Source organism: Phoenix dactylifera, chromosome 12, assembly GCF_051530095.1.
Source record: "Phoenix dactylifera cultivar Ajwa chromosome 12, Ajwa_hap1_PhDact_Kaust_v1.1, whole genome shotgun sequence".
Classification (NCBI taxonomy): Eukaryota; Viridiplantae; Streptophyta; class Magnoliopsida; order Arecales; family Arecaceae; genus Phoenix; species Phoenix dactylifera.
Window position 1 is genome coordinate 15,193,105 of NC_143201.1, and position 71,183 is coordinate 15,264,287.

Below are 71,183 nucleotides of genomic sequence, written 5' to 3' on the forward strand. Positions count from 1 at the left end.
CAAAGTTCAAGCCTAATGAACACTCGCTCCTACGACAACAAGAGATCCTTTGGAGATAGAAATTGAGGATACAATAACTTATGGTAGGGAACCAGAACACCGGATTCACTAGTCCACAATCATTCGGAGATAGAGAAATAGAATTAGCAGCATCAGGGTTAACAGTAGGCAAATGATAGATGACTCTGACACCATCAAGAAGGTGCTGGAGTAGTTCTTCAGATCTAGAAGGACAGATCAACCAGGCAGCAGGAGGGCTCCTAATGAGCTTGCAGGAGAATGCAACATTGGTCAGCCCGATCTCGACCATAGAAGTCCAAGAGACTCTCTAGTCTTTGGTTGATGACAAGGCCTCAAGGTCAGATGTTCCTCTAGTCTTCTTCAGAAGATACTGGCACATTATCAAGCAGTATTTGACCGCGGCTATCCAACATTTTTTCACTTCTGCAAGGATGCCTCGTGACTGGAAGCAGACCTTCATTACTCTGATTCTAAAGAGGCAGGGTATCACAAAGTCGAGCCATTGCCGACCAATCAACCTATGCACTACTCTGTATAAAGCCTTTGCGGAGATCCTGGTGAAGAGGTTGAGGGACATCCTGCCCAGGCTCATCAGTCCCGAGTAGAGGCCTTTGTTGGTGGATGCAGCATTACCAACAATATTCTTATAGCCCATGAGTTCATATTCGACCTCCAGAGAGCTCCAGGTCGGAGGAGTCTAATATCAAGCTTGATATGAAAAGAACCTACCATAGAATGAGCTGGAGCTTCTTGACTCACTCCTTAGACAGCTTCGAATTTCATCAGTTTATATATTAGTCATTTTTTTCTAGATATCTCATACCTATCAAAATATATCATCATAATGCAGAACTTGCTCTAACTATTTTTGAAAGAAATGTTGAATCCTCATGAAAAATCTATTAATGAACTATACAATCTAGCTTTCCACTGCAGTTAGGAGGGGAGAGAGGGAGGAGAGAGAGGGAGTGGCTTGGGATGCACGCGTAGGCGCTCCAAACTTCGTGCGGCGGGTGGGGATTTTCCCCAAATGCCTGGTGGGAGCGAGGGGGGGTGGGTCCACGTTTTTTTCTTTGGGTTGGAAGGTGCATTATTTTCGTGCTATCGGTGAAACATTTCACCAAACACCGTGCTGCAGTGGAAGATGACGACGCGCAGCCCAGCTGAAATGGAGAAGGTGGAGGTCAGTCCGGGCGGCAAGGGGGCGCGGCCTCATCTGAAGGCGGCCGAGAAGGGCCGGACGTGCGTGGATGTGGCAAAGGGTCCGTCGAAACTGCCGACCTGGACCAACCATCAAATCTCGGCAGTGGAGCTTGATGCCCTGAAACGGCGATTCACGGACATGATGGAGATCTCGCCGGAGAAGATGGAGATGGCCAGGGCGGCGTGGCGAGACACCGAGGTGATAATGCGCAGCTTGGGCCGTCGAGTGCTGGTGGAATGGATCAGCCAGGAGCTGCGGGCAGCCGGAAAACTAAACTATGACGTTGAGGAGTTCATGATGGCGGACGAAACCTTCGCCTTTCGCTTTCGGAGTGAGCAGGAACGGGAGGCGGCTACGGAGGCCGGACCCTGGATGGTGGCAGGGCAGCTCCTGGCTATGGAGCGCTGGCGGCCAAACTTCGTTCCGAGAGCCAACCAGTTGAGCCGAGCAGTGGTCTGGCTTAGGCTACCAAGTCTGTCGATGGAGTACTGGACGAAGGAGATGATCTAGGACATTGCGGCCAAGCTGGCCGTCCCTTGGCGCTAGATAAAGTCACCGACCAAGGTCGGAAGCTGGGTTTCGCTCGTGTCAAGGTGGAGCTGGATGTGAGCGTTTCGATCCGGCCTCGGACATTCATCCAGGTCGGCTCCGACATACATTGTCAGGCTTTCCGTTACGAAAACCTACCTACTTTTTGCTACAAGTGTGCCCGGCTGGGGCATGGAGAGGGGGCCTGCACTTTCCCTTCCACAACTCCGGTGCTATCAAGAGACCTAGGAGATCACCGTGCTCAGCCGACAGGGACGGAGGAGCCCCCCAGGTACCGATAGCTGAGCTAAAGGAGGGGAACGATTTGGGAAGCCGGCTCCCATTTGGTCCGTGGCTGACAACCACCAAGATATGGCAGCCGAAGGCAAACAAACTAGTGAGGAAGCCTACCACGCCGAAGGCCGACCGAACGCCGGTGCAGGAGCCCTCTAGGTCGGGGCCGAGGTCCCCTACTATTGTACCGAATCTCCCGGAGTCGCCTACGGACACGGATAGATGGCAAAAGCCAACTAAGTTGGCTAGGAGGAGGTCGCCGGAGAAGGAAGCGACGGGAGGATCGGCGATGGTCACCGAGCCGACCCAACTCGGTGCGGGGTCCAGGTTGGACTCGGAATCCGTCAGAAGGACGGGCCAACCGGTGCAATTGGGCCAATTTGGTCGAACCGAGCCAGGGCGGGCCGAGTCGGATGGGCCGGACCCGGGCCCAAACTCGGGTCTGCCATTTCATGATGGGCCGATCCAGGTGGGAACGGGCTACTATGACCGAGCTGGCCCGTGGACAAGGCCCAAGCCCGATGAAACGGGCTAGGAGCCCAGCCGAGTCGACCAGGGACTCGGGGGCGGGTAGGACTGAGTCGACCCAGCTCTCCCGATCGGTGTCTTCATCTTCCTTCGAAGATCTGCGACTGCGCCGGCGGGAGGAAGGATGGAGGCACTTCCAGAGCGCCTCTCTGCCGCCGGCGAGAGCCCCCAATCGACCGATGACGGGCGGGGGCCCACCGATCGACAGAGCTGCTGGGGTATCGCGAGCCGAGGCGGCACACCCACATCGAGAGGGCCAGCGGCGGCAGGTGAGGCTCCACCGTCGCGTGCGGCTATGGCTCGAGGTGGCGGTAACTCTCCGGCCAAGGGGAAGGGCCTAAAGGATGACCCATACCAACGGAGGGAGGTGTCCTCGGCAGGGGCATCACAGAGAGGGGTGGCTTCTTCACCGTGTCCAAGAAGGATGGGGAGGCTTGAGACCGGGGACTTGGAGGAAGCTCCCAGATCACTGGAAGCACCGGTAAAGCACTCGCCTGTGGTGATGAGGGGCATTCCAGGGGGTTCGAGACAGAGCTCCAGCTCATCCATTCAAGACCATGGTAAGGTAGTGGACCTCCTGCGAGCTGTGATTCAGGGAGGTGGGGAGCCTCGGGAAGATGACAGGCCTAATGCACAGGGAGTGACAAGCCCACAGGATCAGGGCCAATCTTTACTCCACAGTATTAAATGAAGATCCTAGCATGGAATTGTAGGGGGGCGGCTAAGCCCTCATTCTTGTCCTCCTTCAAGAGGTTAGTTCAGCTTAATTGCCCCGAGATTTGTTTTCTTTGTGAAACACGGGTGTCCGGCAATGGGTTACGCCGGGTGCAACGGCGTTTGGCAGGTGATTGGGAATCCTTTGTAGTATAGTCTTAGGGCTTGTCTGGAGGTATCTTGATGTTGTGGAAGCGGGGGTGGCTTCTGTAGATGTCTTTCGCAATTGTTCTCAACAGGTTGTGATGGTCATCTCGGAACCAAATGAACCTCCGTGGGTCCTGTGTGGGGTCTATGCTAGTACTGACTACCGGACAAGAAGAACTCTTTGGGGCGAGCTGACATGTTTGTTGACTCAGGGAGTGCCGACTATGGTGATGGGTGATCTTAACTGTATCCTGAGCCCCAACGAGAAACGAGGTGGTAGGGTCTACTCTGATTCAGTAGACAGGAGGGAGTTTCGGAAGTTTCTGGATGTGACCGGTCTAGTGGATCTTGGCTTCTCTGGACCGCGATTTACTTGGTGTAACAATCAGTCTGGACGAGCGAGAGTGTGGGAGTGGCTTGACAGGGCTATTGCATCTCCGGATTGGATTCAGTGATTCCTATCCTGTCAGGTTAGTCATCTTGCCCCGATTGCCTCAGATCACTGTCCTCTTTTGATTTCTACAGCTTCGTGCTCCAGTCATTACAGCCCTTTCCGATTTGAGAAGCTGTGGTTGTCATACCCACAATCTTGGGAAGTAGTCAGGGAGGCTTGGGGCATGCCGGTGCAGAGGGATGCTATGCAGAGGGTGTCGCGTAGATTGGATCTCACTAAACGCCGTCTCTGCAGATGGAACCGGGAGATTGTAGGCAACATCTTCCGGAGACAAGAGGAGGTGGAGGTGTTGATTGCAGATCTCCAAGGGAGGAAGGACTGAGATGGGGAGCTTGAGGAGGTTGAGATGGCGGACCTATGACGTTACTTGTCTTCTCACCACTCGCTGCTGCATCAGCAGGAGATTTTCTAGAGGCAGAAGTCGAGGGCACAGTGGGTCAAGGAGGGGGACTAGAACACTAGCTTCTTCCACCGATCGACGGTCATCAGGAGGCAAAGGAACATGATACGATCACTGATAGTTGGGGCAGGCCAGCGGGTGGAGGAGGATTCTGCGGTGAGACAGGTACTATTCGATTTTTTTAGATCCAGATGGACGGAGGGAGGGGGGGTCCTATGTGTTTGGTCAGCTCCCTAGGCCGACAGTCAGAGTTGAGGAGCCAGATAATGTAGCATTGATTCAGCCAGTGTCAGATACAGAAGTGCAGGAGGCGGTATCGGCGTTGGCAGAGGACAAGGTCCCAGGACCGGACGGATTTCCGCCCTTCTTCTTTCGGAGATATTGGAGCATCATTCAGAGATCAGTGGTGGAGGCAGTGCAGCTATATTTCAGTCGGGCAGTGATGGCAGATGACTGGCAGGTTACTTATATCACTTTGATCCCGAAGCGTCAGAATGCATCGTAGCCAGGCCACTATAGACCCATTAGCTTGTGTACTACTTTGTATAAAGTAGTGGCGAGGCTTATGGTTGGGAGAATGAAGACTTTGCTGCCTAGCATTATTAGTAAGGAGCAGGGAGCGTTTGTGGGAGGAAGGAGTATATCAGACAACATTTTGCTAGCTGAGGAGATGATGGGAGATTTACAGCTGGCCTCGAGGAGGCGATGTTTGATGGCAATGAAACTGAACATGGAGCGTGCTTATGACCGGATCCGCTGGGATTTTCTCAGACGGGCGTTGGAGAGTTTTGGCTTCCATCCGACCTGGATTGATTGGGTACTTGGCTGCGTGCAGGGACCTAGTTTCTTCATACTGGTCAGTGGTACGCCTTCGCCTTTTTTTCGAGCTACTATGGGGCTTCGCCAGGGATGCCCTTTGTCCCCATATCTGTTCATCATTTGCTCTGATGTATTTTCTCGTGCTTTACATATAGCTTGCGAGAGCTGGGAGTTGGATGCTTACAGTCCGACCCCTGGGGCTCGCCCCATCTCTCACCTACTTTTTGCATATGACTGTCTGCTGCTTGCCAGAGCGAGGGCGACGAACGCTCGAGCCCTCCAAAGAGTGTTGACTGAGCACTGTGCGGCGTCCGGACAGAGAATTAATCCCCAGAAGTCCTCTATACACTTTAGCCCGAGCACGGAGTGGAGGACGCGACGGGCGATTAGGGCGATATTGGAGATGCAAGAGCAGGAGGAGGCACTAGACTACCTTGGAGTCCCAATTACAAGGAGGAGGTTGCGGAGGGTGAAGTGCTCCATTTTGGTGCAGAGAGTGCAGAGTAGACTTGAGGGCTGGAGGGCCTCATCACTCTCTATGATGGGCAGGTTGACGTTGGTCAGGTCAGTTCTTTGTTCTATGCCTGTTTATCTTATGGCCCATACTGTTGTGCCGAAGACGGTGCTGGTGGGAATAGAGCGGCTCATGCACCGTTTCCTGTGGGGCTCCTACGGGAGGGGCCACGGGGTACATCTGGTGGCCTGGGAGAGAGTTTGTCTGCCTCTGAGTGAGGGTGGTTTGGGGGTGCAGTCACTTCTAGTGAGGCGAGAGGCACTCCTGGCGCAGCGGGCAGTGCAAATTGTTCTGGAGCCATGCAGATTATGGAGTCAGGTCATGATCATTAGATATTGTCGGGCAGGCTTAGCTGGACCGGTGGTGGGCAGTTGGAGGGGTTACTTTATGTGGCGGGAGATTGGAAGGTATATGTCTATGGCCCTGGCACATTCTAGATGGTTGATTGGCGACGGACGGAGCATTGATGTGATGGAGGACCCATGGGTGGATGCACTTCCGTTGAGGTTGTGGCCGACAATGATTAGCGGTCAAGGGACGGCGGGGCTCCGGGTGTGCGACCTCAGGCCGGGGGAGGCAGAGTGGGACACCGACAAACTGGGCTAGTTGTTCGGGGAGCACTTAGCAGAGCAGGTTCGAGCTCTCCCCATTTCGGGATCAGCAGGTCCAGATGTCAGGGTATGGAACACCACTTGCAGGGCCAGGGTCAAGGTTGGTAATGTTTCTCGGGTTATCAGCAGGAGTCAGAGTTGGGTAGGGATTGTGGCTGGGTATGGAGGTTTGGACTACACCAGAGGGTTGCACTATTTCTCTGGAAGGTAGCCTGGGACCGCCTGCCGACGAGCTCGGCGTTGAGCCGACATGGTGTTAGCATCTCTTCTGTGTGCCTGTACTGTGAGGTAGACGAGACAGTGGATCACGCACTATTCCAGTGTGTCTGGGCGAGGCGGACCTGGAGGTTGTCTGGGATCCCGAAGGATGTGTGGAGTCGGAGGGATTGCTTTCTAGAGGAGGTTCGGCGTTGGTCTAGCTCCCCTCAAATGTGTCGGGCGGCTATTAGGGTGTCCTGCATCGCTTATCAGCTATGGATGGCCGGAACGCCCGAGTGTTTGGCGAGCACAATCCGTCCCCACGGTTCGTGATGGAGCGGGCTCGGGCACAGGCAGCAGAGTTCCTTCATGTAGGTTCAGAGCATAGACCTTTGACAGCTCGGGACACCTGGGGCCCCCATACTACTTCGGCAGCTTCTCATACAGTGTTTTTCACCTGGGAGCCCCCATCCCCGAGTTTCCTCAAGGTCAATTTTGATGGCTCAGTCCTCGATGAGGGCAGGAGAGGAGGGGCGGGGTTTGTTATCAAGGGCCCGAGCTCCAGCACAGTGGCGGCAGGGAGTTGTCAGATCTTTGATACCTCGGTCCCAGGGGCAAAGCTGCGTGCGGCTTGGATGGGATTACGGTATGCACGACATGTACTTCATGCGAGTTTCATTCTCTTAGAGGGCGATTCGGCCACAGTGATCAGCTGAATCCAGCAGGGCACTCGCAGCGATGGAGGAGTTCATCCTTTGCTCCGTGACATATAGTTGATAGTGAGGGAGGGGGTTACCTTTCGGGCTATGCATGTATATCGTGAGGCCAACGAGGCGGCAGACTGGGCGGCGTATGTTGCTAGCCACTCAGAAGGCACCCTATGGGTTGGTGAGGATGATTTGCCCAGTATATTCCGAGACTTTTTGGTTACATATTCTACTTGGTGTATTTGTACCCGTGTTGTATGAAATGCCCGTTTTAGCAAAAAAAAAAAAAAACTATACGATCTATATTTAGAGAGTACAACCATAATATGTTTTAATTAAACAGTATTTCCTAATGATTGATATCAATATAGTGCTCCGTGTTTATATCATACGAGGACAGATCAATAAAGCTAGAAAAATTTATTTAAAAAAAAATACTTTGGAACACTGCATCTTTATTTTAATATTCTTAACAAACACCACTTTAGTCTAAGTGAATTGTAAGTTGCATATGTCAATGGATCTTGTGAAAGAAAGTCATTCCCTACTCCGACTTATTGCTCAGTATCATCAACCGGCAAAGGGTTATAACTTTTTTTTTTCTACTAATTTTTTCAAACAATCACAAGATGCCCAATTGATAGGATGTTGAGCTCCCCACAAGCCAAAGGTCCAAGCCTGACAAGGATAAGCATGTAGGCCCAAACTCCTCTAGGCTAGTTGTGCGCTTCTACTATTCAATTGGGGCATTGAAAGGAATGAGGATGTTACGCATTTCTTTAAATTTCTTTCACCCATCGTATTCACCATTAGAGAAGGACCCATGTCCCCATAGTCCAGATCTTATTTCAAAACAGTCCTCTCTGAAAAAAAAAGGAGCGAGAAATTTCTAAAACCAAGGAGAGAAACTAGAGTTACCAGGAAACAAAAGCTTTGGAAATGTACAGTAGGAAAAACAGAACTTCTCATGATATATTGTTTATATGTCTGAACCCTGCAGGTGATTCTTCTAAGATTTAACTACTACATCTCAGCAAAAAACTATTCAGTCTTCAAACCCACTGCTCCCACCAGGTAGAGAATGCTTCTAGTTTAAATACTGCCTGAGTACTTACTGCAGAGTACTTCCCTGTTGATAAAAGATCACAAACATTAAGTATGGAGATGATTTATTTGGAACCAAATTATGGATGCAAACTACCTTGAATTTGGAACAGCAGAAGTTGAAATCATGTTCTGGTGACAGAAGGCAAGTCAAGTCACACGGATGAGTAGAACCACCATGATGAAAATACAAGTCATGACAAAGATTACAAGCCATGTAAAGCATGTAGTCTTGGAACTCTCTGAGTACACCTCCATGGCCCGTACATTGGCACGGGCGGTGCTGGCCAAGCTATGTTCCACTGCCCTCTCAGTAGAATCAAGTATCTGTTTAAGCCATGATAGTAAAGCTCAGTTACAAAATCAAGAGAAGCCAGTGACAACAATTAATCAGCTCCATAGAAAATAATTCTGATATCTGCACATAAGCACTATTGGTAGCAATAGAAAATTGGTTATACATGTTTGCGATAATTAAACTTGCAACAATGAAGATATCAACTTATTTAGTATGGAAAAGTTCAATTTTTTCACCAAGACATGCATGCATTTAAAGTGTGTGATCTAGAAGGACAGAGAATTAAAAAGAAGAGATTAGCAATATGCAGATGACACAATAATATTTTGAGAACTTTAATATTATGTAGCTTTGAATCGGTTTCAGACCATAATTTGAAAAGCCAAAAACTCGGCTTCAAAGTTAGCTAAGTCGAGCCGGCTCGAAGACTCGATCAAGTACCCAGTGAGTCTTGAGCATCAAGACTTGATTATGTCATTTATACTTGATAATGTTTATACATAAAAATATATATTATTATTATTATTATTATTATTATTATTATTATTATTATTATTATTATTATTATATATACATTTAATATTAAATATTGATGTTTAAGAACATAAATAGAGAAATTTATATACATGCAGACATAAATCCCTCAATCTATAATTTACTGTTAACATACAAATAATATATTAATAAAATAATTAAAATAAAAAAATAAGAATCAGCAATGACTATTTCCCATGCCATTAACTATTACTTACATCTTGATATTGAGGCTAGGAGGCAGAGGCTAGCAGAACCCCCTAAAATCATAATCAAAATTGGGAATGATGCAGTTGTGGGATGGGTGAGGAATAGAAGCCCCAACGCTTTACATTCCATTCATATTGTTACAATTTCACATTAAATATATTATAAAAAAAAACCTCCAATGACTTGTTTCGATGAAAATCTTAAAAACAGATAGTATTGAAATGGACTATAATTAATATTTAATACTCGATTAAGTCAAATGGCTCGGACCAAGTTTTGAGTAACTCGGTGAATCAGCCGAGTCAAGACTCATCCAAAATCTGAGTTTCACACAAGCCAAGTCTCCTATCAAGTCGGCTCGAAAACTTGTGAGTTGAGCTGATGTGGCAAAGTTTTGAGTCAACTTGACAAGTTTTTAAACAATGTTTCAGACTAGGTCAAAATTTAAGCAGATAGCTGGATCACCATATCAGCATTTAAGCAGCATCTGCTAGACTTTCTGAAGTACAAGGCTGCACCTTTCCCTATCAAATATGTGAACCTTACAAGATTCAGAGGATAATATATTATTTTTTTATGTAATAGAGACAGATGGATAATACAAATATACAAGAGCTGCACCACTCTTTCAAAAAACTTGAGCACTTCATGAACAACTTGCATCAATTTAGTAAGAAAATTCAAAATCCAATAAGATTCCTTTGCTTTCTCTGTCTCAAGTTGGCCAGCCAGTCGGTGGCACCATTTTCCTCTCCATATACATGTGTAATCGGTAACATCGTCAGATCTAGACATTAGTCTTATGATGTCAAAATAGGAATACTTTTCTGGTCAATGGAACGGCCGTTTTGTGTAACCAAACACAGCTTTTGAATCTGATCGGTCCAAATTCTCTTATGCCACCGCTAATAGACATCTGCCCCATGCATATCCCAACATACAAAACCTATTCCGGTTATGTCTCTACTCACAGATAAACTATTTTCTTAATTAGGTCCACGATACACTTTGGCATTCCTACCTCTAACAACTCTCCAAGCTATGTTGTTCCTCTATCCTACAAACTCCTTTTAAGACAGCACTATTTCGATCTTTCCATAAATTCCAACAAGTAAAAGCTGCTATAATGGCCATATTGCCTATCAATTACAACAGCATGCCAATATTTTACTGCATCCACTTCTCTATCCATGAACCATCTCATGAACTCCTGAACATACTTCTCTCGATTTTTGACAGCTCTAAAACATATGGTAAAGAACTTAATTCTCTACTCCATACTGGCTGCATATGCTATCTGGCATCAAACAATTTTTTCATGAGCATAATGCTGCGGGAAACTTATTTTGAATCATTTTCCATAACAGAAACCTGATCTTCTTGGCCATATATTAATCTCCAAATAACATTCCAATACACCCCACCCCATCTCTCCTTAAAATTTCAATCCTATTCAATTAATGTTTGGAATGGATTTAACTGTAACTGAACTTCCAGGATCATATATCCAGAGCAACGAATCTTTAACCTCTCACTTTCAAATTAGCCATTGCTAACATCTATTTCATCATTCTTTATGAAAAATCTAAAATAATTTTTGCACAGACACGCACATAAACGGTTATTCAACAGTTATAATCCTGGCAATCCGGGGTCTCTCAGAAGAGCGGAGTGGGAACAGACCTAACTTTTTTTTACTTGGCCACAAAGTAGCCGTGGTAGGACTTGAATCATTGCATTTGTCAGCCCAAGCCTTTTACCACTGCACCGAGTAATAACCCCTAATGTATGTGTATATGTATGTATATACATATATATGTGTACATGCAAACACAGTTTACCGTCATCCATAAATAAAATCACTTCCAACTAAATCCACCCAACACTGTCATCAGAGGCAATTTTCAGACCAGCCACAAATTTCTGATTCTAGACTAGTTAGTAATTGATGGATTACCGACCTATACTATAATTAATTAGATTCATCTAAGTTCTTAATTAAAAGTACTTTTGATGTATTGAAAATGGCAATACTTTTGATGTACTGAAAATGGCAATCGCATTTGTATAACTACCTTTTATGGATGGGCTTGCCAGACATGAAACAAGCTCACAAAAGAAGAAGCTAGAAGTTAATTAAATAGCTTCTCCTAAAAGGGTCTTTATGGCTTCTACTTATCATAAAAGCACTTCTCAAATGATATTACCAAAAATTAAATCTTTTAGAAAGTATTCTTTTTTTTCACTTTAAAAGTTGCAGGACTCTTGTCAACACCAAAAGTGCCCTTGGTTTTCCACCAAAGGCAGTCAAAGAAAAATTCTATTTCTGAAGATAAGCAACTAGATCAAAATCGGAGCTATTATTTTTTTAATTTTGGGTAGGATGTATAGAACTAGGGTCAATGGGGCTAGCAGTTCCAAACTTAAATGAAGTAATAAGTGCATTACTCAATATAGACAAGATGGATGCTTAAGTAACCATAACCATATAAATCTATTTATTCCTACTAGTTGGTGCTGTCTCTGTGAATCCATCTTTGCTGACCATTTCTATTAAGGGCTATATTCATTGTTACTAGAGGCTTATTCACATCCTTTTTCACACCTTCTCATTATCTGGCCTTCCCCTCCTCTTAACTCATATAGCAGAAAGCTAAGTCCCTCTTCAACTAGGGTTTTTTAGATATTTATCGTGTATGCTCAAATCACCAGAGATGATTCTCCAGCATTTAATCCTAAACTTCTGCAAATTCTAATTCCTATCTATGTACTTAAACCACCTTAATTTCCTAGTGTAACACAACTCTTGCATTCTCATCTGTTTAGAGAACTACGGCATACAGCAGCAAATTGTTCATTAAAAAGGAGATAGTATATAAATTTATCATAGATGGGAAAAATGGAAGAATACTTGCAGCAATCCAACAGGATATCATATTTACAAGTAAAGTGGTCACCACGAGCTAGTAAATGAATGATCTGGAAATCCTTGTCTGGCAGAATATCATCCAACATGATAATATACAGCTGTTAAGTGGCAAGATATTTTAGGTCCAAAAGAAAAGTTTTTTAATATATATATATATATATATATATATATATATATATATATATATATATATATATATATATATATATATATCGAAGCCCCAAATTGATTAAGGTCTCTCTTTTCATGGAAGTGCAGCTTGAGATTTTAACAGCAAGAAAGTTGACCCAATGCAAGAAAAGATTCTAAGCGACCTTCTTTTATTTCTTCCTTTCTTTTTGTAGTAGATGTTTGACGTTTCAGCCTTCAACTATAATCCAATGGTCAATCTATGATGACTGAATGGCCCTGTTTTGGGGGTCCATAAGGGTCTGCATATTAAGCATAAAGAGGTGAGGTTTTTAAGTTCTCTCTTCTTCAATTTCAATTATTTATGCATCTAAAGAAACGTTGCTGATAACATCCACCTCCAGCCCCCTCACATATGCATGCAAGGATGTGTGCACAAAAGTGTAGACATAAAAACAGAGAGAAAGAGAAGAAGAAGAAAGACATGCAATTTTTACCTTCTCAGTGTTCTGCAAAGATTGATTCATCAGAAGACTGCTTTCCTTAAGTTGCTGTGCTAACACTACCATTTCGTCCGTCAAATCTTCTTGAAGCTTTCTGGTAAAAAGGAAATAAAGAAAATAACAAGCCAGATAACAAGTACTGTATTAGGTGTCCAGATATGTACGGCTGAAAATGGATGCATCTAGTAGAGAACAAACACTGAAGCATATGACAGTAAATATCTTTGTGAGAAAGATATTGAACTATTAATTGATAGATGGGAAAGGAGAAATATGTAGAACAGCACACAAAAAGAAACAGGACATCTTAAACAAAGATGACTGATATGCCAAATTGATGATACAAAACAATCCTGTCCCACATATTAAGGGTTCGCTTGATGGATCCCTATTAAGTTTCAAAATAAGGTCAAAACCACAATGGAATTTGATACAATCTTCTACTCCAATTTTAGTGATGTTCTTAAACCGAGATATTATAGGCCAGCAATTTTACAAAAGATAGAGGCATCCAATTACATAAACAAACGTTAAGTCTAGCAGCAATGCACAACATCAGCACCCATTTTTTATTCCATAAACAAAAAATCAATGATGAGCTGTCAGTAATGCAAGAAGGAAGTGCATGGAAAGGCTATCAGTCAACACATTATGATTAAAAATTTTTTGCCATTGCTTTCTATAAACAGGACAAACCCTGCAGGTCCATCATAATAAACCACAAAAGCAGAATGGATGAAAATCAATGATAAGTGGCAGTCTAAACAAGAGTAAATCAGAGTGAAAGATGACAATTCTGAGGTATGATTAAGTCTAACTCGAGTTAGTGAGAGAGACCAAGTCTATTTTCTCAATGTAGCAAATCAAACTGATGAAAATTATGATATGTTGGTAGTAACACACCTATGTTTCTCAATGTGAATTTGCGCTGCTGCATCCAACTTAATTGGTGTTGCTGAGTCCCTCTCCTTAGACTCCTGGATGCTATCTTCAATTTCTACATGAGCTCTGTTTAGTTTTGAACAAAAGTGAAGTCATATAATCCAACAAAGCAGAGAGGAACACAGAAACAAACCAGCAACGACAATGTCAACACAAGGAGCTGCAGTTTTGCTTACACAGTTCTCCTTCTCAGTCCACGAGGGGCGTTCACATAGTTTCCATCCTGTTCTGACTTAGAGGGGCTTTCCTCATCTTTAGTTTCATCAACAACCTTCACAGGTTCTGGCTGATGAGGTTGTCAGTATTAACTAATAAGTTTACTTGAAGATAGCTTTCAGTCATAAGAATAATTCACAATCATTTGCACTAAAAGAACTCCCAACCATCTGCACTAAAAGAGCTCACAATCATTTGCACTAAAAGAACTCCCAACCATCTGCACTAAAAGAGCTCACAATAATTTGCACTAAAAGATCACAATCAATTTGCCTTAAATGGAAAAAGGTGGCATTTCATACAACCTCCAGGATCTGACCACAGCACAGTACGAATAAAAACTGATGCTTATATTGCATTTTGAGATCTAAAATGGACCAGAAACAGAGATGGCGGAAAAGCTTGATTTATAAAAGAATGAATTTTGGCAATCTACACATTATATAAAACTGATGTAAAATTTACCGAACTTGGAGACTGGAAACAACTTAATCGATTTGCATGTAATCTGATAGTTTCAAGCAGAATATGTTATGTATTAATTAGAATCAACTATGAAACATTATTAATGAGAAGTATATGAAAAAATCATTCTTTAAAATTATGACAAACATCAATAATTATGAATATTTGTATTGGAAATGAAACAAAAATTCTTTTTAAAGTATGCTCCATCAATTATATATTCAACAAAACCCTAGAAAACAGCCTAGTGAGTCTAAAGAGAAGAGATAAACATACCGATGGAGTAGATAATTTGGCTGCAAGGGCTTCGATCTTCTCTGAATATTCATTCAATTTTGCTTTTGAAACACTGAGGAAAAGTCAGAAAAGATTGTGACTACTATATGAACAAGTTCTTTTTCTGTATTTTTTTCCATGCTAAAAATGCCTTATGAACAAGTTAAAAAGTATGTACCCAAAAAAAAAGGTTACAAAGTGGTTTTGCAATACTTGCAATGGTACATGCACCGAGGGTTGAAAAGCTGACCTTACTGCAATATGAAACATCCTGCACTGCAGTATGTACCATGTCATGCCATCCCATATTGGCAGACCAGGAGTTGATACGACAGCATACCGTGGTACATACTATAGCGACACATGACTCCTATACCCTCAAACAGTATTTCAAAACTTTCTATGCACCAGCAGTACCGAAAAGTAAAACTTCGAGATGCATGTACTGTATCTAACTCAAAATTATTGGTGATCACAACATACAAGAATGTATGTGCGCATCCATAAAACTTTCATTCTATTTGATAGGTTATGGAATGTTTGTCCAAAATCTCTTTTGTTTTATTAAAGACAGGTACTGCATCTTGCTTAGACAGCTAGTCAAATTTTGCAGAGCTCAAGAAAGAGGGTCCAGTGAACATTATATATGAACATGTGTATCATGCGTGCACATTAAGTTCGTTAAAAATAAGAAAAAATAATGTATAGACAAATAATTTCACACTCCAAAAGCTGTTGAATGAGGATTATGCTAGGAGGATGCAATTGTTGGGGGATGACAGAGATTAACCAAAATGGCAGTAGGCTTTAGAAAGAAACAGAAATAGTTTAAACTTTTTAGAGGATCAAGCAATTAAAGTATGGAACAACTATCAATTGTGTTAGTTTTGTTTAGTTTATGAATCTCTGTAATGAAACCTTATAGATCAAATAATGTATATTATATAGTACTAGAGGAAGAGCACCAGTTAAATTAACAACATTACTGAAACCATTTACATTATGTAAAAAGTCGAAATTGCCCCCTTCCGTCACCCATACGCATCTAGAACCCCCACCACTCCCTCCCCTCTCTTCTTCTCCTCCTCTCGTCCTTCATCAGCCTCATCAATGACAACCTCTTTGATAATGGCGTCATCGTCGGTGACAGGCCTCCCCATACACACGCAGCACCCCCATCACTCCCTCCCTTCCTCTATCCCCTCCTCCTCTCTCTTCTTCTCCTCCTCGTCCTTCATCAGCCTCATCAATGACAACCACTTCGAGAACGGCATCTTCATCGGCAGCAGGCCTCCCCATACACACCCAGCACCCCCACCACTCCCTCCCTCTATCCCCTCCTCCTCTCTCTTCTTCTCCTACTCCCGTCCTTCATCAGCCTCATCAACAACGAGCTCTCCAAGAACCGTGTCATCGTTGGCAGCGTTCTACCCATACACACCTAGTATATCCTCTAGATCTTTCAAATTAGGTGACATTGGAGAAGATGAGAATTTTCAGCCTTGAGAGCATAATAGAGGAGTTTGAGATGCTGACAGAGAATGCCAGCCATGTCCAGAGAGAGGCCCTTCAAAAGATTCTCAAACAAAATGGTGATGCAAAGTACTTGCAGAATTTGGGCCTTTGAGGAAGAACCGAACCCAAGAGTTTTTGAGGCTTGTGCTCCCTTGGTCACTTATAACAATTTGGAGCCCTACATTCAGTGGATCATCAATGGGGATACTTCGCCCATTCTCACTAGGAAGCCTATAACATCGATTTTATTGAGGTATAACTTGGGATGCTTGTTTACTTTGTGCTAACTGCTACTAAGTAGCAATTGTCTGATAATTGGCAAGCTTGTGTTTTGCTATAGTTCTGGCACCACACAAGGAAAGCCCAAGTTTTTGCCATTCAACAAGGAGCTAGTTCAATCCACCATGCAGATCTATAAGACTTCATTTGCTTTTAGAAAGTGGTATAGATTTCTTCCACATCGAAGGCTTGTTTTCTCTATGTACTATTTTAGAGATTAGCCTATTGATCCAGCTTTGGTTACAGCCTGTGAGACTTTCGATTGTGTGCTTCATGACTCATTATTTTCGGAATTGTTTTTCCCTTAATTTCTCTTCTGTCTAAGTTGTCTATGTATTGGAAGTTCATTAGATGTAGTGTTGTTAATAGGACCTTTTTTGTTAATATTTATATTCTTCTATCATATTTTCTAAGCCCAGTAGTCCCATTCTTTTGAAATATGCATGATAAGTGAGCATGAACTTGTATAGAAAAGATAAATTTAACCTACAATGCTATCCTTAGTGGTCGCTTTCTCGAAATTTCCATCTATGCACTCATTTATGCCGCAAGATCTTCTGTACTAACATGAACAGACTTTTCACTCTCTTTGGGAGAGAGGAGCTAGGAGACGTCATGGTGGGCAGCAAGGTTGAGGGTCTAGAAGTGGACATGGAGGGCTTGGGTTTTCTTAAAGTTATTTTGGTTATTTTTTTTTTTTTTTGATGTGGCATTTGGGTCCTATTTAAGGTTTAACGGTCTGACTAACATTATTAAGTTATGGATTAAAATATTGGATAAAAATAAACCTCAGCAGGGTAAGCATGGGTTTTTCAAATTATTGGGTGTAAGTGTAGTATACACCTAATCTCAGGGACGTTTTTGTAATTTACTCTATATAAAACTTAAAGATATTACAATATAATATATTACAACATAATATAATGCATAACATATATTGTAATATATAATACAACAAAAGATGAAGATTTTTAAAATTGCCAGAATAGGATGATACAAGTGGTAACATACCATTTCGATAGAGAATTGGCACTGGTATATAGTGTGTTGGTACGGGATGCAGTCTTATACCATGTGTCAATATCCAATACCATACTAGTATTTTCAAAAAAATAAGCATACCCTTCGATATCGATTTTTAAAACCTTGCATAACATAATACAATACAATATAATATAGTATAGTATAAATATAATAGTTAAAACTATTATATGGTTTATTATATTATATAATATAGTGCATCTATCGTACAATTATTATAATGTTACATGTAATGTAATTATAGTATTATTAAAATTTAAAGTAAATTACAAAAGCCTCCTTGAGATTAGGGATAAATTATATTTACACCTAATAGTTTAAAAAACCTAAGCATACCATCTTAAGGTTTATTTTTATCCAACATTTTAACCCATAAATTAACAGAATATTAGTCAAACCGTTGACCTTAAATGGGACCCAGATGCCACGTCAGAAAAGAAATTAACAAATGACTAAAGAAACCTTAAGTGACCAAAGTAACCTTAAGAAAATCCAAGCCCTCCTCATCTACTTCTAGGCCCTCGACCTCGCAACCCACCACAACATCTCCCAACTCCTCTCCCTCAAAGAGTGTGAAGAAGTCTGTTCAAGTTAGTATGAAAGATCTTGAAGTATAAATGAACATATAGAAGGAAATTTCAAGAAAGCGACTAAGGATAGCATTGTAGGTTAAATTTATATTTTCTATACAAGTTCATATTCACTTATCATGCATATTTCACAAGAATGGGACTACTGGGCGAAGAAAATATGACAGAAGAACACGAAAAAGCCCCATTAACAACGCTACATCTATTGAACTTCCAATGCATAGACAACTTAGATAGAAGAGAAATTAAGGAAAAAATGATTCTAAACATAATGAGTCATGAAGCATAGTCAAAAGTCTCACAAGTTGTTACTAAAGTTGGATCAACAGGCCAATCTCTAGTACACAGAGAAAATAGGCCTTCGATGTGGAAGAAATCCGTACCGGTTTCTAAAAGCAAATGAAGTCCTATAGATCTACATCGTGGACTGAACTAGTTCTTCGATGAATGGAAAAAACTTGGGTTTTCTTGTGTGGTGCCAGAACTGTAGCAAAATGCAAGCTTGCCCATTGTCAGGCAATTGCTACTTAGTAGCAGTTAGCACAAAGTAAACAAGCACCCCAAGTTATACCTCAACGAAATCGATGTTATAGGCTTCCCTGGAAGAATGGGTGAGGTATCCCCATCGATGATCCTCTAAATGTAGGGCTCCAAATCGTTATGAGTGACCAAGGGAACACAAGCCTTAAAAACTCTTGGGTTCGGTTCTTCCTCGAAGGTCTAAATTTTGCAAGTACTCTGCATCACCATTTTGTTCGAGAATCCTTTTGAAGGGTCTCTCTGGATGCAGCCAGCATCCTCCATCAGCATCTCAAACTCCTCTATTATGCTCTCAAGGCTGAAAAATCTCATATTCTCCAATGTCACCTAAGTTGAAAGATCTAGAAGATATGCTAGGTGTGTATGGGGAGAACCGCCGCCAATGATGATGCCATTCTTGGAGAGGTCGTTGTTGATGAGGTTGATGAAGGACAAGAAGAGGAGGAGAAGAGAGAGGAGGAGGAGGTGGTGGAGGGGATAGAAGAAGGGGGGAAGTGGTGAGGGTGCTGGGTGTGTATGGGGAGGCCCGTCGCTGACAATGCGGCCTCGGAGAGGTCGTCGTTGATGAGGCTGATGAAGGATGGGAGGAGGAGAAAAAGAGAGGAAAAAGAAGAGGGAATAGGGGAAGGGAGGGAGTGGTGGGGGCGTTGGGTGTGTATGGGGAGGCCCGCTATTGATGATTATGCCATTCTCGAAGAAGTCATTGATGAGGCTGATGACGGATGAGAAGAGGAGAAGAAGAGAGAGGAGAGAGGGAGTAGCGGGGGTACTGGGTGTGTATAGGAGGCGGAAGGGGGCAATTTCAACTTTTTACATAAGGTAAGCAATTTAATTAATGTTGTTAATTTAACTAGGTGTAAGTGTAGGTTTTACAAAATATTGGGTGTAACCGTGTAAGTGTAATAAATGTAAACCTCAGGGAGATTTTTGTAATTTACTCTTTTTTCTTTGTAACATAATGGTCAAAAAATATTGAGTAAGACCTGAAGAAATTACAAAATACTTCCCAGATAATTTATTTTGTGTGAAAGGAAGAAGAAACCATATTTATTTAACTTGTCTATTTTAATATTTCATATACTTCTTTTAACCATGTAGTTATGTAATAGTTGTTTAAAAGACAAACATTTTCTGCACTTACAGACCTGATAGACTTTCATGATAAAATTAATCAATTTGACAAACTCGGTACTGTAAGTTATCTGGGCAGCTGATGGGCCAATGAAGCTTGATAAGTTTTCACTCCTAACTCGATCTTATCAAAGGTCCATGTGAGATGCAGAAATAGCCTATCTGAATTGTACAGGCAAGAAAGTTTTAGTATGGATTCAATCCAAGATTCACAAGCTTATGGGGTCTTTCTACTTGTATCTAGCCAGCCAAGGCCAACTTCTATATACGTTGACAAACTAAGAATGTGATGTCTAATGAATCCCTGATGGCCAGATTGTCAGACAAAACCACCTCTTTTCCCTCATCACCTATATCATGCTCCCCTCTATGCTACCACTCAACTTAGCTACTCAACTATGTTACCTGCAATCTTTTTGTTCCCTACCTCATCTCTAGCCATGATCAACAAAAATTACTTCCTCCTTTCCTCTCCTTTGGTAACCTTCTTTATCTTCTGTTATCCCCTAGCTTTTATTAAAAAAGAAATCTATCTAGACCCAGTAACTCCATCTCTCCTCTATAGTCTCTTCAATTGCTTCTCATATGTTATTGAATCAACTACTTTCAACTGCCACCCAACTCAGGCTTCTTCTCTAAAGGCTTCTCTCGAGCTCAGGCATGAAATTTCTCTCTCTCTCTCTCTCTCTCTCTCTCTCTAAAGGACTTAAGCAAACGAAGGATCCACCAGATTTAGCTAGTTAACAGTCTAAGATTATGGAGAGAATATTTTCTTAAATGGATAACATTTATTTAAAAAAGAATAAAAGAGGATGAGCATATAAAATGATTAGACAAACCTTGATATTCCCTCTGGTGTTCTCTCTGCCCCTAGTTGCTCTAATTGTTCCCTTAATGTGGTGACATACTGGAAAAGCAAACAGCATCACTTTCAATCAACTTAATCCAGTATAAAATAATAACATAATAATAATAAGATGCTAGAATTGTTAAATTTCACAACATGTGAACAACATGAATCTAGCATGCCACTATGACCTACATTTCAAATATTAAAAGTAATGCAATCAATTTTATTAGTTTTTCAACTTCTTTTTATGAAAAAATGAAGAATAAACAATAAACAAGTTCTTACAAGGGTTCTATGAAGACGAAAAATTAACATAAATATTTGTTCAAAATTTCATCCACATGTCTTCCATGCCATTCAACAACTGAGAATTGATCAATATTGATTATCTTTGACAACAAATAAGCATAACTTAACCTTATCATGCTGAAAATTATGGAACTGTCTACTTTCTAGGAAGACAAAATTGTTTATGATGGAAGACATTAAATTTTGTGTTTTCATTAATGTTTATAACAAAGTTTGTCGTACCGGTACCGGACCCCATACCAGTGCCACATTAGCATAGTGTCGGTACGGTATGGTACGAAATTTTTTTTTGCGTACCGAGGATCGGTACGCCACCGGTACCGAACCGGTACGGAACGTTACGTCCGGTACCATCCAGTTCAATACGGTACGGCATATCATGCACAAATAAGTTCAGAAAACAATATGCAAATTAAGGTAGCTAGTTATATAGTGATAGTTAAACTTGTTTCTCCAAATAGTTTTAAAATATGTTGGTTCTCCTAGACAAGGTTTTAAGTCCCGGTGGGATAGGGGGCATCCCAACCATCCCATCCCCTTTCTGTAAAAAAATGGGACCGAAATGGGGTCCAGACTCCGAAACCCATCAATGCAGAGAGAGAAGAAGAAAAAGGAAAGAAAGAAAGGATGGAAGGAAAAAAAGGAAAAAGTGAAAAGGAAGAAGAAGAAGAAGAAGAAAAAGTAAAGAAAGAAAGAAAGAAAGAAGAAAAGGAAGGAAAGGAAGAAAAAAGGAAGAAAGCAAAAAGAAAGCAAAAGAAAAAGAAAAAAAAAAGAAATAAAGGAAGGAACAAAAAAGTGAAAGAAAAAAGAAAGGAAAGAAAGGAAAATAGAAAGGAAAGAAGGAAAGAAAGAGGAAAAAGAAAGAAAGAAAAAAAGAATATGAGAGAGACAGAGGATATCTATCAGGATATATGATCGAGATGGGCGAGACAGCAGGGCATCTCGTTCCATGGAGAAACTAGGACAACCCATCCCACGGCATTTAAAACCTTGCCCCTAGATACTAGCTACTCAAAAACATTATTTCTAAAGATTGTTTTAAAAAAATCCCATGGCAAGAACAATTGCACACACCTAAAGCTTCCGGTTAAAGGGCAAGACCTCACATGGAATGGTTAAGATTGATACTTTGTTTTTAAAAGGAAGCTTTTTATTACCATATCCCATGCTTACATATATATACCCACTATAATTTCGTTGACAAGTAAAATTATGCAGACACTATCCTTAGTTGTTAAGATCTGTATCTCAGATATGTTGTTTATCAATTAACCAGAGGGAAGAAAACTTGATCAGCAACTAATAATTATCATCCTTTCAATTGGTCTTAAAAATCCAGCAGTTTAGGATCCATGTTTGAGTACTAAGAAGGTTAGCTATTTAGAACCTAATGACATTTAACTAAAAGGACAAATCTATCCAAGATTAATTATGGTCATGTACATAGGAGCAAAATTCAATCAGGTGAGAACCACAATGAGAACTACAATATAGCCACAAATTTCTAATCCACAAGATTGAGAATTACGATATGTCTCCTTACAGAAAAAATAAATCCATAGTGATCCTTGTGCTCATCATAGATGTTCAAAAGTGCAGAATTACTAAACATAAGCAATATATTTTTACAAGTTTGATTTGAAAATTAAACAATGACTATATATTCACTCAAGGAAATCCATATTATGGAATATGCATTAACATTTACTCGTAATATTGTTTTATTCATCTTCTGAGATATTTAATTTGTGATCCTAACTTTTCTAAGAAGTTCAAAAGCACAAGCAGAATGTCGTGATTTGAGACATGTCTAATATGAAAACCTACTGAACACTATATCGAATATATGTTGGAGAAGATAAAGCAGCAACAAAATTTCATGAAAACCATTTGGAACCTACGATACTAATTACATGCATTCAACTCACATGGATGAGCTTTGCTTTATTCTGCTGGTGAGGAGCAGCTGCAAGCAACCTTCTCAAATTCACTTCAGTCTTGTTGAGTCTCATGATTACACCTAAAAAGAAACAAGAACAAGATCAGAACTTTAGCACAGTAGGCATAATCTGCTGTCACATAATTCAAAAACTTCCTATGATGGGGCAGAATAGAAGATTTTAGAGGAACTACAGTAATCCATCGAACAAGATTTTACCATATAAAAACGTTTTCCTAAAAAAAAATTCTTTTTCCTTCTTCAAACTTTGCGTTTAGCCGACCAATCCCACAACCTGAAGGTAGTAGAAACCAATTTTCACTCTGGCTCCGTAACTGCAAGACAGGCATCTCCATTGCTATCCCAATATGGTGCCCATAAAGAAGCTTGCACCCATCTCGTCCTTCCAACATATATATCACACAGATAATAACTTCTCTTTTCCATTAATTCCCATTCTACGAGTTCTGATTCAAGGATCCCAGAATTCAAGTCCAAATGATTCATTGAACATCAACACGCCCGCCGCCCCCCCCCCCCCAACCCCCAAAAACAAATATGAAAAGATAACAATATTGGTTCACGAAAAAAAGGATTAAAACAGAAATTTTGAAATCTTCTATCGAATTTTTCATTAATTAGAAAGAAAGAAATTCCTAGAGCCAAATCACGCCCATTACAAATTTCTCACAAGAATTCAGGTAGAGATGGAGAGGGGAAAGAACCAGTTCGACGATTTTCAAGTAAAAAGATCCCACAAGCGATCAAAATCTCACCGATTTGGGATTTCTGGTGCAGAGATCGTCGTTATTCTGTCGATCCAGGGGGGCGGGGGAAGAAAGAGATGGCGATGGGCAGGAGGACAGAGGACTCGCCCGAGGCGGGGGGGGGGGGGGGGGGGGGGGGGGGGGGGGGGGGGGGGTGTTTGTTCTATCGGTAGCGCTGGCGCGGCCTAGAAGTTGCCTTCGATTTCAGCCAGAGGGCACGTACGCCCATTGCCCAAGCCAAGCCAAACCATTGTCAAAAGTTAAGAATCGGACTGACCCTATCAATCTTTTCCCTCCTTTCTAAGAAATTCTAAATCCTAAAATCCTACCTAACCCTAAAAGCCCTAAAAACCACATAAGCCTAGGAACAAGTATGTAAAAACTTTAATTATTTTCAGAATGCCCCTATTCCTTGATACCCATGATATTTAAAATTTTTAACTATCTTGTAATATCCTCACCACATAAAGCTTTTTTTGTTCTCAAAATACCCATATCCTAGAGCCTGTATTAACGTGTCAATATAGATCTCAAAATACCCCTCGTCTAAGATAAAACCATTTTAAAAATATCTCTATCGAACAACTTTCTTTATTCTCAAAAAACTCTTTGTTAAGGGCCATATAAGTGTGCCAATATAGTTCTCAAGATCTCTCTCTCAAAGATATTCTTACAATAATTAAATATATTTTTATCCAAAATATACCTATTATGACTCCCGATGAAGAGTATCTTGATCGGTTTGACTCTTAATTCACTGCAAGGTGAAGTTGAAATCTCCTATTAAAGAAGGGAATTATCATGTTTCGACCAATAGGATGGCTTATCAACTCTTGGACTGTCATATTTTCTCATGTAAATTCCCAGAGTTTACCCTGAAGATGTTGGCTTTCAATTGGCATCAATGTTGATTTTATCATATGAGTTGGACCAAGCCTTCCCTTGGTTCGGTAAACTGTTCTCTCTTTTAAAATAAAAGAAGCATCCAGTCTTCTGACAGATGACAGTCCATATACTTTAAGAGAATTGGAAATTTATAAAGATGTGATCCACAAATTCAGTTGAACAGTTACAGAAAACACACCCTCCTAAATACTTTCCAAGCTTTTCTTGGAGGCTCTCTCTGGTGTCAGGTTTTGTCACGCCCGGAACCCATCACCCGGGTCCGGCACGCGACCGGCCGCATGATCCCTAGAGCAGTGCCCTAAAGATCATGCAAGGCCTAAGATAAACAACAATTCCAATCATTCCAATAATTCCATAAATACCAAAATCAATGATTAATGTACTTCAAATCAAATCCAGCCAAAATGTACTGAATGATTACATAAATTCAAATGTCCATAAATAAAAGATAAATTGACTTCTAACTATCTAGCAGTCTGACTCCAGATCGAGCTCACTTCTTGTCCCATCCGACAGATTCTACGAATCCAGTGCCTCTGAAAAAAAAATGGAAGTGTAGTATGAGCTTTTCCAGCCCAGTAAGAATCCCAACAGCCACACACAATAAAATCATAAAATAATCAAGTATCAAAATATATATGTCATTTCATCATTTCAAAAGCTCAACAAACAACAAATATATGTAATCAGTACATATACACAAATCCTTTGTTCTTTTTTTTACATTATGTGATCCATTCCCGTATTACTCAAATTCCAAAGTTTTCAAACTTTTCATTTCTGGCGTTGGACTAACCAAGATCATGTCCCAGTCCAAGACTGCACAAATCCCACGCATAAGCTCGTGGCAGCTATCCCACGCGTAAGCCCGTGGAGGCTATCCTACGCATAAGCTCGTAGAGGCTATCCCACGCGTAAGCCCGTGGAGGCTATCCTACGCATAAGCTCGTAGAGGTTATCCCACGCGTAAGCCCGTGGAGGCTATCCCACGCATCAGCTCGTGGCAGCTATCCTACGCATAAGCTCGTAGAGGCTATCTCATGACAAGGTTAGTCCAACCCATATTACATGTCTAGTTTTACATGTTCAATCACATTCCCATCACATCACATATTTTCATAAATTTTCAAAAATATGTTATTTCTTCCCAAATGAATTTATCTCAATATTTTCATTATAAACAACATGCACGCCTCATAGGTGCCGCATCAACTCATAAACAATAACAACATAATAATGAAAATATGTTGATAAAAATTCGTCTCATATGTATCATATCAACTCACAAGCAATAACATCAAAACCGTAAATAAATCCAACGATAAATCAATATATGCATAGAAGTGCTCAGATGTAGGGATTCTTACCGAAATTGTAGACTGACTCAAACATGGTCCGAATCACAACCTACGCGCTGGGGTGCTGAGTCCCCTGATCAAAATCTCCTGGCACCGCCGACTCTTCCTCTACAACATCAATTATAAATCACAACTAAATCATTTAATATTTAAATATTCTAAACCATAATTCACATCTACTATGGGGTCCATCACCAGATCCCCAAACATCTCAATCCCTCCAGATCTAGGGCAGTCGGGGTAGCCCGACTCCCACCTTGTACCGCCAGCCTACGTCATCGCCAGCCATAGCCGCAGCCACGCCGCGACGATAATCGGTCCCGGTGAAGAGACTAAAAGAAGAGGTGGATGAGAGAGAAGGGTTCTTCCTCCACCTCTTCGGTCCAAGGGCATCAGCCAGGGTGGCTGTGCCCTCACCTTCCCCACCCTCGGCCACCATTGGCCGAACCATCGCCGGCCGCCCCTGTTGCAGTCGCCGACGATGGTGGCTATCCAAGTGAAAGAGAGAAGAAGAGGTCTCCTCCTCTTCTTCTTCTTCTTCCCCCAAAACCGACACTGTCCCCTCCCCCTTCCTCCATTTCTTCCACGGAAAGGCCACCGTGATGGTGGCTCGGCTTCTTCACCCTTCCCCACCCGACGGCAACCCAAGCAGCCTCCTCCGACCACCGTCGTCGCCGCCGGTGGCCAACCCACGCGAGAGGGAGAGAAGGAAGGGACGGGATCACGAGGAAGAAGGCCTCGGATCCGCCATCCCCCATCTCCAACCAAAGCCCTAGAACTCAACTCCGGCCCTCGCATACCCCGACCAACCCCACCGCCATGAATCCCGGCCAACCCGACGGCCGGCGGCCGGCGGCAAGATCCGTAAAGAGAAGCCGAAACAGGGTACCCCTGTTTCGGATCCTTCTTCGACGATTTCACCGGCCAAATCTTCACCCACGCCGCCCCAAATCCAGAAAATAAAACACAAAGGAAGAAACCATGCTTACCTCGGTCCGGTGGGGGTGTTCCGGCGGCCCTTTCGGCGAGGAATCGGTGGAGAAATCCGTGAGCTTCACCGGATTTGTGGGAGAGGTCTTCGCCGAAGGGGAAGGCTTTATGGCTTCCTCAACCACCGGTCGGATCTTGGAACCTCCCTTCTCCGGTGATCGATCTTCCCCGACGGTCGGCCTCCTCTGGTGATCGACCTCCCTAGCGCCGCTGCCTCACCCCCTTCACCCCTCTTCTTCCACGATCGTGCCTAGGGCACGATCATAAGAGGGATACGGGTCCGGTCTTTTCGGGCCGGCCCGTTAACCTCTTTTTTTTTTCTTTTTTTTTTTTTTGGGGGGGGGGGGGGGGGGGGCGGGGGTTTTACAGGTTTATTCATTAAGCATAGCCAGAAGGAAGCTTTAATTTCCGCGGAGCCGAGGTATGTTTCCATTTGATTCCCCTTGTGCTTAGAAATACAACTAATTTTCCTGCGACCTACAACTAATTTGCTTCCTCCAAGGCTTTGATCAGATTTTAAGAGTCTCCATCCTATTTATCCAACTGCCTGACAAACCAACCTAGCAGCTCAAAAAGAGACGTGCAATACTAAAGAAGAGCAGTCAAAACAAGATTTATAAAAGAAAGAAACTTAGTTTTTGTAAGGACCCATACGGATGTGTATTTAGTCCTACATCGGTTATTCACTGAGTAGATCTTGGAAGTAAGAAACCTAAATAATACCTTTCGGCTAGCCATTTTCGGTGAGGTTTTAAGTTGTTACAAATGGTATCAGAGCGGACCCAGTACATAACCTATGTGGACTAAGGGACACTGGAACACATTCCATTAGAGCTGACCACGGGCCGATCGTGGTATTTGTAAAATAGATTTGAATAGATTTGAACACTTAGCCTGACGAAAACGTCAGGACTTGAACGGAGGGAGTATGTAAGGATCCGTGCGGACGTGTGTTTAGTCCAACATCAGTTATTCATTGGGTAGATCTTGGATACTTATGCAGGAGCAAGAAACCCAAATAATACCTTCCGGCTAGCCATTTTGGATGGGGTTCTGAGTTGTTACAGTTTTCATGAAGAGCTAGGATTTCAATTTTCAAATCGAAGGCATCCTATCAGCTTTGGTAAATAAGCTTACCTACCAACAAAGACAATGCAAGATAATAGAAGGAAGGGGTAGAAGTTTGCAATTTAACCATGACACACTTCCTCACACTTAAGGCCGTGTCTCTGATAGAGCCGATCAAACTTTTCTCATAATTGATGGAGAGCCCAAAGATCAATTCAAAAGCATAGAATGATCTGAAAAATAGAGATTTTTCTTCCTTAGCATGGGCAAAAACAAGGGAGTCATTGGCATATTGAAGAATTTTGGTACCACCACATACTCAAGGGTTCCCAAGGCCTTCAAAAATCCAGGAGAGAGAAGCTTTTTTTGAGCATTCTACATAAGGTTTCAACTGCAAGGATGAAGAGGTAATGGGAAAAAAGGATCCTCTTGACATTCACTACACTCAATCCATTTTTCTGGAAACCCTCTGTGAACTAGGAGCTTAATCAGATATGATGAGTTTAGCTTGTCAAAACCTATGTGCATACATAAATCTTTCTTTTTTCCAGACAGAGCAAAGAAATCTTTGTAGATATGGATTGTCTGAACATATATGGCATTATGTCAGTCTCCTTGTCTGGGATGTCCATTGCTGGTTGCCCCAATCCACTGTTTTGGATCATACCTTGGAACTAATATTAGCCGAAGAGTCTGTTATACTCAAAGAGAGACTAATATTTTTGTGTTTGGAAGAAAATAATGAAGGAATAAGATCCAGAGAAACTGTGAGGACCTATGCAGGCATGTGTTTAGTCCCACATCGATTATTCACTAGGTAGATTTTAGGTACTTATATAGGATCAAGGAACCAAATAATTTTTTCAGCCCATGGTCATTGTGGACTAGGAGATGCTACAGTACGGGCTCATTAAAACTAACCATGGGCCGATCGTGGTGCTTGTGATTAGATTTGAATGGATTTGAACCTTTAGCCTAATGAAGACGTCACGGGTTAAACGAGGAGAGTATTGAACAAATCAATTCCTAACTTATTCCGCTGAGCATTATGCCACCGTTTGTTCAGCTTTTTTTTTTTTATTTCTTTCTTTTCTTATCAGAAAAGAAGTTTGAAGAGTTGCCAAAAGAGAATGCCTCTTCATGCCCCATGTTATAGAGTAGGAGAGTGCACTGAGCTATGTGAGCACCAGCAACAACATGGTAGCACATGAAGAAGTCCAGACCATCCTTACATCTCTTTGTAGGTGTAGTATCTTCCTGGAGGAAGGGTATCATCCCTGTTGTGCGCCAGTTTCATAGACACAAAAGAGTGCACACACTGAGGAAGTACTGTGTTCCATTCAAACCAAGCCTTTGAAATTTCTCCGCTGTCAGAGAGGAATGGTGTCATGTGCATCTGTCTGTTTGTGTCTCTTTTTTTTTTGATAAAAAATAGGAGGGGAGGGGGAGGGACCAGCCCACCCGCGTAGCAGCCCCATTACTGAGCCCCCTTTCCACTAGGGAATGTTCGATACAGGTCGCAGGTTTTCGCGTGCCTTCTCCGACCCGTGGGCTCACCCCACTGGGTTCACCGCCTCACGTGTGGGTACGTCACCCTAGTGCCACCTTGGTACAAGTGGAAGGAAAGCATAACCGCCAACAAGCCAGCCGAGCGTGGGGCATCCGGTCCCCTAATTTAATCGACGCCCGTGCGTTTCGAACCCGGGCAACTTGGGCGGAATTATCGCCCCCTTACCACCAGGCTACTACCTTGGTGGCATCTGTTGTCTTGAGAAGTGCCCATGGGCACATAAATCGAGCAAGCTTATGTATAGTTGTTATTTAATCCATTTTCTTGGTAACAACAAGAAGTGGAATCCGTCACATAAATCTCATATCGAAATGCTTTAATTGTGGTCACGAGATGGATGCTACTGAAGGAGATAGTGATGACGAACTGCACAGAAAAACAAGCCAGCCAGCGACACCAGATGTTCCCAAGCAAGAACCAGAATCTCTAGTTTTCTATTTCTGGACTCCAATCATGCACATTGGCATATTATCAGCAACATGAATGCCGGAGAGAAACCTCCAAACTTACTGTGACCCCGTGAAGCCCAGAGTACCTCCCCGTATCCCCCTTCATCTGGGCAAAAGCACCGTTCACATGCTTTTGTTTCATTCAAGGGTCATCACCTTCCATCAACTCTTACCTACAAAAACAAGCATACCGACCCTCCCTCAAAGAGCACTGTTGCTCAAGCCCTGTTGAGAGGCTTCTCTAAAGCCACCATGAGTCCAAGATTTCTCATTGTCTTTGTAGCTCTTGGTACCAAGTTCTTCTACGTTGAAGCTCTTCCAAAACCCATCTCTAATATCACTGTGATAGGTGCAGTCTTCTGTGATGTGTGCTCAAACAACACCTTCTCCAAGCACAGCTACTTCATTAAAGGTAATTGAAACAGGAGACTAACCCAGTCTTCAAGTCCTTATCAGATACTAGTTCAGTTTTATTTTGATCACTTCCAGGTGCTGAAGTGCTGATACAGTGCAAGTTCAGAGCAAATTCCATGTCGACAGAAGAGATATCGATCATGGCTGAGAGAACTACCGATAGATTTGGAGTTTATAAGCTCGACATTCCCCCTGTTGATGGATTAGAATGCAGAGAAGGCCGAGAGGTGAAGTCCTCATGCCGAGCCAGCCTGATCAAGAGTTCATCCTCTGTCTGCCGTGTCCCTGGCTTGAGGAGATCAACTGAGCATGTAGCAATCAAATCCAGAGATGCAGATATCTGTTTCTTTAACTTGAATGCGCTGAACTTCAGGCCTGCAAATATGGACACTTTAATGTGTAGGACTGACAAGGAACCAATGTCTCGTGCTCTGAACTCCTCGTTATTCTTTTGGCCAAGTTGGCCACTATTTGGACTCCCTTGGCCAAATTTACCACCTCTTCCTTTTCCCTTCCCTCCCATAACATTTCCAAGCCCCTCATCCTTCCCTTTCTCACTACCTTCCTGGCTTCTTCCATTCCTAAAGCCACCATATTTTCCTCTCCCCTTCCCATTTCCACCCATCCCCTTTTGGACACCAATACCATCTCCCCCTCCATCTCTTCCTTCCCCATTTCCACCTCTGCCTCCTTCTACCACAGCCCAAGTCATGTCATCACAACCTTAGCCTCTCCTTTTCTCAGGAGGCCAAGATCTTAGGTATGGTGCATCTCCCCGCCATTCCTAGTTATCACCAGAGCCCGAGTCAGCTGCTGCAGCTTCTGTACTAATTTCTTCTGACCTTGTCATTTCTAGTGCAGCTGATCAGTGTTCAGAATAAGAACATTGCATCAGATTGCATTATCTATCACTACTATGAACATCTGTCCTTAGTATAAAAAGGATATTTATTGTTGCTATTATCTATGGAAATTCATGGAAACAAATAACAGCATGGAAGTTCTTCAAAAAAATCAACCGTCAATGATAAGATGGCTATTAAAGAAAAAGAAATGTGATCACTTGCCTTGCGATTCTCAAAACTTTTAAAACTGGTTGAGATACGTACTTATAATTTTTATTGAAAAAACAGCAGTTCTCTTGTTTCTGACGGTGATAAGATTTAAACGTTTTTTTTTTTTTTTGGAGGAAATGATAAGTTTAAAATGTTCTGCGCAGAAATTTTTCTGATATCAAATGCGAAATTTTCTACAATTGGTACCATTTTCTTTTATTACTAAAATATATAATTGACGAGTGAAGCATTAATTGAGTTGGAAGGTTGAGGATGTGTTCATATAAAATAAAAGTTTAGATATTGACTTTTTTTAACTTGATGATAGATGATTTAGATAGGGTTTAAGAAATTGTTTTTGGCCCAAGGGATTAACACTATGAATCTTACTGAATCACATGGAAACTCAGTTTGAGTAAAGTTTTCATCTTGAAAGAAATCTTGACATATGATAGTGTCAAGCACCCCTTAATATGGTATAAAACAATTCCAGCACCTATTACCTTGGTTCATATAAATGGATAATTTCTAATATATTGGTTGATATACAAATACTTATTGATATTCTTGTACATAATTTTGCTTCTTTAAATAACTTCATTAATTGATAACTTCAAAAATCAAATCTAAAATAGTTGCTAATCATGGATTTACCATACTATTTTTAAAATATCAATATCTCATTCAAGATAATTTTAGATTATGGAGGGCTTAGTCCTTATTTCCTAGAATTTCAGACTAAAACCCGGATACCAAGCAAATGGCAGCATAAGGAGATTTGCACGGCGTGCCACCAGCTTGCGACTAGAATTTGAATAAGATAAAATTAGGTTTAGTTGCTTTGAACCTTCAAGAACTTTTGACATCACCTAAACCTACTATAAAAACTAGAGTAAGGTAAAGAAGAAGATAATATAAAAGCAATTTCATTATTTTGAGAATGGATCTTTTGCTCTCATTACAAACTTTCTTTTATACCTTCCCATCATCTCATGCGGTTACAAGTAGTGTTCAATTATTCCCTACTTACCCACTTTAGTGTCTCTAACCAATTCTATGTTCAAAGTCGCGGTGTGTGGATCTCTCCCGCCTAATCTGTTGTTGAACCTAGATGCTATCCGATTCATTTATTGGGTGCACCCATCATATGATTAATTTAATCTAGTACGCCCATTGGCCCACATATGCATGCAAATATATAGTGCAAACAATGCCTCCACATCCTATTACCCGACGATTAGGAGGATGATAGGATGTAGTTGATATTGACTTTTACTCTGGCTGAACTATAGTATGATGATTCCACCTTATTGGACTAATCTGGATGTGGCCTTGAAGATAGTATTCAAATCATTTACTTCAGTTGTATCCTCCGTCAATATACCAAATTAAATCAAACCTCTTACTGAGATAAGAATTAAATTCCAGTTTTACGGCTACATTCCAACCAGTCTCATTTTCAGTATAATTTGAATAACATCCTTTCTTCGGGGCTCTGCAACCTAGGCCATTAATTAACCAAGTGCTAATCAAATTCAAAATGGCCAAACTCCAATTAGCACTGCTTCCGTTAAGATAATGGCACTCTTTGTTATTTAAATTTTGGTTAAATTAGTCTTCCTTTTTGTCATCTTACTAAGGTCATTTAGTATTTTCCATCATGTGCCACAATTTCTTTGGGTATCTTCTTTGATCATATAAAGGTAACCTGCACGATACGCACGGCCGAAGAAATCTGCGATCTCATATCTTCTTCGTACTCTTCCGTCTTCTCGGCCCTGTTATAAAATATATCTCGGATTAGTTCTTTTCAATTTGGTCTTTGAATAAAAGCTCTCTTCCTCTTCATCTTTCACTTTAACCATAAAGCGGAACTCATCTCCTTCCTCATCCTCAGCCGAAAGATGCAAAGAGTGAAAGAAAAAACTACAATCCTCAGGAATTCTTTCCTCTGCCACCCTGAGGTATTTATCTCAGATCCTTCCAACCTCATTATTGTAAGCCTATCTTCGAGTCAAATGTTCCGCCCTCGGATTTTTTTTCCTAGGACGGACGATTTATATCTGATGAGTACGAATACATCCAATAAAATCAAAAAACAAAATATCTTGGAGTGCCCAAGATAGTTCCCCATCTCCAGCCCACACAGTACTATCCGTATAACTGGCCACATAGGCAGCCACACATTCCGCAGCCCCATTAGCTTCACAGAAGACATGTTTCATGCCGCTCCATCCTTCGTCATGGCCCAGATGTCACGAAGCAAGGATGGTCGTCACCCACATCCCTCATACGTCCTGGATTCATCTGATAACCATGGCCGAGTCATCCTAGCGGCCGTGGCCGAGCCGCCCTCGTTCTTCGTCAATCTTTTTTGTTACGAAAAAAATTTTCTTATACTAACGGCCTAATTTTAGGACCACGATATGGGACGGTACGACCTTGGCCCACCACTTTTCCTTCTTAGGACCGTTGGGTTAATTGTATTTCCACCGTTAAAGAACCAGTTTGGGATAGGATCGGGTTCTGTAATATCATCAAATTTTCTAGAATTCCCACGGTGGAAAATCATTCACTTTCATAAACCGCGATGTGCTTCTGGTCTCCTGCTACGAATACCTTCCTTACATTGCTTCTACTTGAAGGATTCTGGGCCACGTCTGAAGTTTTCATCCTTGCCGATAATTTTGGTTTTTACCTAGGTAAATCCGCTAGCTATACTTCTTACGTAGATTCCTATGGTAATCATACTGGCCCCATTATCCGCCAAGAATTGGTAACCTTTTACCTTATTTGGGTTTGTAAGTATTTACTCTGCTATAAATCAGCAAAAGTGGTAATATATCGGCCAATCTCTCCCTTGTTCGGATTTCACTTGGACCCGAATCAGTTCCATTTTCTAAACTTTAGCTAAATTATCCTTTGTTATAATAGTTAGCGACCATCTACATTCGCATAAAGAAAATAGCTCATAATCATATCCTTAGAAATTAATTGATTTATTTTTATTAAATTGTAGTCCTGTTAACTATTCTAAGTCTGAAATCATTAGCAGCTACGTGCATTTGCACTCTAAAAAAACAAAAAAGAAGAAGAAACTCGGACCCTTGAAAGAATAGGTGAAGGATCATCAACATGGTATGGTCATGCACGATAAGGTTGATTAGGTTTTTTCGATGTCTCAAAATGTGGGCATGGCTCAATCATGATGCAATTTTCCACAACCTAGGTGGAAGCGAGAAGTTTTGAAGGCATTATTTTATTAGCATTTTGAACAAACAATATTTGCAGCTTGTGGATGATGTTCCGAAGCCATTATTAGTCCTTTGGGTGCCTAATTATGCAGTATCAAAATATAAATTGTGCCATAGATGAATTATTATTCAACCAATAATGTAGCAAGCATAATCAGAACAATCAGAGTAAATTACTTTGACATATATGATGATAGCATAAGAAAAAGCATAGCATATATTTCAATAATCTCAACAATTTCAGAGTTGTAAGGCAACTGAGCAGCTATGTGGAATGGGCAACCTTACAAATATCTTGATGCCTATGAGCCGATGTAGCTATCATCAGTATTAGTTAAAGTTTTAAGGATTGTGAGTTCTAATATTAGCAAACCAAACATCTTTGCACCACGTCAGTGATAGATGATGGTAAGTAAGGATAAAGGATGACACCAGGGATGGCATGGCAATGGTTGGAGTCCCTCCAACCATTGATGGATGATGGAGGATGACACCAGACTTATCATGTCAATGATGGATGAAGGAGTCCCTCCTGCCTAAGCCTTCTTATCTATTTGTAAATTGAACTAGATTACCAGTTTAATAAAATGGTCAGGATTAGGCTTTTGACCCATTTAAAAAAACACTTTCCATGCTAGCTGGGCCTGTTTTTACCACCAATTGTTGACTAGCAAGAACGTTCGTCTTGAAATGGTAGTTGGTTTGAGGATTTTGTTGGCTTTACGTTTCCTTTCCGGATCCAAACTTGTAATGTGAGTAAAATTTTTATAGTTCAGGTGGCCAGGAATTTTTTTGATTATATCTTATTGAAAAGATTAATAGGAGAGGTTTGTCGAGGGCACTTTGAGATTAGCTGAAAATTTGAAAATTTATAAGTGTACTGTAGAACAGGGGCATATTGCTTATTCCCACACTTCTATAGTTTTTAAGATTTTGATAATTAGAGAGAGCTTATTAGAATTGGTGGAATCCAAACCCTATCTCCTGGCCCCATTTAGTATGGAAAGGATATATGGTTAGTATTTCTTAATTGCAGCCAAACTTGAGTGCTAGTTTATGCTTCCTTTGTTCCAAAACTATTTGGTTGAATCCCAAAAGAAAAAAAAAAAAAAAAAACTATTTACTTTATAGATTCCATCCATTCCTCAATTGGGACACGGATGCAGCAAGACTAGGGGTGGCAATCGGGTCGGGATAGATGTCGGTTAGGTCAAAAAATTATCAATCCAAACCCAACCTGGTTATTGAATAAGTCAAAATTTCAAATTTGAATCTGACCTATTTTTTAAACATGTAACCTGACCCGACCCATATAACCGATTTATTAAACAGGTTAAACGGGTTAGACAGGTTTTAAACAGGTTAAATGGATTTAAACAGGTTAAACAGATTAAGTGGGTCGGGTTAAACAAATCAGAAACAGGTTAAGCAGGTTTCCAACGGATTAAATAGGCTTTAAACAAGTTAAACGGGTCAGGTCATAACCCGATCCAATTATTAAACAGGTCAAAATGGGTTTAATATGCCAAACATTTAAATCTGAATCCAACTCAATTAATAAACAGATTTAGACGGATTGACCCATTCACGATCTAAACCCGTTTATGTCAAACTCAAACCTACTTAAAGTGTGTCATTCGCATATCGGGTTGATGGGTTGGATCATAAATTATCGTCTCTAAGCAAGACAATTACAAATATTCTTGGCAAGCTGTTGTTCTTTCTTCATCATTGTGCATCACTTAATAAAGTGGGGTGCATTATTAAATAAATTGTGGGAAGTCAAATTCTATGAGGTTTTCTTTGATAGAGAGAAGTATTATTATTGCCATGCAGTGGAAAGATATTATTTATTTATAAGTCAATGACATTGCTAGATGATTATCTAGCTAACAAAAAAGGGGTGATATGGTACTCTTCTAGCATCTGCTAATGACAGAGTAAGTGCATGAATCTGAATACCCCAGTTGGTGTTAGTGTTTTTATATATTAACTTAATTCTAGATTTCTACTGGATGGTTCTGCTCCTGCTAATCCTTAAGAAAAAATCACTTAGTTGAAAATTTAGTTATTAGTTTTATTGAAAATTTTAGTTGTTTCTACTTCCTTGTGCCGGCCACTTGGTTAAGTTAAATAAAGGAATTGGACCTAGTCAAATTTTTAGATATTTTTCTTCTGAAAAAAGCAATCTAAAAGATTATTTTTTATGGAGGTCGGGTCAAAAAAAAAATTTTAGAGGTGGCAATGCTTAACCATTTAATCTATTCAACTTGATTCAAACCATTATAAAACAACTTTAGGTTATCTTTTTAATAAAACGGTGAAGTGGGGATCTAAATTTTTTATCTATTTTAATAAATAAGTTAGTTCAGATTGATAGATTTTTTATCTCTCTTGTATCGTATCTGACCCATGTCTAATTCGATCTAACTCAATTGCCACCCTTGCCGTCTACGGTCAACTTGAGCATGGCACAATAATAGGCACAGTCGAGCTTGTTTGGGTACGAAATGGTCAAAACCCTAACATTTTTACAGCTCAGCCCAAATTAAGACAAGCCAGGAGGAACCTTTCATTGTATAAAACAAGAAATAGTCTGTATTTCCCATGGATGACCAACGTACGCATGAGATATCTCATGGTTGTCCAACTAATTTGTGTCCCAGTCCAAGAAAAATATGTTATAGAAATAAAGTCAGAGAGAATTAAATTAATTATGAGCTCGACCTCCAATATACATTAGCCGCCCGCAAGAAAAAAAAATATATCCCACCGAATACCTTTCTTGCAAAGCGTTTGGGTTCATGCCGCCAGGTTAGAATATGATGCAAGTTGTATTAGTATGATTAGGCAAAATGAATTGAATAAAGTTTAGATCACCATCCAATTCTTTTTGGACATTTTTTTCTTGAATAGAGTTTAGAATATGATGCAAGTTGTATTAGATCAGCTTCCAAGTCTTTTGCACTTCACCTAATGCCTTTCGCTTGGCAATAAACTAGACATGGATTGCATGATCATAGATTTAGCACACAACCCAAAATTTGGAAAATTATGTAAGCAAACTACCCATATATACTACCAAATACGTATTGTGTGTGTTGCATGCATGGTGATCTTCTGTTGCCATGATTCACAATTTACCATTAGGAGGAGAGAGCTAATTATAAACTTATGTGGTCATTATTTTTGATAAATTCATGAAGGTATTAATGCTAAAAAGCATAAAATATTACGAACCTTTGAAGAAAAAAGTGAAATTGTGTAGAACACACCAAGTTTGCATCCCCAGTTAGGAGGTGTTGCTCAAGTAATTCTCACATCTAGAATGATCAATAGTGACTCTTCTTGTTTATACTCAAAATCCAACCTCCACACCTAGTTCATGTTTAGCTTAGAATCGCACATATCTAAATTGTCGCAAAACACCTTTTTTATTTATCTTTTTTAGAGTTCCTTGACAAATTTCTTATAATAAATATGTTTTTCCGAACTGCATCTTGTAGTTTTATCAAACATTTGTTGAACTCTATCTATTCATTTTTGGAGCATGTACCTTTCTTTCTCTTGAATTTTTTGTTTGACCAATTCAGTATTGTTGTTTTTGTTGGAATTTGAAAGTGTTTTAAATTTTTAAAGAGGTGTTAATAAAAAAGATTTGTAGCCCCCAAAGTTTTAAAAAAATTGTTGTAATTTCTAGGTGTTTCAAATTTTATTTGGAAGTTTCAAAACTTTCCATTATCTCTCATTATAGCTTTAATGAGGCCATAAGTATTTAACCGTTATGGTTGGATTACAAAAGGCCAATATATATGAGCCATTCCTTGCACCTAAAAATATGACACAAAGTCTTTTTCTTGCTCTCATAGTCTCTCCCTACCTTCATTCTCTCTTATACAATTACATATATTATTTTATATTTTGGGCAACCGATATAGATTAGGTAATCTGCCTACTATAAACGTGCACTGTAAATTAGATCCGTTGTAAGCTGTTTGGATTGTATCTTGGAGCCATCGCTGACCGCTAATACCTGCAAGTAGGAAGACAATAACAGCTTTAGGACAATGCATTTCTTAGCGTGCCTCTCATACTTTACAGGCTAAATATTTCTTTACTACTATTTTATTACAATTATTAATTTTTTTATGTAATTTAAATATTTTGTTGAGTATCTTGCTAGATCAACAATTTTGTATTGATCAGATTTCTCTTTAGATCTTCATGATATATAAGAACTGTATGGCACTCTACAAAATGCATAAGATTGCTTTTTGTTTGCTATTGTACTTTTAAATATTAGCCAACATGTGTTGCAAGTTTGTAACATCCTTTATTATTAACTACATTATCAAGTTTTTCTTTTAATGAAATCATGTCTTGTTTATTTTAATTCCATTTTTATTATAATCAGTCAAAATGATTAATTTAATCATTGATTAAATCAGCTGTCTTTGCCAATTCGATTACAACATGATCTAGAAGTTAATACAATTATAATGTTATATCACTCCACAATAAACTTACTAGAAATTGAGAAATGTAAAATGCATAATCCATTGTGGAGATAAAGTATTTGATCATCAGTGATTCTGTATACTGAGCAAATGAGACATAACCGATCGACCAAAGAGCGAGGCGCATTTGATTGAAAGTTATGATCCCCCCCCCCCCACTAATTAAATGTTGCTTGGCATGTAAAGCACACTTGATTGACTTGAGGAAATCATGGACAAGTATATTCCACCTATTATGAATGGTGTCTTAACTAGTCCTTTGAAAAAATGATAAATTATGAAAGTTTTCTTTTATTGGGTTTGGAAGCTTCGCATGGAATATAGTTTTCATGTCTCCAAAATAGTTTTGAGTCCTGGGCTTCAGCACCAAAAGAAAGAAAAGAGAGAGCTAGGAATTCTGAACGGGAAATGACAATACCGGATCAAAACATGCTGTATTAGAATAGCCAAATATACTCTTTTACAAATTAATATTTTGTCTAAGAAAGCAAAAGGGAAATTAATCAAAGTTTAATTGGATCAAAAACCCTCATTCCACACTCGATTTATTTATAACCAATTAGGAAGGATAAACCCATAACCAACTTGTTTATTTTATACGAACACATTCCTGATCTACCAATATAACTACTACTCATATGCCAATCATCTATCTTAACAATTGAAAACTACATAAGAACAAAAATAGAAGATTTAAGGTTGAGCATCCAAATGAAGTGAGCCAGAAGAGGGCGAAAACATGATGAATCCTAAGCACATTATCCCTTACAATTTTTTTTCTTCGGTTGCTCTATTTCTTAAAACCCATTGAACAAAGGAACATTTGCACAAGAAGGAAGAACTCCTAAAATCCTGGCAGATTAATTGGTTAAAAACAACACTGAGGAGGCAATTAAAATAAACATGCACTTCCTATGTCTTCTTTTAATATCGATCATTAACTAAGATGTTTAATCTTATCATTTAAAAACCTTCAATGCTACTCTAAGATGATGCAATAAGCAGAACCTAAACTATGAGCACTACCGTGGATGGCTCTCTTTCATTCTTGAAATATAATCAAACACCGTTAGCACGATACATATATGGCACGATAATGAAGGAGACTCTCCTATCTCCAAGATGAATGATATGGATGGCTATCCACGATAGTACAAGACTATGCAGTGCAAAAGTCAGACCACAGAGGATCATGGGTCCTAAAATATTTCCACTCATCAATGTGTCCATCCCTGAAAAGCCACGTGTCAATAATTGAACTCGACGATAGGCACCTTGGTGCAATTTAGTAGCAACCCAATCATGCTATCCTCGATGTAATGATGTTGCTATCCTGGCTTAACCTAGGCCATCCAAGATGATGACAAAGATAAACAGAATGGAAATCTAATGCTATGGTGCGCTGTCTCTTTCTACCTTAATTTCCCAAAGCTCGTATCTTAGTAAATCCACTTCTATCATCCTTCATTTCAAAGTGCAAGGGAGTTTCCATCCCATCACCCCTCACGCCTGCTTTAAGCCTTCACCTCTCTCCGCAGAGCGGTGGGCATGACAATAGCAACATGGGTTGGTGGCCACCTACTCCAACTCTATAAAAATCCCACATTCGTCGCATTGTATACAGGAGGAGTTAGTGGGTGGCCCACCAACAGTTCCATCCAATGTGCCCATGAAAGCATTTTTGGTAGTCAACTTCAAGAGGCTGCCACTTGGGAAGACATCGACGTGGATTTGGCAAATTTTCAACATCAACATTAGATGGACGAGCGTTGAGCTTGAATTGACTTTGCTTTGTGTGATATCAAAAAAAAAAAAAAACTAAAATTAGAAATGAGGTGTTTTCGTATAATACGCCCAGTGATCTAAGAGTTCTGTAAAATACTATGGTCATATTATCTCAAAATAAAAATCATCAGTAATTTAAGATCACCTTAAAATTTTCATTTGGATCACCAAATGCTGCATTTTGATAGGCGGCAGTTTAGTATATGCTTATATTAACAGAGATGCTTAATCCACTGCACCGTTGACATTGAACATCTCTTGACCAATCATTTTAATTTTTAGTTGCCACCTCCATCAGTTGTACCGTACATAACACTGTCGTCCTCATAATCCATTTGCCATGTCCAACGACTAGAAGAAAGACGGCAGGCAACTTAGCCGATTAGGATGGATTCGAATGACCTATAAGTTTTACTTCAAAATTTCACGAGAGCGAATCAAAAGCTAGATTTCCAACTCTCCAACCGGTGGGATACAAAATCTAGGATCCCTTGCTCGCGAACTGTAGGATAGCTCCAAAACATGTATAAAAATAAAGAAAAGGTTACGTGAAAAAATAAACGCCAAGAGCCATTGGCCCTTAGGCGTTGACAATGAGCTATTTAAAAAGATTTGTATTTTTAAAGTAGGCATGGGCCATAAGACCTCTTACCCAGTGCCCTCACATCATCCTCCCATGGACGCAATTGTGATAGATAGCATAGCCAACATCTTGTGCAGTCCTCTTCTCCTCCTCTTTATATTGGCTTCTGTGACTTCCTTAACCACTGCCTCCATTTGTTAGGATTTATCTAGTAATCTCTTCTTCTTAGCTCTTCTGCTATTCCTCTTCTCATATTTGTGTTGTTTTCTTCTCCACCATCGCGAATGATTAGATCCTCAACATCCCTTAAAAGCCATGAGTAATCTAAAGTTCCCAAGAGCGAAGGTTTGTTCTCATCAAGTGTATGATAGAGGTTGAAGACACAAGCTTCCTCTTTATCAATTCTTGCTCTTTGATGTTCTTCACGGAAGAAGTTTTAACATCTTTGTTTTTCTTTGGCTTTTAGCCGGATATCATAGATATCATAGTCATCCCTTTGATGAAGGGAAGTGTATATTGTGAAAAACAAAAACAAAAACTTTATACCGTCTTCATCACACACTTGTTCTTGAAGCAAGTGTTACACGCTTAGCTTTTTGTGAAGCAATCTTAGGAAAGGTGGAAATGGGGAAGGAGAAGGGAAAGAAGGGCCTCATACTGAAGACTTTGGAACGGTGCCGGTCCATCGGAGGCCACCGCAAGGAGGGGAAGCGGCACATGGCTCCTGAAGGGTGCTTCGCAGTGTACGTTGGTCCCGGTAAGGAGAGGTTCGTGGTCCGAATGGAGTGCATCAACCATCCTCTCTTCCAGATGCTCCTCGACGAGGCCGAGATGGAGTACGGGTATGCGACGGAGGGTCCCCTCGAGCTCCCATGCAACGTCGAGCTCTTCAATAGGGTCTTGTGGGAGATGGAGCAAGAACTGGTGGCAGGCACACCAAAGTGCAGCTTCACTAGAAGCCACTCCGGGTACCGCCTGCTAAGCCCATCAAGGCCGATGGTGATCGGTCGATACTAAGAACGATCGAAGCAGCTTGTTATGTTGATGTTATAGCTTCATGTGGCTGTGTTACTATGTACAAGCTATGCAGAAGATGTTTGCTTTCTTTCTCTCTTTTTTCAATGTTTTTGAGGGTACCAATCAACATAGCTAAGTTGATTGGTCCTTCATTCTATGTTAAGGCTTACAAATATATACATATGGGTATGGCTTCTTCGTGTAATGAAGTTCTCATGAGCTGCCTATCAATATGTTTTATTGTATTAGTAATTAGTTTTCAGCAGTAGTTTGGTAGTGTTGTTAAACAGCTTGTTTTGATGCTAATCTTAGCCTTTTATGAGATGAGATGTACTGAAGATGCTGTTTAATTTCATTCCTTCAGCACATGTAGTATACTTCCTGCATATATTTTCCTTCTACTTTGGAGTGATCCAGAGACTTTTCCCGATCATGTAGAATGGAAGAGATGTATGCTGAAACCTAGGGACTAATTAAAGCTGATGAGGGTTCCTCTGTTCTTAATTAAGGCTAATCAACTTAATATGACGCTGTACAATGATTCTTATGATGCGCGTCCTTTTTCCTTGGTGGGTTGTTGGTACATGCTCATTTCCATGTTTTCTTTTTTCTTCTCTCTATTTTCCAAAAGAAAATCTGTTCTTTTTCCTTTGAGATCCATGCTCATCTTTATGTCTGCTCTGTGAACTTCTCTAGTCATTGGTCCTTCGAAAACTGCTTGCCTCCGTGGATATCTTTGGGTATGTTAGCTCTACTGCTTCATCTTATCTAATAATACTTCCTTTACATTCAAGAGAAAAGCTCTACCATACATATTTAGGGCTCAAACTTTGTATGTTCTAGGCCTAACCCAATTCCTCAATGCCAAGGTATCATGGAACAAATAATGCCCTAGGTATGAAGTTTCCCTGAACAGTTGTACTCCTCCCTTCTGTTTGCCATCTGATGGCAATCTGTTCGTGTATTTTTGAAAGATACAATTCATCTATGCACAATAATCTTGAAGTAGTTTTACTTATGCAACTCATGACGGCCCTAGTTCAATTTCTACTTTAGAGCCTGTTTGGATAATTCAGCAAGATTAGGTTGGATTTTCTGCTAGACTCATGGATTAGATAGCCCATTTGGGCGTAGCTCACATCAACCTAATACTTCCCAGCCTGAAGCCTATCAAGGAAACGAAAAAACCACCGTGCACTTTTTTCTTCCTGCAGACGAACAAGTCCAATGGCTATGATTTAGGTGGGGATATGGATGGATCCTTAAAAAATTGCAAGCTAAGCGGGTCAACAGGCTTGATTCCTACAGGAATATTCGAACAAGCCTCAATATCTCTCCCATAAGACTACTCCAATTGATAGATTTATTTTTCAATAGCTTCCTCTCGGGTGTGTACAACAATTTGGCAGCCCATGCGGTAACTTTTTGATGCGATATTTCTCTCTCTCTCTCTCTCTCTCTCTCTCTCTCTCTCTCTCTCTATATATATATATATATATATATATATATATATAACACAACTAAGTTCCTTTGTCACTCCATTAAGTTACCAACCAATCTTGGGATGCTGATAAACTGGATTATACAAGGCAGCAATATTATGCCTCTATATAAATAATTCCCTAACAAGCACAAATATATACGTCATCATAATAAAGTTCTTATTTTAAGTTCTAATCAGCAAAAGTAATTTTTTGAGCAAAACGGTGGCTGATCCATTCTGTTTCATTTCAGCAAAAATAAAAGAAAGAAGCTCTTAGAATTTGATGAATACAACAAAAGGTACAGCAAAAATAAAAGAATCTCGTAGCAACTAAACAACAATTCAAAATAAAACTAAACAAATATGATAGAAGCAATATAAGATATTGCCGCTGAGAACTGACTAGCCCTAGGCACCGCAGCGAGAAGCGAAGAGCTTGGTGGTCGGTTGTCAGCTACTCGAGTCAAAATTGGAGGAGACAGCCTCCAACCTGAAACAGCCTAAAGCAAAGAAATTCTCTGGCTAAAACGTATTCGGCTGAGGACCCTCCGATGCCTAAATCAGCATGGTTATCAGGAGATTGGAGGAGGTTGTCTTCAGTCTATTAGGATATTCTTCTTGCTTGCTTACCTCCTTCGCCTCACCTTTTTTTGTGTATATCTGCTGGAGAAGCCTATCTACCACCAGAGAATTAGGGCACGTGGGTCGACCAAAAGTGACTAGCCTGAGTACGGCCAGAACATCAAGTGTGAATACTTCGCACACTAATGACATCCTACATGTCACATCGGTGGGATCTTAATGATCACTGGGTCTCCTGGTTAGGATGCTGCCAACTGTGGGGAGCTCCTATAGTGAGCTCGGCAGTATGGCGTTGAGCCCACTCAACAATCGCTCTAGATCCACCACGTGTTAGTGTCATGGCTATTTTAATTGGTTGGACCTTCTTGCGAGCTATAGCCAGTTTGGAAGCATGTCATTTGCCCCCCACTTTCGCAACCGAGCCGACCTATCCTGCATAGGCTGCGAAAGTAGTTTTTTTGTAGAATGGCTGCTTTAATAAACATCTCTGAAGAGGATGCATGGTGCCTTTTCATTGGGAAAATGGAGATTTTTCAAATCCCACATTTATGAAGGACATGGCCTTGCTTCCTTCCCGAAGCGTCGCAATCATGGGTAAGGCATCCATTAGTTTAATAGGTGTCTAGGTCTTAGTGGTGATCCGAATGGGCATCTTGGGGTGAACACCTAAGAGACACGCGTCCAAGGCTAGATGAAGCGTCACCTCATAAGGGGTTGCTCAAACCCTCAATAAATAGAAAAGGTTGTAGCTATAGCCCATTCACCTCATTCTTTTTCTCTCAAGAACTTAGAGAGAGAGGAGGTACAAAATTACAGAGCATGACTTGTGCTCTTTCATTGCAAGTTTCTCCTTTCTTGTCCCAACCAGAATCTTGTCTTTGTTTTTTGGTGGGTGGTTCAGCTTTTTTCTCCCTTGTTGTCTTCTTCTCCTCATCTTATTCTTTTTTGTTTAGAAGATACTCATGGACCCATCTGCTGGAGGTCGGTCTCTCAGTGATGAGGTAATGGGTCAGAGTTCTCCTGACCAGGTCTTTGTGGCCTCGGGGGAAGTTCTTTCTTAGGTATCTTTGGGTCTGAATACTGAGATAAGCCTTCGGAAAAAATTTGACCTTGATCAGATCCATATAGCATTTTTTATTTTTGAGGACTTTGTACTTGAGCGCCCTGGTCCTTTAGATCAGATGACTTCACTGAGAGAACCGAATAGCCCTGTATGAAGAGTCCCTGAAAGCGGGGCTAAGGCTCTCAATTCTCTCAATTATCGTCGACCTGTTGGCCCAGTACCAATATGTCCCCCCCAGCTCATCCCCAATGCTTGGAGGATAATTATGGGCTTTCTTTATTTTGTTCGGCTTCAAGAGATCACCCCTATGTCAGAAATGCTTTGAGCCTTCTTTAAAGTGAAGGTCCATCCTCAGAATAAGAGATGTCCTTCTTGTAGAAAGGGTTATAACGTCCTTCCTCCTGGCCTTTCGTCCATCCACAGATGAAAGGGTCAGTATTTCTTCATATCCTCTAATTTCTTGGGATTTTCTGACTCTATAGAGGACACTCGGGAGGCAGGACTTAACCCTCTTTCTCTTTTTGTCGGATGAAGAGCAGGACACTGTTGAACTGCTTCATCTGATGAGGGCTCCACCTTTGGTCGTTCTAATTCGGAAATCGGCCTTGGTCGATGCTGGCTTTGAGTCCCGCCCTTTTTGTCAGTATATCTTCTCATATTATTTGGCTTCTATTTTGCCGATCTGAAATTGAGACTAACTCATTTCTCTCCCATTCTTGCAACCATAATGTTTGAGGTGGAAGAACTCTTTCGCTCCTCGAGGAAGAGGAAATCTGCTGAGAGCAATTCTTCCTCGAGCTAGAGGAGGAGCACACCTGTGGGGCCAGTCTTTAGAATCAAGGAGAAGCCCACCGAGGGAGGATCATCAGAGGTGGAGGTGCTTACTACCTTCCCCATTAGTGCACCATCATCTGCTTTGGCGGCCCCTCTAGTTTCGCTGGTTGCACTAGAGGTTATCGATCCTTCTTCGGCCCCGACAGAGGGGATGCATTGTTTCGTCGGTGGCGGCACCACTGGACTACCGGTCGAGGCATCCGAGCCAGCCTTCAACCCGCCAGTTGGGGGTGCAAGCGTCAACATCTTCACTCAGCCAGTTCTCTAGAACATGGAGTTGGGGACCTTTGTACCAAACTAGTCGAAAAGGGTTTCCGACTCGGTACTATGCCGGGTCGATCCCCGACTAATGTGGGAGATGGTCCAGGTGCTCATGCTCCATGGTGACGAGGAGGAGCTGCGGCGAAGACCGCTGGAGAGCGTGATCAGCTCGCCCTTCCGCATCGTCGTTGGTGGCTTCCAAGCTAAACTTTAGATTGGTCACCTTCTCGAGTGAGTGCTCGGACGAAGAGGCCTTTGTTCGGGGGTCAGAGAGTGTGACTAAGAAAGAAGAAAAGGAAGAGGAACTAGAAGGAGAGGAGAGGATAGACGAATGATTGTATTTACCATTGTTGGTCTCTCTTTTTGTTATCTTTTTCTTTTTCTGTTAGCTCGGTTGTGAGCCAATATTTTGTACTTCTCTTCTTTTTTCTAATAAATGAAATGAATGTCTGCTTGTCCTTTTGTTTACTTGAGGTGGCTCCTAAGCTAGACCTCATCTTGGTCACCTTCTCAAACGAGTGCTCGGACGAAGTGGCCTTTGTTCGGGCGTCAGAGAGTGTGACTGAGAAAGAAGAAAAGGAAGAGGAACTGGAAGAAGAGGAGAGGATAGATGAATGATTGTATTTGCCATTGTTGGTCTCTCTTTTTGTTATCTTTTTCTTTTTTGTTGGCTCGGCTGTGAGCTAATATTTTGTACTTCTCTTCTTTTTTCTAATAAATGAAATGAATGTCTGCTCGTCTTTTTGTTTACTTGATGGTTCGCTTTAAACCAATATGCTTTTCATCTGAAGGGTTGCTCGGTCAGGTACAGGGCTGCTCCTGCTCAGTAATTGCCCTTCATTTCTCAAGATGGTTGTCGAGGTCCCCACCTTGGTAACGTGGTGATTCCTACTTGGCAATTGCCCTTTATTTTTTGGGATGGTTGTTGAGGTTTCCATCTCCGTAATGCGGTCGTTCTTTCTCGGCATTTCTCGCAGGGCAGGATCTAGTCATTCTCTCAGAAAGCTATGTGCGTCGTCATGCTGACCTATGGCCAGAGTTTGACGTGCCTTTCGTTATGAGCAGAGCTTTTTTGCCGAGATGATGAATACATGCACCACCTTCTCCAATCGGGGATATCGAGTCTCCACATCTCGAAGGACTCGGCTCATGAAATATACATGCTTCTGAACTCCAACCTCTTCGCAAACGAGCACTGAACTTATGGTTCCCGAGGAAATAGCTAGGTAGAGATAGAGTACCTCGCCAGGGATCGGTTTGGAGAGGAGCAATGGCGTGCTGAGATAACTCCGCAACTTCTCGAATGCAGCTTGACATTCTCTCGTCCAATAGAACCCTTATGGTTGCCTCTAAATTTTGAAGAAAGGTAGGTTCTTCTCAGCTGACCTCACGATGAATATGCTTAATGCTACCATTCGTTCGGTGAGGCACTGTACCTTCTTCTTGTTCTTTAGGGGCACTATCTCCAATATGGCATGGATCTTCTTAAGGTTTGCTTCGATTCCTCATTTGAGTCACCATAAAACTGAGAATTTTTTTGGAGGGGACTCCGAATATGCACTTGCTCAAGTTGAGCTTCATACGATGATTTTTAAAGTCTGAAAGATCTCGTCCAGATCAGCAACATGATGTTTGGCATATCTGCGTTTTACCAGCATATCATCAAAATAGAACTCCATGTTGCAACCAACCTATTGCTTGAACATATTATTGACCAAGCATCGGTAGCTGGCCCCGACATTCTTCAATCCAAAGGGCAACTTTTTAGCAATAGGGCCCTTTATCTATAATTAACGAGCTTTTCTCCTCTTCCTCTGGTGCCATTCGGATCGGATTATAGCCCGAGAAAGGGTCCATAAAGTAGAGGAGCTGATGGCCTGACGTAGCATCAACCAGCTCGTCCATTCTTGATAAGAAAAACTGTCCTTCGGCCAGTCGGGATAGTCTGCCTCCTAGATGAAATTGGGACAGAGAAACTTTTCTACCTCATCCTCAATCGCCTTCTGCCTTTCGGGGTGAAGCTCTTTTTCTTCTGCCGGACCGGCCAGAGAGTAAGGTCTACAATCAGCTTGTGGGTGATGACTCTGGGTCTATATCTGGCATATCAGAAGCTAACCAAGCAAGGACATTGGCATTAGCACAGACACTTGGACGGTGTCATCAGGATGGGCTCCAATTTGCACTATTTGGCTCGGCATCGTCACATCAAGAGACATAGAACAAAGGTCTTCAGCTGGCTCCTACGCTGCTTCCCTTGGCTATCTCGAGAATCGAAGCTTTCGATGGCAAGCATCTCCCTCAGCTCTTTCACTTGAGCATAGCCACATCGCATATTCGGGCGAGTGCTTGGTCACCTCAAACCTCTCCTACACCACTTCTAGTCGGAAACTTCATCAATAGGTGATAGGTGGAGACCACGGCATGCAAGACATTCAATCCTGACCATCCTAAAATGGTGTGGTAGGCTGATTAACTTTAATAACCAAAAAATCCATCATGATCGTAGTTTGCTATGGGGCTCGTCCTGCTATTACAGGAAGAGTGATGACCCCTTCCACGAAAACGGATCTCCAAAAAAGCCGACCAGGGGGAGGTGATCCTCCGAAGCCTGTCAACTGGTAGATTCATTCTAGAAAAAGCCTAGTAAAACAAAATGTCCGCCTAGTTTTCATTATCTACTAGAATTCTTTTTATATTATAATTTGCAATAATAGAGAAAATTACAACGGCATCATTGTGGGGGGTTTGTACCCCTTTTCCATCAGCATCCGAGAAGGAAATGACTTCCTCTATCCTTGGTCTCTTCATCGACAAGCTTCCTACATAGACGGCTCATGCATAGGCTCTTTGGCTAGACGAACTAGCTCCACTGACAGCTATTCCGCTGGCTATGGTGCTAATGACTCCAGCCGTCGGTTGCTTATCAGGTTTTGCCTTGGAAGAGGGTCGCCTCAGACCAGGATTGGCTCAGCCTCAAGGGTTTTGAACATAGGTGCTAAGGTAGCCCCATTGAATTAGGGCCTTAAACTTATTTTTCAGTTGAAACCAGTCCTCGGTGTCATGCCCATCGTCACGATGGAACTGGCAATACCGAGTCATGTCCTTGGGAACCATAGACTTTATCTTCCATGGCTACTTCACATAGTTGCAGTCATGGATCTCCATGAGAATTTGATGGTGCTGAGTGTTCATGGATGTATATCTCCCAAATCTCTGACAAGGGCTTCTCAGTCGATGCGGGGCTTCTTCATTCCCTCAAGATTTCTTAGCAGGGGGTTCAAGTCATCCCAAGCCCACTTATTTCTTTTCTTTTGGCTGGGTTTGCCCCAGCTAACTCCCGTCATGTCGTCATGGCCTCCTCAATGATGATGTACTTACTGTCCAGGCCAATAGCTCAGCATAGTCTCTCTTGAATCTTTTCTAAAAAAAAAAAAAGAAATTCTCAGTCCACTCCTCATGGCAAACATTATGACCGAATGATTCAAATTGCATACTTCCAGAATGGCCGCATTAAAGCAGCCGACGTAGTCTCGTAAGGACTCATTATTTTGCTACTTGATGGTGAAAAGGGTGTTTGAACTCCTCCTTAGCCTCTTGCTACTCATGAAGTGGGCAACGTACATTCGGTCGAGCTGCTCAAATGAATGGACTAAGCTCAACTATAGCCCGGTGTACCACAACCGAGCTATCTTCCGAAGGGTAGCTAGGAAAGCTCTGCATAACACCGCATCAAAGGCACCCTGGAGCATCATTAAAGCTTTGAAGCTCTCTAAGTAATCTAGAGGGTCCAAGGTGCCATCATACGTCTCCAGCTGCGGCATCTTAAAACGGGGGGAGAGAACAAGCTCCCTCATTATCTTCATCGAGAATGGGGGTTCAGTAGTGAACTCCACATCTCGATCTTGATTATCCTGATGTTGTTGTAGGTCTTCGAGGCGCTGGCGTATATCCTCGAGCTTATGGTCAAAGTTGGCCTCTCTCTTGGAAGCCTAGTCAGGTAGATGAGAGGAGGAATAGCTAGAGGCCGACTCCTCCCAAGAGGGAGAGTCCGCAAATCGAGATGGATCTTCCTGCACACGACTCTGTGGTTGGTTGAGAAGGCTGCGTGGAACCTTGTCAGAGTTGTAATGACGAAAAGGCTGGTCGGGAGGCACCTAGCCCCCACTCTGAGGTGGGGAGTGTTAACTCGAGTGCTCCATGTTCTCTTGATGATCCTAGTTGTGGGCCTCTTCTTGCTGTGGCCGATGGGGGGCAGCTAGCTATTGTGGCCAATGAGGGGCAGCTGGCTGCTGCATGTATTGAATTGCAATAATCAGCACCTTGATCTGTTCAAGAAGTGCCTGAAATTATTCAGAAGTCACCACCGAAACCATTTGTATCTCTGGTGGGGGTGGAGCCCTCTGCGGACTCTGTAAAGAACCGTCGGACTCCTCCAACATGTTCGGCTAGGCATTAGAAGGTGCTAGCCATGCCCTTCAAGACTTCATAGTAACGGAGAGAGATTGACTCACTATCATGACTTTCATTGGCAAACTTCTCGACGAAAGCCATTCTTTCCTTTCCGGCTTGCAGGTCAAGGAGAGCGGAGATTGACGGTAAAACCTCCTATGGTGGTCTATGCCCTTCTTCTAGCGCCAATCTGTTTCCGCTAAGAACCGACTAGCCCTAGGCACCGCAGCAAGAAGAACGATGATGCTGGGGAGCTCCGTGGTCAATTGTCGGCTACTCGGGTCGGAATTGGAGGAGGCGAGCGGTGCTCGATCACTGTAACCAAGCTCCTCATCAGATGATGACACTTCAACCTAAAACAACACAAAGCAAAGAAGTCCTCTGGCCGGTATGTATTCAGTGGAGGACCCTCTGTTGCCAAGTCAGTATGGTTATCAGAAAACAGAAGAAGGTTGTCTCTCGGTCTGTTAGGACATTCTCATTACTTGCTTACCTCCTCTACCTCACCCTTTTTGTGTATATCCGGTGGAAGAGCTTACCACGAAAGAATTAGGGCAGGTGGGTCGACCAAAAGTGACCAATCTGAGTACAGCCAGGACATCGGGTGTAAATGCTTCGCACACGAATGACGTCCTGCTTGTCACATTTGTGGGATCTCGATGATCATTGGGTCCCTCGGTTAGGATATGGCCAACTGTGGGGAGCTCGTGATATGTGAGCTCAGCGGTATGGCACTGGGCTTGCCTAGTGGCTGCTCTCAATCCACTATGTATTGATGTCGTGGCGTGTTTAATTAGTTAGACCTTCTAGTGAGCTGTAGCCGATTTGGAGGCATATCAAAAGAAACTAAAAATAGATAAGGCGAGGAATCAACTCCAAAAGTGCCATTGTCTGGCAAGTACAAAGGATTATTTCTAAAGCTCTTAAGAAAAGCCACTAAAAGTGCCTTTTTCAGCTTCTCTACGTTTGCACCCACCGGCCATGAATATATATTAAAAAAATAACATAAAACCAACCAAACGAACAAATATAAAGATCATTATGTAGTTGATCTTGTTAGGTGCACCCTCATGGAACATCAACAAAAAAAAAAAAGCAGTTCCCACTTTCATCCTCCCATCTGCTAGTAGATTACCATCATTAAGCACTCGCTTAACCTTTTACATTTTTCTCTGCACTTTTTTTTTTGGAGCAAAAGATGGCACTCCTTTGGTGTCTACAAGGGCCACATATCAGCACAAATTTTTGGTACAACCGACCAAAATGAAAAGAATGGAACACCAGACCTGGTGTCATAACATTGTTTCATTTCACAAAATATAATTTCCAGCAACACATTTAAGAAACATAAAGACAGTCCCAACTTTAGCTTCTGTTGTTACTTTTCAGATATCTTTTAAACAATTATAACATGACAAAATAAACACGGATATTGAAGAAAATGCTGCCATAGAGAAGAACCACGAGAGTTGGACATACCAAATCTAAAAATACCAACACAAAGTTAAGAATGTACCAACATTAAGACTGTTTCTAAATACCCATTTGCTGTTGAAATGTTAGCATTGCTGAGGTGGGCAGCCCAAGAAGAACATTTATGTTCCTCCTCTCCTTTCCATGAGACAAGAATAAGATCACCTCCTTCTCTGGCAAAGCCACTGGCCCAGACTGCAAAGGCTCGCCCCACCCAAAGTCTGTGGTATGGAAAGCAAGCCTAGACCAAGTAGTTATGAGAAGAGTTGCACTTAGAGAAGGCCTTACTCTCGTCACTTCGAAATAATCCATCGCCGATCTCATGTAAGAATCAGTGGCCATCTTAACAGCCTTCTGAATTAGCCCCACTGCAAATGAGAGGGGGCTCTCAAGAAGGTCAGCTGCTTTGCACAAAGAGTTGGTTAGCACTATTCCATTGCCAAAGTAGCCCTTGGGTAGTGGTGGATTGAATCTAGACCGCCCGTCGACCGCGAAGAGGAGCTTGGTCTGTTGATTGGGCTGAAACTGCAACGCCTTGGTCCGAGCTCTCCATACAAAAGCTGATAGAGCTTCAAAAGTGGTGCATTTGTCAAGAGATCCATCTTGCATGGCTAATTTCTTTAGCTGCTCAAGTTTGTCAGTGTCGAAGTAGAAGGACCGGTAAATCATCTCTTCTTGATAAAGAGCAGCAGACTCCAATGAGTCCTCTATCTCCTTGAATTCATAGTGAGGGAAGTCGATCATGGGAGGGCTTCGAGATTTGAGTATGGTTCGATCTAGGAATGGCGGTACTGAAAGGGGAAGGCCTCGGGCTATTTCACCCCATGAGTTGACGAACTCCATGGCTCCAAGACCGTCGAACATGCAGTGGTTCATTGTTAGCCCAAGAATGAAACCCCCACATTGGAACTTAGTCACCTGCAGAAGAAAACATGGCATGAGACCAGTAGGACATGAAAGTAAGAACTCCACCAGATTGTAAACTAAACTCTAGTTAAATTCAATAATCACTACATTTCTATTCAAGGTTTGATATGGAGTAAGTGCGAGTTTGGTGTGGAACAAATTCACGTAAAATATTGATAGACCTAGGAAATAAAGGATTTAGTGTGCCAGGTTATCATAAAACACCTCTGCAGTCTGCAGTCTAGTCTGAATTTGAAATGTGCTACAATTAATTAAGATTGGGTCTCAGGGTTGTTTTTGTTTGAATATGAAGTTGTTGAAGTCATCCATGGTCAGGTATATGGTATGGATCAGTTTTAGATCATTCCCTTCTCTTTTACATGAATTTATTTGCTTCAGCCAACGGTTGGGTTGTTCACTAGAAAGACAAGTTCAGGTGATATGAATTAAGGGAATAGGACAGACTTTATTCTTCTTAGTAGTTACTCATTTCAGATGTCAACTCTTCTTACAGTTGCACTTGCACCTTATTAGATAAATATTTCTAAAATCACCAAAAAAATAAATGTGTCTAAAATCCATTTCAAAATCTAAAACCAAACCCAATATATATTGCAGCATTTTAATTCCAGCAAGCAATCACAAGGTAGATCAATCAATACTACATACTAAAAATCAACTCAAACATCTTCAATGCACGTAAGCTGGCAAAATCTAAAATGTAGAAAGAAATCCCCACACCTGAGCTACCAGAGGAGGTATCTCCAGTATGTTCTTCGCACCAGGAACATTGTAAACAAGCTTGCCGAGCATCGAAGGATCGGGCTTTGCAATGTCTCCTATGTCTTCCAACCTACAGTCAGCCTCAGCCTCGACGAAAACCGCACCTTCTCCCATACAATCCACGATGAGCTTCCCTTCAGAGCTCATCGTCAGCCTCCCGGCGAGTGGGTGGTAATGAACTAAAACCTTGGATAAGGCCTCCTTTATCACCTCAGCAGCTCTCTCATTCCCTCTGTCCTCTGCTCTGAAGCAGTAGATTGTCTGAACGAGTACTGCGATATTTTGATCAAGGTTGGAGAGGAAGTAGAGGCCTTTCTCCGTTTCCTCTGCTGGGGGGACTAATGTTGGCTCTCCTTGCTTGACACTTAGTTCGAGCACAATCCCATTAGCATTCTCTTTGCCAACGGTCTCCCCAAGCAATGAAACCTGAAAACCAGGGCTAGTTGAACAAAATCAGCATGAATTGATTATGATAAGAATCAAAGAAAAGACGAGATTTTGAATGTAAGTGATTCCAATACCATCTCTTGAAGAATATGATGAGAATTCTTAGAAGCCAGTTGAGAGAAAGGAGATATATTTACATTGAGAATGGGGAAGAGATCTATATATATAGTGAGCAAAGAACTTAAACATGTTAGGAGTTCTTCTGAAGAAAATGTGAGCTAAAAGAAAGGGAGGAGTGAAGAGTTAGAAAAGCCATTAAATCAGAGAGACAGGAGAGAAATGGCTCTCTCATCTGGGTTTGATTGTATGGCATCATTTGGTAGGGGGTTGGCCACTAACTTTGGAACCGATTAGTACCAACAAGGAAATCCTGATACTGTGGGTAGCTAGGGTTGGCCTCCAAATTTCTCATATGGTCCAAATCAAGCAATATATAGGTCTTTCCCTTATTATAAGGTTCACTTCAGACCAAGACACTGTCCCAATCCTAAACCAAACCTCTGAAAGGCCACTGGTTGAGCGTGTTCAGCTTCAATCCATACCTGACCTGGTCTAGCTTGCTGCCGAGTCCTTGTTATTTGACCCATGCTTCCAAATACCACTTAATAAAAACAAGCCATCTACTTACATGGTACACCATATTGTACCAAATCAAATGATACAAAACATACCATATCCTTCCAGTTCGGTACCAAAATACGGTATGAAGGACATACCGAATGTCGGTACGCCAAACCACCTCATACCGAACATACCGACAAAATAATATGATGGCACCGATACGAAGCTCAGTATCAAGACGGCATACCTTGTCTACTTGTCTTTAGAAAACCATCTTTTGGTAAAACTCTGTGACAACTATATGACTGGCATATTGGATTATCTTATCCCAGACTTGCAATCTTACATTACGTTTTAACTTGATTCACCTTGGAAAGTTGGTTGGATGCGTATGTCTATCTTTTGTTGCTGCCCTTCAGCAATGCAAGTTCATGAACAAAAGTTATCCATGACTGCTAGAGAGGCAAGAAGCCAAAAGCCTTAGCTCTCCAGGATATGTTAACAAGGAGTTCGTCATAATGCAGTATAATAATGCCCATTAGCATGGACATGGCACAGTATGCCTCATCGTGCAGTGGCAACAGTTCGGACCAACACAGCCAATTGAATGGCACAAGGAGAACATCACCCATCTAATACTTCGAGTTCAACCTATTAAAATCACCTTGCGGCTCCACAGAGAAGCCTCTGAAACTTTCTTCCAGTAATAAGGTACCTTGCAGCGACCTTCACGTAAATAGAAAGTTAGGGCAAGATATCAGATGAGCGCAAGAAACAGTATGATGGAGAGAAAAGCTGAATTATTTAACTAAAATAAATCCAAATTTTGCATTATATACTACACTTACTAATCCACAGAGCAGCTTGGGCATCATGTAATTCAGGCGGGACAGAATGATCATGAAACACAGGCATAAGATGGCTTTTAACTAAAAGCCCATCCAGTGGATTAGAAATATTAGCAAACCATAATATTATACATACAAAAAAAAAATCTAATAAGAAATTTACTCCATATAAACTATTAAAAAAATACCATATTTCTCAGATTTAAACCTTTATTACAAAATTCTCAAAATATATATGGATAATGCTAAAAGGACCTAAGACATTTGTTTCAATATGACTAATGTTTCATATAAACCTCTTGGTTGTTCTAAATCTTAGTAACCATTAAAAAAAAATCAAAAAATGACAAATATAAAAAAATTCTATTTCTCCCTTTTAATAACTATGATTACAAGATTCTCTTATTATTTGATTGTTCATATCATCAAATAAAAGTTTCCCAACCATTGCTAATCAAACACAATCTTAGACTAGTAATAATACAGAAAATCTGTAGAAGTCATACCTTGTCATCTACTCGCCCAATAAAATAACAATTTTCAAGCCAGAGCTAGTAGACAACAATCTAGAACGCATCATAATGGCATCAAAGCTGTAGATATTCTCATCAACCGTAGTTAAATCAGCCTCATCTAGAAGAAATACAGCTATGCAACTGTTCAATCCGTCATGTAGCCCATCACTCAAGCACACAGACAGATTAAGCAACAGAATTGTTTATTCTACAACACATCCCCGGCTAATGATGGGCCCGTGAGAACAAATCATTGAATCGCCACGACGTTCATTCTTGCAGGGTTAAAAACATCTGAATTGTTCAGTATCTGGAAGACTATCTGAGCCATAAATCATATGTGCCCAAGAATTTCAGAATCTTGTCTGAGTTACTTTCCATGAGAAATTGTCCTTTTTCGGACAACACAGTCAACTATGATGAATAGCCTGCATGGGCTGTTTGCTTGTGGGATCATATAACATCATTTATGGAGCAGAAGTGCATTGGAAAGAAGACAGAGATGAGGTTTCAGAAGGGGGAAACATGCAAGTTATGAACCAGAAAAGAAAAAAGAAAAAGAACACCGCAACAAAGAGTTTTTTATTGTTATCTCAAATTAACTAATTAGACTTGAAAACACGGCTACATTATGATTATTACATATTACAGTCGAGACTAACCACCTAAACGAAAATTATCTAGAAAAAAAGGAGACTAATGTACATTGAACTACATAACTAAAGGCTACTACCATATCTCATACAACAGCCAAAGAGGTATTCCTCCATATGAAATCATTGAAGCTAACCTATATCATCAATTATCCACTACCATGAGGTCATCACTACTACCCCAACAGGAGCAAGCATTAGTCTGTATGGTGCAACCTGTGCATGCACTGCAGTGGGGCCTGCAAAGTTACTGAAGTACTGAACCGTCTAAATAAGCTACTTATCTTCATCTCCACCAGATTCTTCCTTTGCATCTTCTCCCCCAGCATCTCCTGCACCATCTTCATCTTCCTCAGCGTCTTCATCATCAGACATACTATTTATAACATCTTCAATTATCCGTTTTACCTCTGCCTTTCTATCCATCAGGTCCTTATTAAAGTGAGAACCTGCAGATGATTAAACCGCAGGATAAAAATTTCTGTGTATGGCTCTGCTTTTCTGTAATTATATTGCTTTACAATGTCATAAATGCATTAAAAAAATCAACAGAATAGGAACCTATAGCTAGTTATAATGGTGCTGGCACCATCAAGATTTTGGCAATAAATAATATACGGAAGTTAACCCCTCAAAATGTTACAGCTGCTAAAAGGGTCATTTATCACATACCTAATTGCCTGAGAATATCAGCCAAAGTTGCCTGCATTTGGAATATTGTTAGATATCTTTGGATAAAATCAAGGATAAAAGAGAGCACGACTTGTTAACTTAAAAGCTACTCACAGTATTAAAGTCCACTTCTTTCAATATATCACTGACCACAGCATGCAATTCTTCTGTGCTGGGCACCCTGTTAGCATCCTCAGCCTTGGCCTTCCCTGATTTCATGATTAAAAAAAAAAATCTCAGGAAGAGGAACATGGCTGCACACAATACCTATATAGATAAGACAGACTTTGGGCTGAACAGTAATTAAGACAAAGCATCGTAAATAAAAAAGTTATTGACTTGAGCTAAGTTTAATTGTATAGTTTCAAGCTTCTCACGTCCCACTATAAGCCATCACCAATAATATTCATGCCACTTGAGTCAGCATGCAGCCTGGCTCAAGTATTCTGATGCTGCTGAAATTCAATGAAAAGGTTCTTCTAAAAATATTTTTCTCCAAACAATAAGGTTGGGAAGTCAACATTTAAATCTGTGCACTAAAAGTTGCCAGATACCAAGAGGAAACAGGTACTCCAATCTCACTTAGCAATAGGTTGCCATGCTAACAATAAATCATGCCAGAAAATTTTATTCAAATAACATCAGATGTAATTATTAGAAACAGTTAATGCAGCTCTAAATCCAACAGCAATCAACATGTCATTAAACTTTCAATCAAGGAGAATTTATGAAATAGGTTCATGTTGCATTATTAAACAAGACTGAAATTTTATGCATTGTGCTAGAAAAGTTTGCAGCATGATGTAATCAACAAAGTTTAGAGAAGCTAACACAAATAGGACAAACAAGTAGTATATTTTACTATAATATGCACGAATCAGTAAGTAATACCTTGTTTTTTGGCGTTAACTTTTGGCTGCGACCTAGCAGCTTGTTTCTTGCTTCCCTTATCCTCCTCCTTACTCTGACCTTTCTTTTCAGTTTCTCTTTTGGATTTAGAGGCCGATGGTGAGCTAGATTCACTATCTTTAGTACTTTTACCTAGAAAAGATTCTGAGGTGCGCTTAGCAACAGAATTCCTTTTAACGGTTGCAGCTTTCTCCTTTGTCAAGGCCTTTGAACCCCTCTCTATTGACTCCTTGGAACCTTTTTTGCCTTTTACAGGTGCTTCATCTTCCATCTTGAAAACTGATTTTGTAGGAGCTTTATCAGAATTTACATGAGAGCCTTTTTTAACAGGTGAAACTTTTTCTATCATCTTGCCCCTCTTACCCCTTTTTATCTGCTTCTCCCCAGATCTTTTCTTGGTTGACACAGGCTCGTCTGGTTCATCTTCCTCATCATCCTGTTCACTCTTAGCATGCCCACTCTCTTCCTCAGAATCCCCCTGATCTTCATCATCAGAGGAGTCATCTTTCACATCTGTAGAACCACCCCCATCTTTATCTTCATCTTCTTTCTCAGATTTAGCTGATTGTTTGTGGCTCTTTCTTTGTTTCTGGGCACCAGAAAAGGCATTTTCCATGTCCATCAGGAGCTTGGTATCATGGAAGAAAGAAATAAAATATAAAAATTGTATTGCTAGGCTAATGAGGATAACAACAAAATAGATTTAAAAGCTAACAGATAAAATATAGAATTATAGATGAATTGAACAGGGGCATGAGTGAGTATATGGACATTAAAATAATGTGATATGCCGGTAAGCATGCCAGGCAGTTCTATACAGAGCCTTTTCAAACTTTAGAATTCATGTACATATATTAAGATAGCAGCATTGTTCTCGATCAGTGGTAATTTTAGAATTTTTGAATTCATATCCATCTATTAAGATAGCAGCATTGTTCTCAGTCAGTGGTAATTTTAGACATCTATGTATCTAAATCTTCAAGAATGACAATCGCAAGAAAATGCATCGAGCAACTCGCATCGGAAATTGGAATTTATAACAAAATGCACAAAAATTAGTTGCAAGCTTTCTAAATAATGAACCTAAGGAGTTACAACTGAGAAGCATCATTTTACAATCGCAGAAATGACAATGAAACAATGCTGCATCCTAAGAATTATGGAAAGCAGCATATGCAACAGATTGTTAAAAAAAACAAAAAAGCAAAACTGAAAGAATGATGATCTTAAATTTTCAAAATCATTTGTGCATTTAGACATAGGATACAGACAATATAGCATGAACAACTCCAGATATACAGAATATTAGATTTTGTTTCTTAAAGTGTAGATTTTATGTTAATTAAAGAGGCAAACATCACAAGTCATGGTTGTAGAATCTAGTCTTGTTATTACTGATCTATGGTCAAGCACCCTGAGGGTGTCCAAGACAATTTGTTATTGTTAGAATATAGTTCGGATTTTGGCTCATCTCAAAACCTTGTCATGGAATCATTCTCCAGTTCACCTAATTATAGCATGAGCTATAAGTCTCTTGTTTCATACCAACATTATCCCCATTCTGCCATTTTCCCATAATGCAATAATATACCGAGGCTTTGCGATACAAAATCTAATTATAGCTTCCTGTCACGATCCACAAAGAGATCCAATATAGCACAGCAGATGAGATTGAGATACCTTGAACACAAAGATTGAAGTACATTTGCTCTACAGTGTGCACCACTATGGATCGGAATGGACCCATAACACTGTCAAATGGCCAAGATGGCACAACCTGTGGTACCATACAGTGCTAGCCCATGACCAGCACAAGAAAATCATGCAGTGCTTTAGTCCCTATGCATGAAGACTCCAAGATAAGAAACAAAAAAGAACATTTTCCTATAAACAAGAATTCATAGCACCCCTTCATTTCACTTCATTTCCACCCATTTTATTACCCCTCACCCCTTTTGAGAGGGAATAAACGCGAACTTTTGCAAAATGATTTAGTTGATAGCTTGTGCATGTAGCCCCTTGATGACAAAACATATGGCCTACATTGCCCCCATATATGGACTGCATGTTCTGTGCACAAATGGCCTGCACTGGCCCAAGCCCCATGTATGCAGCTCTCTACCTCTCCTCAACCTTCCCTACAGAACAAGACACCCTTCTGTCCCGCCCCATCCAGGCAGCCGTCCTGGTCAAGCACTCTCTTCTCCCTTCTCCCCTTCATTTCTTTCCTTTTCTTCCTTTGTTTATTTCTTTTTTCCTTCTTCCTTCCTTTCATTCCTTTTGCTTCTTCTTTCTTTTCCTTCTTCCTTTGTTTCTTTCTCCTCTCCTCCTTACTTTCCTTTCTTCCTTTATTTTTCTTGTTCCTTTCTTGCTTTACTTTGTCTTCCTTTCTTCTTTGCCTTTTCGTCTTTCCTTCCTTTCATTCTTCTATCTTCTTCTTTCCTAGCGAGGACAGTTTTCGGAATCCTATCCCCATCCCAATTCCTGTTTTCTCACTGGAACAGCCAAGATAGACCAGCCTCCACCCCCCCCCCCCCCCCCCCCCACCCCCCCGGAACCATGATTAAGAGCCACTTGAACTAATCTTGATATGATACCTACAAACAAGATTTAAAATACCAATATAGAGACTCGTATTGTTTTTATCTAAGTTGAGATGGTATCGGGATGCTATCATCCCAACTCTTTGGACAGTCTAGCATCCTGGTACATTATTGGTACTACGATGCCAATTTTTTGTTCAATTTTCTAGCTTTTCTTGTCCTGACTAAGCATATAAATGAATATTCATATGGTACTACACTCGTGACTAAGCCTAAAAGAAAGCAAGTGTGAGCACTCATTGCCCTCTTTCTCTCCCCCCCTCTCTCTTATTTCAAAATCAAGCAAACCAATTTGTTCATGCTTAATACCAACCAAAATGACTAACTGGTCCCAACCGTTCTCTGCCTAGACAAGCAAGCATCCAACCTGTTATAGAAGTGTCTAGATGCTAACTTCCTATCAAAATGATAAAGTGCCAACAGCATCCCATTTTGCAGAGAACTAAATGCATACTTACAAACCAAAGGACGCATGCACAAAGACAATGATACTAAATATTAACATATCTAGAATGCTATATAATGTTTGTCCCCTTCAATCAACCATAAAGGCGAGCTTGCATGTTCTAAATATAAATGAAGGAATACACTCTCTGAGGGGTGGTATTTTGTACTATGATTATTCCAGGCGTACTCACAGCCATATGTAGTGAGACGCCGTTACACCCAAAAAAAATTGGGGTGCTAACAAAGTTGTCCAAGCACGGGACCTCCGCAACTGTCTTTTATGTAAACAAAATAATATGCATTTGGATCCCCAACTAAAGGCATAATTGCCAGAATTCATTGCAATTGGAGAAAATGCGGATTTGCAATAGAATCTAATAGTGTTATAACATTAGTTAGAACCAATAACTAATATTAGTCAAAAAAAAAAAAAAAAATTAAAAGAGAGATCTTCCCTCTCTTATCCACATACATGGAAACATGCATAGATACATATACTAATAGTCCATACCATGTAAAACTACACCTCCACCATAAACCACAATCCTATGTATTCGAGTAAAGCTGTTCAAAGCTTGGGCTAACAAAAGCAACATTTTCAAGAATAAGCTTGCCTAATATTACAAATGAAACACTAGCTTCCAAATCACCAATTTATCCGCATGTTAAAACAATGATTGGAGTTCACAGTTGTTGGCTTGTTGCCAACCAATGCTACATTCCTTCATGCAAAGTAACATTTCATCTAGAAGCCCATTAAACGCATGGTATCCAATAATCAAAAGATCTGACAAAAGAATAAGTACTTAGCTAAACAGATGCAAAAAAATAAAGAACCAAACAGACATTAGATAACAAAATACCAAGCAAAAGAATGGCCTAGCCAAATAGATGTATGGTTAATGAAATCAAGCAAAACTCAAGCAACAAGAGAAAGAATATAGGCTTCTCAAAACAAGAGGTATAGACATCACTTGCTTATGAGGAGAGAACAGAAAAAAGGATATGATATGTGAAAGACTTATGGTGGTAATCAACAGCTAGAAGAAGTTTATTGGCATTGAAAGAAATGGTGGGGCATAGAGAGAGACTACTCGGTGATGCTATTGGTATTGGAAAAGAAAGTTGATATTAGTGGACAGTAGGGAGGAAGAGGTAAAAATATTGGACATGAAGTGTTGGTCCCTCATGAAGGGATAAGAGGGAGCTCTTTCTTGAATCAACTTTTGTTCTTTCCTACTTAACATATACCATAGAAATATTCATTTCAACAACTCCTACACTACCAGGATTTGACTCCAACCATATACATCCAAATGCATGCATAAACCAATACATACACTAATAGATAAATTATAACCATAATGGCATCATGTAGACACATGTATGCTCCACAAAGAATGTTGCCTTCCACACATATTCAATGTGCAGAGAAACAGATCCTTTAATCTGCAGAATCTCCAAGATGAAAAGTTGAGAGGATTTTGTATTTACCCACAAAATCAGCAAGGCATGGTCTGTAACTTTCTATGCATGTGATGAAAAACATATATTTCCTCATTGAATATTCTAATAGCATGCACATAAATATCTAAAAGACCTCTTAGAAAACAAATAATGAACAACACAGAAATTGCTACAAATAAGAATCAAATTTCAACTTCGCTAACTGCAAATAGCACAGATGATAATGGTGCATGTTTTATCCAGTAATTGATATTACTAATTAAAACTTGCTTTTCATGTATAGATGAATTTTACCAACATACGATCACATAATGTTTTTTCCTTTTTTTTCCACAAATAGTTAGAGGGGTTGGTGTAAAAGTTCATATGGCATAACCCCACCAATAGACACAAACTAGAAACCAGAAATAAGAAAGGGATGTGTCTGCTGATAGACGACCATCTATAAATAGTTTAGCATGCAACATTTTAAAAATGGGATATTTAAAATAGAGATCAAATGATACAAGATATGCTACTTCTGAAACAAAGTTGAAGGGAATAAGTGCCATTAAGAGGCAAGGATTTTTATCATGGCAATAGTTGCAAACACTAGATTGACTATTTCATTTCATATTAGAACTAATTTTCTGAGAAACATGTATGTACAAATTACAACAATAAATATTCATAAATAAAATTATGAATTCATTATATTTCTTAATGCTTTCCATGTTGTTGATATACAAATCTAATAACCACTTGCATTTGCATGGCCTTATATTGATTTCAAGTTATTACATGCACAGTTCCTCCAATAAAAGATAAATAAAACAACTTTTCCCTTTTTTCTATGTTGTTTACATGGTGATAAGAAGTTCAACATGATAGTGAATTTTTAAAAATGTATTACGGCAGTGCCTAAGACTTAAACATCATCAAAACATCACCAAGTGCCTTCCATAATTGAAAAAAGATATAGTGGCACAGTGGGTACAAAATTCAGAGGAAGATAATCTTTCTTAAATTATGCCAAGAAAACTAAAAACTTTTGACTTCTTAACACAGAAAAGAAGAGTTTTTTAAAAAAACAACGGGAAAAACTAAGCTTTATTATTATTTTTATCATCATCATCGTACGCTTAATAATTATTATATGCTTAGTGAATAATGAATCAGAGTTATCGGCAACTTAACCTATATCAAGGGATTTGGTTGATATCCTATTAGAACCATAAGTACAAAACATAGGGCAGTACAGTCCTCCTTAACTTCAGCATATTCTAGATCAAGTTATTGAAATGATCTGCTAGCCAAAGTATTGGTTATTTGTCAATCCCAACAAAAAAGATACATTGGGGATATATTGTCGCTAAGATTCGACCCATTTAGATATCAAATAAAAATCATTAATCGCTACATGGAACTCAGTTAAGATGTGCACGAAAGTAGAATTCCTTGTATTCTCATTTGAGAATGGAAGAAGGATTTTTATTTGGGAGAGATTGAAGAAAAAGGAGGACTTTTAGATTTGCCTTTTCTATTTTTCCTTTTCAAAAATAATTAAAATTATCTAATTTACCAGAACAAAATTTTGTCATGCTTAATATCTTTAGTTTAATATGCATTTCTCTTAATTGTCTGTTTCCAAGTAGTTCTTTTATTCACCAAATTGCCTGAAGTTTATGCCTTTCTCAATCCAATCGCAGATGTTATGCCCGATGATATATATAAATTCATCAATTGAACTGAACACAGAATGTGTGCAAATAATATTGTCAAAACTCAAAATGGCATTTGCAAAGTAAAATAAATTATAAAACTAGAAAAATTATCATCTTTAATCTGTTATACCTTAGCTTCTCTATCTGAAGATGCTTCTCCAGATGTTGTCTGATGAATTCCCTTTGTCCTTCTCTTGCGTTTTTTACCTTTCTGCAATCAAATAAACCATATCACACAAAAAGGTCTAAACTTAATAATCCAACTCACACTGATCCCGACTAAGGCATTTCAGTGAAAGTAGAAGCACAAAACCTCTTTCTCAGCAAGTACAACATCTCTAGTAACATAAGGTGATTCCAAGAATTCCAATAACTTTGCTGAGATTTCTTCCTGAATGGTGAATTAGTTAGTGTTAAACACTACAATTATGACTAAGTTCTCAAATATAAGAGAGAGATTTTAAAGACAACAATTATGAATAACCTTCTTCGTAGTGGCTTTCAGAACGTGAAGATCAAGTAGTTCGCAGAAATCAAGCAACTTCTCCTTGTTACACTTATCTAACTTTTCCTTAATTCTTGCCCGTTGTTTTACCTGCAATGGGGGCAAGATTCTTCAATTATAAATTTAAATTGAGTTGCTTGAGCTCTTCAGTTATAACAATTTTTCTGATAAAGTTTAATCAGATATATGCAATTAAATTATCGAAGATGTAATATTTTTGATCTACTTATTACATGATAGTTATATTCTACTATTATTAACGTCATTGAGGTATTGGTGCAGAAGTGTCAAAACATTCCAACAATAGTGTTAAGATTTCTTATAATAAGAATGTTCAGGGATTTTTAAAAAAAATATAAAACTAAATCTTAAATTCACAATACCTTATATCAATATCTACCCTACTACCATAGGTAAACTATAACTTAATGTTCCTAAAATACCAAATAATTTAGCTAGCTTAACAATATAAAATGTACAGACTACCAAGGAAAAGGTTCGTTTAGATCTGCTAGACATTAAAGATACCAAGCATGGAGACAACAATTCATCATCTAATAGGCACTTGTTCATATGCCCCGACTTGATAGAGTTCTAAATAATAGAATACTAATAACCCTGAAAATAAACAATTACTTACATATCCTGTTCGAGAGGGTCTTCAAACTTGTAGTGATATTGTTCCTTCTGAAGGCACCACAAGATTTCAAAAATTCAGCAAATAAAAATTTTGTTGTTTTTAAGGTATAGCCAAAAGTAAAATCTCCTACATATATGATCATCCCTTTTTATCCTTAAATTTGATAGACCTAGAAGAGGGAGGGGGTGGCAGTCCCATCACTCTCCACTTCAATCATTCCAAAAGGTGAGAAAGAAGATGACCAAACTCATACCTCGTCGAGCATCCCCCTTGCAAAAATAAAGAACAAAAAGAAGAAAGTGCTAATCTGTAGTTCTTAGCCCTCAATCCACTAGCACTGGGGTTTTCCTCCAAAACAGCATGCTTCTTTTTTCCATTCCTCACCAGTTATTTCATTTGTGAAGATGCAGATTAGCACTGTCCCCTCCTATCAATCCAAAGGCAAATGAAGGAGATGAACAGGCCCACCTCATGCCTCACTGAAAATAAAGAATAAAATGAAAGTTTCAAGCCATAGTCTTAGCCTTCAATCCAGTGGCAAAGAGTGTGCCTCCAGTATAGAAAGCTTCTGTTTCATCCATCACCATTTCCTTCTTTTAGGTTAATAAGAAGCAGAATAGCACTCTTGCCTTCTATCATTCCAAGAGGAGAGAGAAGATGAACAACCTAACCTCGTTGAACATTCCCCTTTCTGAAAAAAATGAAGTGTCAAGCTGTAGTTCTTAGCCTTCCATCAGCAAGGGAGCTTTCTCCCAGCAAAGAAAGCTTCCCTAATCCATCCATCACCATATTTCCATCTGACGAAGCAGATGAGCCCTTCCATAAGAAGCTTTCCAAAATCGTTAAAATGCCTATTTTTGATAGGAATTAGGAACCAACGAGTGTGCTAGCCTCTGTTATAAAGACATACCACCTGTATCTTCTTTCTCTTTGAGTGCATATGTATAGAGAGATGGAAGGTACAAATTCATTGCAAAGGTAATACAGTAATGAAACTTTCATTTCATAACTATATGCTACAAGATGGAGCTTCGATCTGCAAGCTTGTGTGATGGGTTTTCAGAGCCTCCACTAATAGTTGAAATTGTCTTCCTAGATATCATATCTACTGGGGAATCTTTCACCCACACCACATTCATATACCAATAACTCCACCATGAAACAAGCATCATTTTCTTGTGAAGACTTCCATCAAGTTAATTAACCAATCACTGGATAGTCTTTTGTCCTTAGCATCTAAATAGACTACTAGAAAAGTTGCATGGTCAGAAAAATTACAAATAACAGTGAATTTGAAAATAAGACACTCAATATGTCTAACCAGAATGCATGGTTTATTTATGAGTAGAATAACTCATTGCCGACTCTAGAAGTAGCTGGAAGGATGAATATACAAGTAGAGAAATACAAAAAAGGAAGATGGCAACAACAATAACAACAACAATGACGATGACGATGATGATGATGAAAAGAAAGGAGATATTGTGACACACGGTTGGAGTTACACAAAGACTTTCAAGGAAAGTAACATTTGATTTAACAAAAAATAAAGAATAAATTCATTACATGATGCTATATAGTACATCAGATAGTGTATCTTTAAAATTAAACTAACAATCAGATGAAAGACACATGTAAGTTACCATCTTTACAACTAGAGTCACCACTTGAACATTTAAGCAAGTCAGATGACCATTTAACCATCTCAGCAGATGCTGAAAAAACAAGTAGAGAGCTAAACACTTAATTTTTACATGTTTCACTTAAAGCATAGATATAGTGATTTTATTTTATTACAGGATATCAACTTCACCACTCATGCACCTGTCCACGCACATACTAAGTTACTGACTCTAAGTAGCTAAAACCCCAAAATACCCCATGGGTATGTGTTCAGCTTGAAAATGAATTCTACTAAGTCTCTGATGTGCATAAAGTTTGGTTTGCACCACTACTTCATCATGTTATGATCCAAAGTGACTCATTCAAAGTGGATTGGCATTTCGTTTCGTTATCCACAGAGAAGAGATATAGTCTATATCAAGGAATCCCATTCACATGTTCTGCTAAAACTGCACATTACATAACATGGTTAAATAATCAACACATGAACAACAATTATAACAATCTAATTCCATGTAGTCTGTGAATATGGCAGATAGAAAACAAATCAGCATTAACAACAAAACAAAAAGAGCAGCTTGAATTGAAAGCAAAGTTTAAAACAAAATTTTGTTCAGACAATGAGTTCAGTTTCTGCGATATAGGTGGTACTAAAATTTTCAGTTAGAAAATATACCAATATTCCAAAATGCCAATTAAAAGTATAGAGAAAACCATAGTACAAGCCAGGGTCGGCGGAACCGGTACCGGGCACCATACCGATTCTCCAGCGGAACGAGTCGGTATGCGTCGGGCTAGTACCGAGAGAGGGCACCTACCGAAGCCGGAGAAGAGAAAGAGAGAACGAGCGGGGGAGGGAGAGAGAAGAAGCGGCGGAGGCCGCGCCAACAAAGGCCTCCATCGGCAAACGATTTGCAGACTTCACTTAAAAATTTCCAAATTTTTTTAGCCACAGCCAGTTTTCCTATTTTCAAAGAAATATAAGACCCAACCGCAGCCTCGGGCCTGCCCCCTCGCGCGGCCTTTTTCGGCCCTCCGCTGACGCTCCTTCTCCCTCCCTCCCTCCCCTGCTTGCTCTTTCTTTCTCTTCTCCTTCTCCGGCTCTAGCAGTGTGCCGTTTTTAAAGGTGGAACCGTATCAGTAAGCCACCAGTACGGCTCAGAACGGGCGAAACCATCCTGTTCAGGACGGTTCCGCATTCCATGGTACAAGCAAAATTTTAGTATGTCAAGAGAAAAACATCATTCAAAATACAGTTCTGAATGCATTGTTTTAATGGTTTCACGAAGGAATCATTAAAACCCCTTAAAACTAAATGTTAAAAAACACATTTAGACTGTAATACATTGTTTTATTATTTCAAGGAAATATAGCATATGAAAATCTAAATGCAATGAATTAAAGTTCTGGAATAGCCAAAAAGATTTTTTCAATCCCATTAAAAAATGATGCAATGCTTCCAAATCTTCTAAAAACTTGTAAATCTAAGTTAATCTAGAGAATATGCTACTTGTATTTATAGAAATAAACAAACTATCAGCATAAGCTGCTCATATATACACACTAAATAGTTGCACAAGTTAGTTTCATCCAAATTTCCAAGACTGGCCCTGGTTTAGGGTCAGTTCTGCCCCATACAAAATGGGTCAGTTTTATGTTTGAAGTTTTGGGCAAAGTTTCAAACTAGAGCAGAAACAATTCTATGGGTCCTTGTTGAGAAACTAGAGAAACATGCATGAGGTGGGAAGTTGACTGATTCAAAGTTGGTATTTTTAAAAGAGCTTAAGGGATCACAGTTTTGATAAAAATCACACATGACGCAGACAGTAAATTATGAAGTCAAAACTTGCCATATTCTTGACAAGACATTTTTGTGTTGACGAGCTGCAAGATAACCCTAAAAAGGAACAGATCTCAAAAACTCAGAATTGGTTGGTTCAATAGCTAGCACCTCCACCAACAATTCATTAGGAAGGAAATTAGATATCGAATAACAGACATGCACTTTGGAAATCCCTTAGAACAGAGGGACCAATCAACAGGACAGATCTTATAACATGATAAGAAGATTATTTCCTGATATTTATACGGGCAATTTAGTTCACTTCTAATAATGTTCATTCATTAATCACCAATCCTAAACAGGAAGAGGAAGAGAAAGAGGAAGAGGAGGAGGAGGAGGAAGAAGCAGAAGAAGCACAAATGCTTTAAGGTTGATCAACAGCAGCCAATGATAAATCACATTACCGTGTATTAACATATCCATTTTTTCCTGAAGCTATTGGAGTTTAAAAGAGTACAATACTTACAACTTATTCAGCAAAACATATTTCCTTAGAAAGCAGGAAGTGAATCCAGAGAAATATGACTTATATAATCAACACAGTGGGGCTCACTATGGAAGGCATCAATTCTGATATTTTAACAACAGGTGTGCTCTATAAACTTAAAGTCGGCTCCAAAGTAACTTATGTTCACCTGCTAATATTGAAGAATTTTTTGTAAAATCCAAAGAGGATTAATGGATAGCTGGTCCTGAGAATATTTGAACCCTCAGAAATTTTGCACTGTATCATCAAATGTTTATATATTTTTTTTCCAATGCTCATGATTTTGCGTTTCTGCTAAGTGTGGCTGAGACATGGTTGGAATAAACCAGTCAAATCACGGTGATTTCAATGGCGATCTAAAAACATATGTGTTATACCGAAGTAGCAGATGGAAGGCGACAAAAAAGAAAGACTGCATAAACAGGGAATGTTATAAGAGAATTTCGATTACTTATTTACATTCTATTGTTGACAGTGTCCACTATATTTGACCATGATAAAAGAATATGCCCACAGACACTTCTATTTCTTCCATGTGTTGGCGAAGTGCTGTTTGTTAGGTAAGACAAGCAACAGCTCACTTAATTGCATGGCATAGTCTCCAACAGTCAATGCTCAATATTATAGTATCAAGTTGTTTAATGGCAAAAGCCAGAGTAAAATAATCACCTTGTCATGTTCACAGAAACGTCTATGAGGGGCAAATCTTTTGAAAGGCTTTATCCCCAAACAGAATAAGATACATGGAGTGATA

At 40.3% G+C, this 71,183-nt stretch overlaps 6 protein-coding genes across 13 annotated transcripts in view; 3 read left to right on the top strand and 3 right to left on the bottom strand.

Annotated features, from left to right (window-relative positions):
• The first annotated feature begins 3,386 nt into the window (after positions 1-3,386).
• LOC149751548 (uncharacterized) lies at positions 3,387-4,212 on the top strand. The gene is made up of 3 exons (XM_089926779.1): positions 3,387-3,419; positions 3,529-3,814; positions 3,962-4,212. Exons 1-3 carry the CDS (start codon positions 3,387-3,389, stop codon positions 4,210-4,212), a joined length of 570 nt encoding a protein of 189 aa, XP_089782905.1.
• A 3,841-nt stretch (positions 4,213-8,053) lies between these two features.
• LOC103717472 (Membrane fusion protein Use1) lies at positions 8,054-27,467 on the bottom strand. 5 transcript variants are annotated; one of them, XM_089926541.1, is made up of 11 exons: positions 26,960-27,236; positions 25,980-26,078; positions 25,110-25,148; positions 22,929-23,020; positions 20,681-20,748; positions 14,746-14,818; positions 13,965-14,074; positions 13,750-13,854; positions 12,841-12,940; positions 8,341-8,570; positions 8,054-8,268 (listed from the first exon to the last, which is right to left on the bottom strand). In XM_089926541.1, the coding sequence occupies exons 4-10, from the start codon at positions 23,010-23,012 to the stop codon at positions 8,394-8,396; spliced, it is 717 nt and encodes a 238-aa protein (XP_089782667.1). In that variant the 5' UTR covers positions 23,013-23,020; positions 25,110-25,148; positions 25,980-26,078; positions 26,960-27,236; the 3' UTR covers positions 8,054-8,268; positions 8,341-8,393. The 5 variants fall into 5 exon arrangements, with proteins under 5 accessions (XP_089782667.1, XP_089782668.1, XP_089782669.1 ...); XM_089926542.1 differs by having other exon boundaries at positions 25,078-25,148; positions 26,960-27,234; XM_089926543.1 differs by having other exon boundaries at positions 25,034-25,148; positions 26,960-27,196.
• A 2,646-nt stretch (positions 27,468-30,113) lies between these two features.
• Positions 30,114-31,640, top strand: LOC103717468 (uncharacterized). Its single transcript, XM_008805874.4, has 2 exons — positions 30,114-30,459; positions 30,537-31,640. Exons 1-2 carry the CDS (start codon positions 30,300-30,302, stop codon positions 31,187-31,189), a joined length of 813 nt encoding a protein of 270 aa, XP_008804096.4. The 5' UTR covers positions 30,114-30,299; the 3' UTR covers positions 31,190-31,640.
• A 10,068-nt stretch (positions 31,641-41,708) lies between these two features.
• On the top strand, positions 41,709-43,038 carry LOC103717467 (auxin-induced protein X15-like). Its single transcript, XM_008805872.5, has one exon. It carries the CDS (start codon positions 42,280-42,282, stop codon positions 42,670-42,672), a length of 393 nt encoding a protein of 130 aa, XP_008804094.1. The 5' UTR covers positions 41,709-42,279; the 3' UTR covers positions 42,673-43,038.
• Positions 43,039-52,608: 9,570 nt separating this feature from the next.
• LOC103717466 (omega-hydroxypalmitate O-feruloyl transferase-like) lies at positions 52,609-55,085 on the bottom strand. Its single transcript, XM_088708554.1, has 3 exons — positions 55,028-55,085; positions 54,465-54,945; positions 52,609-53,735 (listed from the first exon to the last, which is right to left on the bottom strand). The coding sequence occupies exons 2-3, from the start codon at positions 54,651-54,653 to the stop codon at positions 52,878-52,880; spliced, it is 1,047 nt and encodes a 348-aa protein (XP_088564680.1). The 5' UTR covers positions 54,654-54,945; positions 55,028-55,085; the 3' UTR covers positions 52,609-52,877.
• A 2,340-nt stretch (positions 55,086-57,425) lies between these two features.
• The window catches only part of LOC103717465 (DEK domain-containing chromatin associated protein), a 19,890-nt gene continuing 6,132 nt past the window's right edge, over positions 57,426-71,183 (bottom strand). Inside the window, exons 5-12 of one of the 4 annotated variants that reach the window (XM_008805870.6) lie at positions 65,816-65,926; positions 65,645-65,722; positions 65,462-65,542; positions 59,475-59,700; positions 59,094-59,390; positions 58,317-58,411; positions 58,203-58,233; positions 57,432-57,979 (exon numbers count right to left, since the gene is read on the bottom strand). In XM_008805870.6, coding sequence (XP_008804092.4) covers positions 57,807-57,979; positions 58,203-58,233; positions 58,317-58,411; positions 59,094-59,390; positions 59,475-59,700; positions 65,462-65,542; positions 65,645-65,722; positions 65,816-65,926 — 1,092 coding nt within the window. In that variant the 3' untranslated portion in view covers positions 57,432-57,806. Of the gene's footprint in view, positions 57,980-58,202; positions 58,234-58,316; positions 58,412-59,093; positions 59,740-65,461; positions 65,543-65,644; positions 65,723-65,815; positions 65,927-71,183 lie in introns of all 4 variants that reach the window. The other 3 variants (XM_008805869.6, XM_008805868.6, XM_008805867.6) reach the window with 3 other exon arrangements.

Bases quoted from the DNA above. Each gene is read 5' to 3' on its own strand.
- LOC149751548 (XM_089926779.1), top strand. From the start codon at position 3,387: ATGGGTTACGCCGGGTGCAACGGCGTTTGGCAG. The intron at 3,420-3,528 runs GTGATTGGGAAT...TGTTCTCAACAG, and splicing joins GGTGCAACGGCGTTTGGCAG to GTTGTGATGGTCATCTCGGA. The intron at 3,815-3,961 runs GTAACAATCAGT...TGATTTCTACAG, and splicing joins TGGACCGCGATTTACTTGGT to CTTCGTGCTCCAGTCATTAC.
- LOC103717472 (XM_089926540.1), bottom strand. From the start codon at position 26,004: ATGTTTGAGTCAGTCTACAATTTCG. The intron at 14,075-14,745 runs GTATGTTTATCT...CAACCTCATCAG, and splicing joins CCAAATTATCTACTCCATCG to CCAGAACCTGTGAAGGTTGT. The intron at 8,571-12,840 runs GTAAAAATTGCA...TGGCTTAAACAG, and splicing joins CTTTGCAGAACACTGAGAAG to ATACTTGATTCTACTGAGAG.
- LOC103717468 (XM_008805874.4), top strand. From the start codon at position 30,300: ATGAGTCCAAGATTTCTCATTGTCTTTGTAGCTCTTGGTACCAAGTTC. The intron at 30,460-30,536 runs GTAATTGAAACA...GATCACTTCCAG, and splicing joins GCACAGCTACTTCATTAAAG to GTGCTGAAGTGCTGATACAG.
- LOC103717467 (XM_008805872.5), top strand. From the start codon at position 42,280: ATGGGGAAGGAGAAGGGAAAGAAGGGCCTCATACTGAAGACTTTGGAA.
- LOC103717466 (XM_088708554.1), bottom strand. From the start codon at position 54,653: ATGAGCTCTGAAGGGAAGCTCATCGTGGATTGTATGGGAGAAGGTGCG. The intron at 53,736-54,464 runs GTGTGGGGATTT...TTTCTTCTGCAG, and splicing joins TACCTCCTCTGGTAGCTCAG to GTGACTAAGTTCCAATGTGG.